The sequence below is a fragment of the Dreissena polymorpha genome, chromosome 4 (assembly GCF_020536995.1).
Source record: "Dreissena polymorpha isolate Duluth1 chromosome 4, UMN_Dpol_1.0, whole genome shotgun sequence".
NCBI lineage: Eukaryota > Metazoa > Mollusca > Bivalvia > Myida > Dreissenidae > Dreissena > Dreissena polymorpha.
In genome coordinates this window covers 99,180,571-99,252,659 of record NC_068358.1, presented here as the reverse complement: position 1 = coordinate 99,252,659, position 72,089 = coordinate 99,180,571, and the positions used below count along the sequence as shown (strand labels likewise).

The 72,089-nt window shown below is 35.5% G+C and overlaps 1 protein-coding gene across 2 annotated transcripts; it reads right to left on the bottom strand.

Annotated features, from left to right (window-relative positions):
- Positions 1–47,513: 47,513 nt before the first annotated feature.
- On the bottom strand, positions 47,514–71,148 carry LOC127879379 (rRNA N6-adenosine-methyltransferase ZCCHC4-like). Of its 2 annotated transcripts, none has more exons than XM_052426158.1 (12): positions 71,020–71,148; positions 67,823–68,027; positions 66,802–66,991; positions 62,846–62,937; positions 62,337–62,418; positions 59,127–59,346; positions 58,453–58,556; positions 57,498–57,619; positions 52,462–52,537; positions 51,798–51,921; positions 50,816–50,897; positions 47,514–48,205 (listed from the first exon to the last, which is right to left on the bottom strand). In XM_052426158.1, the coding sequence occupies exons 1-12, from the start codon at positions 71,090–71,092 to the stop codon at positions 48,139–48,141; spliced, it is 1,437 nt and encodes a 478-aa protein (XP_052282118.1). In that variant the 5' UTR covers positions 71,093–71,148; the 3' UTR covers positions 47,514–48,138. The 2 variants fall into 2 exon arrangements, with proteins under 2 accessions (XP_052282118.1, XP_052282119.1); XM_052426159.1 differs by having other exon boundaries at positions 71,004–71,116.
- Positions 71,149–72,089: the final 941 nt, after the last annotated feature.

Here is a 72,089-nt window from a genome sequence, read left to right as displayed (position 1 = left end):
AAAAATTTAAGTATAGTCTGTGTTTGTTAAACACTTGTGCAAACTGAAATAAAGCGACTACCCTTTTAGCATTAAGCATTCCCAACATGACGAAACGCTTTTCCAACATGGCGAAATAACAATCCATCTACTCTATAACCGTACAAATACGAGACTCGTTTTATTGTGAACATGCATCATAACAAGACCGTTGGACGAACATTTAAATTTCCGAGTTCCGACACGTCGTGCTGTATACGTACAGACGTTCAAGTGGTTTGATTTTATGTATTCTGCTGCTGGAGATGATAAGATGTATCTTTTGTCTGTGATGTGCATACAACTTCTAGCGTTATTTATATGACAAGCTTAGAAAGCTCTTAAAACCACATGGCTTTTGAAAGCGGTTTGTTTAAAGGTCATCAAATGCCATTTCCTCTTTGCCTTGATATTTCATTCTTTTCATACTTTGTACAAGGTAAGTATTGATGCAAAGCATCAAAGGGCGTCGGGAATTTCAGTGTAAAAGGCACTCAATGAAGTTACATGGAACGATTTTTTTCTACTGTAAATATTAATATATTGGCCGATTATTTTAAACAAAATAGAAAAAGATACTGGAATAAACATTATCTATGATTTTGTGTTATAACCACCAAATAACCATTATTTATGATGTTTTGTTATAACCCCCAAATAACCATTATCTATGATTTTGTGTTGTAACTCCCAAATATTTCATAGTTCGTTTTATTTACATTAGTTTCCTTTTTTACTGGTATCCGTGTGCAGTTTTCATTAATGGAACAGAACTGTGTAGGTTTTAAAAAATCTGCTTCATCTTGTAAGCGTAATTTCATATTTTTCTCAACTTCAAGGGGAGATGATTCTGAACTTATTCATACGTTGCTCATTTACGATAGGGCTTGAGTACTCATTGATATGAAAACACTGTAAAAGTTTGAAAAAATGAATGAAAACTGTAAATTGTATAAAGAAGCTGCATTTCACAATACTTTGAAATTCAGTTAAAGATCATAATAGATTTATTGCTCCGATATTCATCATTTTCAATAGGGTTCGAGTAATACTGATATATAAAAACACTTAACAAGTTTGGAAAGATTCAGACGAAAGTTGTGAAATCTTTTAAACAAATGGAAATTGTTTATTTTGTCAAATTTAATAGAAACAAATTCTGGACTTATTGTCCCGATGTTTCTCATTTTAAATGAGGTAAAAATGCTCATTGATATGAAGACACTGTAAGTTTGGAAAGAATCTGATGAAAACTGTTGACATAATCACTTAACCAAGCAGTTTTCACTTTTATTTTTAAATTCAAAGAGACATTATTCTGGACTTATGGTCGGATATTGCTCATATAGAGTTTGGGTTGGGTCCTCATTGATAAAAAAGCCTGTGAAAGTTTGGGAACACTCGGATGAAAATTTTGGACTTCGAACAAGGATTTCAAAATTTCTCAAATTCTAAGGAAGATAACTATGGACGTAATGGTCGGATAATGCTAAAGGGCCCATACCACCTGGATAGTAATACGTGTCGCGCTTCGCGCTCTATATGTGGTTCTTAAAAAAAACTCCGATAAGTGCTTGACTCTAGGGAAACGGGTTGCTGGAACACAGCTCCTCCTTGAGAAGCGGCTGCTTACTTTATCGCAACTCATTGTTACAATCAAAAATACGTGTCGCGCTTTGCGCTGTATATGTGGTAGGGATAGGCCTATGATAGACAACCATAAAAAAACATGGATAATAGATGTGTTGTTTGCATTTATTTGTTGATATAAAAACACGTGTATTTTTATAAGATATATAAGTGATGTAAGAAATTTTAATTAACGTTGTCACCACGTTGCATCCATTAATTTTAATAAAAATGTCCAAATGAAGTAAAATTGATTTTAAAATGTCTACATAAAATAAAGCTGTATTATATTTATTAACCTGACTGAAAAAAAAATGTCGGCCGCCGAACTGTTCCGTTCGTGCCGGAACCCGGGATTGAACCGGGGGCCTTTAGATGACTGTTGCGTAAACAACTTCAGTCTAACGCTCTCCCAACTGAGCTTTTCCGGCTCACATTCACTTATATACTGCTATTTGGTGAAATTGTGTATAGCGATCGTTATTATATGTCTATTAATAAACTAATACATTGTACGTTTTCGTACCACTACGCCTTCCAATTAACTTGCTTACGCGATAGGTCGTCAAATATCGAACTACATTGATTCTCCACTAAATAAGCAAATTAGAAAAACCACAAAATAAAAATAGTTTGATTATGTTTTGTTTTATACAAAACATCATTTGTTTTTATACAAAACCAGAAAGTTTCGCGTATTTGCCCAGTCCCTGTGATCTTTCCCCTGTGATCAGTTGTGGATCAGTTATTCATTAAAACCATTAGCTTTGCATTATTGGCAAAAAATGTTGTTATAAATGTAATAGGCACAAATGCAGTACTTATTTACACTAATTTACTAAAAAATCACCACTATGCAAGATATTCTTAAAACAAAAATATAAGCATTGATCTTTAAAATAACTTCTCCTCCCATAAGCGAAATAAAAAAGCATTACATACTAGTCGCCGCCCTCCAGGGCGACGCCAATGATTCTTTTAATTTTGGTAAGGACAAAGGCTGATTATTAAAAATACAATAGACTGTTGTAGTACTTGCCAATGTTCTACACTCTTGCAAATCTAAATGTTATAAAGCACGTTTATGGATTATTTTGATAAAATATAGATGAATACAAAATAATGCAAACCATTATAATAAATTCTAGGCTCAAACTTTGTACGCTGAAATCATGATGATATTCTTTGTGTGCTAAATACCGATTACCAAAACGACATGTTTGGGCTCATACAACCGGAAGACAAGAGCTAAAATAAATATCTCGCGATATCCAGTATCGAACTATGCTCAAGCGAATCGTACACACACAATGAAATCTCGCGATATCAATTTCGCATGAGGCTGCGATCTCGCATCGAATTGTTATCTCGCATCGTATTCTCGCAACGAGGTTTGGAGTTTCAAAAACCATGATCAAATATTACGAGATTTCGATGCGGGATCGCGGAATTACCTTGCATGTTTTGTAATAATAAAGGCATGAATTTACAAGGGAGGGGCATGTTAGGTTTTCCCCAAAGTGTATATATTGTGTATTTGCTTTCCTTTAAACTGATCAGTATTGCTAACCATAAGCACAACTTAAAAGAGGGTGGAGGAAGGTGGGCACATTCGCTTCAAGCTGACCCCAAATCTCAGGGACATGTTAAAACTGTTAGACCTCCGGTGGTGCCGCTTATCAAAGTAAACCACAAATTGATCATTATCGATGCTGACCGCTGTACGAGAAATGTAGCGGGGGTGTTGGTGCAGTTTGTGCATAGGCCTACATGTTTGCAGTTGACGACAAGTAGATCCTAAAAGATCTTTCATAACTAAGGTTTGAGGACACATTAGCGCCTTCGCTTGGTTGATTTGTACTGTCGGTAATTTATGTTTTACTAGAACATTATATTCATCATGTATCGTTTAAAACATATTTGCGCCAAATACATTACCAAAGCCTTTCCTCAAAATTGTGCTATGGCACAGGATAACAGACCTGAAGTTGGAGTCCGAGGTGGATCATTCTTCAATGTTTCTTTTTTTAATCGTTTGATATTATTTTATCGAGATCAACAGAACTTCGGGGGCTAACAAAAGCACGCTATTAAACTTCAATTGAATAAAAGACTTCCTGGCTTAAAAATATTCTGATAGTTTATTGATGTTCGTATCAACGTGTTTCGTATTTTATGAGTAATTCTAGGCTACAACAGAGGATTGGAAGTTTTGCTCAGTGTGCACAGCTTGATGATAATTATCTTATAACATACCCGTTTGGATTTCGCACAAATTAATATAAACTAAAATTTATAAATAATATTTTTTAACTAAAAAACAATCGGTATCGTGTCATTTAACTAGCTTTTGGAAAGGCAATTTCAGTATAAAAAGGCACCTTACGCGATATTGTGTCTATCGATATACATTTTTCGTAAACAAAAGTGACCAAAGAGACGATATATCCAAATAGAGTTGATTAATATTTTGGTAAAGACCGAGTGAAAATGATCGAAATAAAGAAGTTGTACAATGTGCCAGTGCGATGAGGGCATAATAATTATACCAATTTAACGTTCTTTCACGTTTCTTTTTTGTTTTATCACCGTACTTATTGGCCTTTGAAAGATCAACAATGTAATTATTATTAGTTATACAAGCGCCATATATAGCATCGGTTATCACTGTTATCGTCATTAAGAATGCGTAATAAAAATGAATCAATGTCGCAATAGTACAAATCTGAATCGCTATGGTCAGATGATGCCTCTGTCTTTTAGGCCACCAATAATTGTCAATTATCCGGTCTGTAAGCATGTGTGTTAATAGTTTGATCAACAATTATTCCGAAAATTAACGTCTTGACATTACATACAAGCACGTTGTTTACGATTGTAGGCAGTGTTTTATCAAAGAACCTGGAACTTTATGAGCGACGCTCTAGGTAAACACGGCTTAGTTAATGTGCGTAAAATATCGTAACAGATAAGCCTTCGCAACCCACACATGAAATTTTGAGACGACACTTTTCTCTTTTATGGATGTTTTCATTTGAATGAAGTATAATCTTTACTACAATTCAGTCGAAACGTAACGTGATATACGTGCTTAGCCTTTGCAGACTGCAGATGCGGATCTAAGACGAAAGTTAGCACACATGCATATAGCCCGGCAGTGCAGGGCGGAAATGCATACACGATCGACACAATAGTTGCTCAATATGATACATATGTATTACTTCACGATGTTTTGCTTAATTTCACCAAGTTTGATTACAATACGATTACAATTATTTGAGATACATGCGTATGAAATTAATTTTACTTATTTTATACAATTACAAGGTCATAACTTTTTTTATTCAATATAAGACATGCAATGTATACATGTATATGATCATAAAACAAAGTGATACCATGTTTCAGCAATAATATGATGTTCAAACATGTTATACAAGATATGCTTATGTATATTTGATTGACCTTGTGGTTACTTTTGATTTAAAAAAGGTTAATATGTATTGTTTTCTTTGGTCGATTGTGATTTTTAAGGAAAAAAAAACAACAGAATAATTATGAATAAGGACGAGTTGCATAAAGTGAGCATACTGTACTTGTTTATGAAAGTTTAATGTGTTTCCATTTTTTGTTCAAATATATGAAGAGTATCATTGTTTAGGGCTATTTCTTTTTCAATGTGAATCTTCAGTTTAAAATAATTAATAAAACAGTTCATTGTAGGTTTTTGTTTCCTGTATTACATGCTGAATATAAAATAATTTATTAATATATAAATGTGATTCACAGCGTTATTAACCTCTTGTATTTTGAAGGTATTTACTTCTAAACTGATGTCTAAGAGAGATAGTTTAACATTTAATTGTTGTTTCTCTAGAAAGGTTGTCAATTGATTCCATAGAGATTGAATATGTTTACACTCCCAGAAAAGGTGTTCTATTGTTTCAATATGTTCACTACACATATCACATAGATTTGTGTTGCACTTAAAAAGATATTTATTTGTAGCTATGATTCTCTGTATGTATTTATATAAAAAATTTCTCAGTGTGCTATCAGTAGTTGATTTATATGGCATGACAATTATTTGTTTCCAATTAAAGTTTTGTTCTCCAAGAAGGTTTTGCCATTTAGTTTGAGCTTTGTAGTTTTCCGCAGGGTTTTTAATTTGAAGTGTGTAAAATATATTGTTCGTTTTGTGTTGTTTTGCAGTTATGTTTTCTACGAATGTTTTTAGCACATGGTGTGTTATTTGTATTGGTAGCAGCTTTAATATGTAAGGGTATACTTTTGATCAATGTTTAGTACATCAGGAAATTACGTGTAGATATTCCGTATATGTAGCATAAGTTTTCAAAAGAATAGAAGTCGTTTAAATCTGTAGTCGTACAATTGATCTACATATTTTATGTGGGTTTTTTTTCAAGTCAATATTTACTACTTATTGCCATTTTCATCCGATAAAAGTATCAAGATTTAAAAAGAGGAAAAGGGCGATTTGGCCATTTGTATAATTCAATGAATACACTCTGCGAATGCTTAAGACGATAAAGCTGATTATCGAACATGACTGAGATACAACAAAAATTATCACCAACATTCATGATGATGGATGTAAACTGTTTGTGGTCAGACATCGTCATCCACTTGTACGCAACCTGCCAAACTGAATATCCACCCTAACGCGCAACCGCCTATCACATGTTTGTCGCAATGTTTCCAATACTTCCCTGGGCGGTCGTATATAAAAATAATATTTTAAGAAGCGTATTGCTTTTTAGAAAGTATGGCAAGCTATATAACAGCAAGATAAATGATAATAAACAAAAACTATAACAACAACGCTTGTATTTATTTACACGAACATATTCAAGTTCAGTCAAATGGATCATAGTTACACAGTTTATAATAATTTTGTGTTTGCAAAGACGTAATCATACTTTAAATAAAGTTTCTAACAAATGACTAATATGTTTAAAAGAAAATTTTATAAAAGTAAGTCGATTACTGTAAGTGAAAAGATTCAAAGAAATATATCTTCAGCTGTAACCACATCTTCGAAGTTTTAATTTCATCCCTTGACATGCATAGTTCGCTCCATAACATTTTATGAGAACTGATCGACCCGCCGAAAAACCAGAGTGAGTCTCTTAGTATAATGTGCATATTCCAGATAGGGACTCGCAAGTTTAAAAACTGTGCATGGGCATACATTTTATATATATCGCTATGACGTATCAAATTGTAAATGACCAACACTTGTATATATACCGGACTACAAATACTTCAAGGGAATGCTTGACGTGCATTTAACATTCCATCAATCATGGTCGTAATTGATTCAACTCAAATTGACAGGGTGCTGGATATTTAAACTATTTCGGTCAACAGCGAAGGACAAGCTTCTGCTTTAAAACATGGCATGATTTTATTGATGTCGCCGAATAGTACACAAAGTGTCACGTGATATCTCCGCTTTGATTAATTACCAGGATAGGGCATTGACAAATGACATATTATGACTGTGTTAGTAAAAAGGAAATTGATAACATTATACCATGTAAAAACGGAATATATAGAGTGTGTATAAAAGCAGCGATACAATCTCAGTATATTCATCGTGTCATACAGCTCATCAACACTGACCAAAATAGTTCTCACTTATATATAGATTTATTATTATCAGGGTTGTTTTCTCATTTAATGACACTCAGTGCAATTGCTTTCATAATAAGTCATTAAATATATTTATGCAGTCAAAACTGATCACAAATGGTTATGAATAACTAAATCACTAAATAATTCATTATTTAATACAAGAGAAACAAATGCTCCTTGATTGTGAAAAGTTTTAAATAAGCACGTTCGCTAACAGATGTATTTAACAAGTGACCCTAACGAGCGTGGCTTAGTTTCGATTTAAAGGGATCTTTTCACGCTTTGGTAAATTGACAAAATTGAAAAAAGTTGTTTCAGATTCGTAAGTTTTCGTTTTAGTTATGATATTTGTGAGGAAACAGTAATGCTGAACATTAACCATGCTCTAATATAGCCATAATATGCATCTTTTGGCGATTTTAAAACCTAAAAATTATAAAGCGTTGCAACGCGAAACGATTGAATAATTTGGAGAGTTCTGTTTTTGTCGTTAAATTTTGTGAAACTACGAAGATTGCTTATATAAGGTATAAAATACGTCTAAAATATGTACTCGGCGGAATAGCTCAGTAGGCTAAAGCGTTTTTACTTCAGGACTCTGGCAGGACTCCAGGGGTCACTGGTTCGAAACCTGCTCCGGGCAATGTTCTTTTCCTGTTTTTAAATTTTTTCTTGATTTTTTACTGGAGCTTTTACGATCCAATGTTTACATTTATCAATATAAAGCATTTAATGAATAAGTTTAAAAAAATGCCAAAATCTGTGAAAAGGCCCCTTTAATGGGATAATTTTAACAAACGTTATATAGGACCTCTGTATAATGTTAAAAGCCACTTTGAGCTATGTGGACGTTTTCAAAACTATAACTTTGTGTCATATAAAGCATATGTCCCCTGTTTGTTTACTACCTTATACCGTGAGAATATTTTGAAAATGGAAAAGGGTCATTGTCTGTTGTCACATATAACATATGGCCAACATAAATTTGCTAATTAAGACTGCATGAATCATTCGACCAAACGGATATTAAAGGATAATAGACGGACATGACGACTACGTAAGGACATTTGACGAACAGTGCACCATGTTTTGCTCAGGTGACCTTAAAGTGTATATGAAATATACCACCTTCATTATACAGTGCATGACCACGTTTTATTAAGAGGGGCATAACTACTTGTAGAGGGAAATAGTATCTTTTGTACGCCAAGGGTAAAAACACTCGGAGCATTAAAGTTTTAAAGGAAAAAGACGTATTATTCTCCATTTACATTAAGCGATGTATGTATCCTAGCAATGCAACCCTGGAGTAAGATAAGTTATTGAAAATAACTGTAATGAACTGTCAATGATGACTAGTTACGTCTATGTGAGATAAGAATTGTATACACTTGCAGTATCTAATGACATTAATAACGTTAATAAATATGTGAGTTATGAGAAACCTTATTGAATTAAAATTGTGCAGCTTATCAACGGATATGAACAGATCTGACAAAAGCTCACCTGACAAATGTGGTGAATATCTACTTTTATCCCATCATCAGACGTGCATTGTCGAAATAAACCACTGTGGAATAAATTTTCCTCTATTTCAGCAGTGCTGAAATATAGTTGTCACGCGCGGCGAAGAATGTTCATATTACTCGGAATCAACTATAAAGTAATCAATTTTAGTAAAATCGAGTCAGATTCAACAAAACAAACAATTTGATACCAAGATGTAATATATTTTTAACACATAATGCAACTCAAAAAGCAAATAAACATTATTTACAAATATTAAGTGCGCGTACTCGTGACGTCATTATTAACACGTCATACGACACAATGCATGTTGTTTCACGCTAAAGATGCAGTTGTTTAGTGTCTTTTTTTTTCATTATTTCTTAAAATTCGGGGACGTAGAGGTATGATAAACAGAAAAACAGGTTAGCTACTGATCATTTTGTAATGAATTAGGCGCGACACGATTAAAATAATAAAACAATGTTTGCTTAAAATATCTTTGGGATTTTCCGTCTTGTTCGATTTTCCTATTCTATTTTTAAAGAAATAATTTACGACTAAGAAAATTGATGGGATAAATCGAATTCTAGGTCGGTGCCGAATAAAGCAAAGTTTATCTTGCTCGGCACGAAAATCTGAACCACTCGCCAAGGCTCGTGGTTCAGATTTTCTAAGCCTCGCAAATAAACTTTGCTTTATTCGGCACCGACCTAGTATTCTCTATAAGAATGGAGACATTTTCTTCGAATGGACAGTTGGCAAGGAACACATACACATACATACATACGCACATTCATGTTTAAACTCCATTTCTGACTGTAACTTGTTTTACAAAGAGTGGAACTTGTTTCAGAAAGTTTTGTAGAGCAAAACAAAAAGGGTCATAATAAATATCTATAATATTTGTCAAAACTTTCACGAATATTTGAAAGCTACTGTCTCTACATTCAAACATGATTTTTTTCAAGAGTTTTCCAACAAAAGATACAAACATATATAAACAATGTTACATAAACACATATTAATAATATCCACCATAAATTAGAGTGATTGCTTGGATAACGTTTAATGAATAACATGTCTTATCATATCTACATTATGAGTAGAAGTTTTTTTAAAGTATCGTGTTAACAATTCGGTCAGTAGTAATTGGCAACATAAATAATATTGAACCCTATATCAGGTACCACCAGCACGAGAAGGTTGCAACGAATAGCGTAAATTGATCTCGTCTTGTTGCGAAATTACACGCGATCATACGGCAGTGTTGTTTCCAGTCTAGACGAAAAATGTATATTGGATATTAGGGATACTTTTCTTGATGTCATCAAAGTGTAATCATTCCCTGAAAGTATATTGAACCGTACAACATGAAACATTCGCGTTAGTTAAGTTCCCAAGATAATGTATGGGGAAAAAAAATATCACATTATGACCTATGTGTGATCAAAGAAAACGCAGTAAAAGCATAGTGAAAAACGTCTAAAAATAATTGCTTGTTAACCATGTCCCCGGCGTCAAATGCATTCCTTCTTATGATTTTAAGGTATACTTTTACTACGTTGTGATTTTACGGAGAACGTGAATATACGAATTATCGAGATAGTCATGTGACATGTCGCGGCTGCATTATACTGTTCCTCCTTTGGTAGAGCGCTGGACAACAAACAAATCGCGTTATCGATCCTCGTCCCGGCCCAATAAATTGTGTGAGGGTTGGCAATGAAAACTTTTCTAAAGACACTCATCCCCTACACAAAATTAAAGTAGAGCAGTTGTCAGTTATATGCATCAGTATCCGCAGGCTAATCAGGGACGACACTTTCCGCTTGTATGGTATTTTTTGATAACAGAAAGATTCTTCTTTGCAAAAATCCAATTTGTGCGGTCTGCAGAGGCTAATCTGTTATGACGCTTTACGCACATGCATTGAACCCCATTTTCATAGAGCGAGGCTCAAATATGCAAATATATACAAAATGTACCTGCAGATGCACCGGATAAACCTTATCAAACAGCACGGTCCTGTATGTATGGCAACGAACAAATAGACAAACAACAAGACACATACGTACACAATACCTATACGTACACAACATCATGCAATACGAACAAAACTAGGATCACCACATTGAAAAGGTGAAGGCAAATGAAATGGGTGTTAAAACGGGTATTAACAAGCTCCAAACCTCAGAAGTTCAGAACCAATGATTAGCAACTTTGTTAAAAATATGGCTTAAAAATTTAAAGAGCCACCTTTCTACCATAGTTCAGCGAAAAAAAGTTTATTTCACAGAATATAAGTGTACAAGATACTAATTGCAATAATTCTTCTGAAAACAGAACTGCTCCAAAGCCAACTGCACCAAGTTTTGATATTTGTAAAACAAACAAAGTTGGTACAATGCCAATGTAAACAAAATAAAGTAATAACACTAAATGTTATCCAGCATTGATTATTCGTTAACACTTTATATGAACGAATACACCTTCTTCTTCCTGACCAGAGATTTTCGCAGATAGTATGGAATGTTTAAGGGGCAGGGACAGTTTAATCAAGAGCCAAAAAATATATGCGAATTTTGGAAATAAATACTGTGTTGTGAATGCCAATCGCCGTTATGTTTAAGTGTTTGTTTAAAGTAAATAACGAACTTAACAGCATGGAACTGATCTTAGATAACTTCGTGCCAAACATATGACAAAAATAATATAAATATGTGGTATTTTTCATTTTGATATTTAACGAAACGCACTCAATATACTTGCCCTAGGCCTATCATAAATCTATGCGTTATATCAACTCATCTAAAGGTTAGCTAGGTCATGTTCAATAATAATATTGTATAAGTTTGAAGATTTACTACAATTCTGGTGAATGAAATAACAAGATTCTTTGGGCCCACAATCGCAAATAAATTAAATTAGTTTGTGAATTGTTTCACGTTTAAAACAAACAGTATTCAATTAATGATCTGAAAGATTCAACGAAAACAGTCTTGTATGTTTTAGCTTTGATTTGCTTTATGCTAGTGTTGTTATCATACAGATTTTGTCATACATTTCTTGGCTATTTGCTTTGATTGTACTATAACAGAAATCATCATACTGAATTCCCTTTTCCGATTAGTCTTCTTACGGGGATGAATAGTAAACGTGATCTGGGTTCTGCCACATTAATAATTCTTTTTTTGTTTTGATTGACGTCTCCCGGAAATAGTTGCCATTTATTTCAGACTGTTTTGTGCTTCCTTTTATCAAATCCCGTACATTTACAGTTGCAGAATTCCCTTGCTATATGCTATGCAGATTGGCCAATTTCATCATTCATTCAGACAATATAACAATATAATATTCTGCATGAAAAGTTTGCACTTGTACTAGGTCGATCATTTAAAGGACGATTATACTGAATGAAACCAGGCTTATTCGCGTATATGCTGAATGATAAACAGTAACCGTTAATTGTAACTTTGTTCTGTATTCTTAAACTGAATGGCAAGTAAAGTATTTATAAATTAAAACTAGAATTATAGTTATCATATTTGGAAATAAACATAACATAAATGACAAAGTTCCTCTCCTACTTTTTTTTTATTTCATAATCAACTAACAATTAATAGATTCATTAAAAAAACGGTATAGTAAGGAAATGTAATGGCATTGGATTACCTATTGACAAACGATTCCAAATTACATACAGAGAGGAGTATTAATCAGAAGGCTGCTTAAAAACCACGGCATTGTCGACAGAAAGACTCCTCATTAAACCCCAATCTGTCAACAACAAAGACACGGCCGTTAATCACGCGCTCCACCTCTTTTTGAGATGCATTAATAATTGAGCCAATGCAACTTCCGAGGTGGCGCTTAGGCCCGGATGTTTTGACATTTCATGGATAATTTTACAGGGTGGTAAGGTTTTATGTTTTTCAACATATTTCACATTATTTTTAAAATCTGGCAATGTAGTGCGATTCAGCGAAACAAACATACACACTCAACTCATTTAAAGTCGTGAGAACCTTTTTAAGTAGTGGCATTGTGGAGTTTTAAAAAGAATTTCGATGAGTTTTTCCTGTGTGACGAGAAAATGTTTACGCAATTAATTCGCTAACGGCATCAAACGATTGCACACAAATATTGGCTTCTTTACGACGTAGTAGATAATGTTGCATTTTTCCTAAAGAGATGGAGCCAATGCTTAGGAGGTGGCGCTAATGCTAGGAAGTGGCGCCAATGCAGGATGTTTCAATTTACAGTCGTATCCCAATGTCATTATCGCATGATGTACATTCAGTAGATAAAGTTATTTGTTATATTTAATATATTTTTCAACGTACATACGAAGGTCAAAATCTTTACAGAACCTAAATAAATTCTATAATAAATAAGATGTAGTATTTTTTAGTAATTATATAAGTGATCTTCTCAATTAAGAAGTCACCAACATGAATAAAACATATTATACGATATATACCAAAAATGTGTAGCACTCGATAAAACCAATAACATAATGTTCAGCATAATCAAAATTATTCATCGACCGCAATATTTGTATGGCAATTCACGAAATAAATATAAGAAAATACTTCTTCTTGAAACGATGATTTGTGTATCTTAATCCAAATGCTCAATTTACTGGAAAAAAAAACAAGGACAACGAACCTTAATAAGGCTCATATATGTTGTTTTACCCACGATCAACTCCAAACAAAAAATAAGATAGCTCGGTCTTGTTCCGTTAACTTTTTTGTATAATAATACATGTTCACTGTTCTTATCAGGCAAAGATGAACGTTTAAAACCATCAAGACATAATTAGAAAATTGCTTGTTCTTATTAAAAACGCATGCGACTCAAATGTGATGAAGTAGTCAGCTTACAAAAAAATAATGCAAGTCTTGTAAGCATAATACAAACCATAACATAAAATATTTCACTTTAAAAAAGCTATAAGATGTGCATTGTCGCCACCTCCTAATCTGCGCGCCACCTCCTTGACATTGGCTCCATCTCTTTTTGAAAAAAGCAAATATATCTATTTGATTGGCTATAAACCGATGTTTTTGTGTACGCATTAACTTGTACAGGTTCAAAACAATCGTTTAATGTAATGGACGATTTAATTGGCAGTGATTGTGCTCGTCACGATTGCAAAAGACATCGATTTGCTTTCACGAATTCTACCATGCAACAACATATAAAGGTCCTCACATTTTCAATTGGGTTGTGATTGTGTGTTTCTGTACATTTTTGGATGAATTTATAATCGCTGAATCGCACTACATTGGCCGATTTTTAAAATAATGCGAAATATGTTGGAAAAAACATATAAAACCTAATCACCCTGTAAAATTATCCGTTACATTTCAAAACATCCGGGCCTGTGCGCCACCTCGGAAGTAGCATTGGCTCATTTATTAATGCATTTCTAAAAAGAGGTGGCGCGCGTGGTAAACGGCCGTGAAAGATAATAAGCTGCTTTTGTGAGGGTGCGTGGTGATAATGAATAGGCAAGCACCATCTGCAACAAGAGATTAATGGAAAATATACCTATATATAAGCAGAATACACGTATGGCTTGAAACAAATATTACCGGTACAACTTATTCCTAATGACTAGACCAATATTTGCCACATAACTATAACAAAAAACATGTGAATAAACATATCCTGATTTAAGTCATTCACTCAGACGAAAATTATTCTCCTCCAAACATAAACACATAAATGCTTCAAATTATCTATAATGTAACGGAATTTAGCATTAAGGGAAAGCATATACAATATTATATTTCCTTTCTTTAACCCAGTCTGGCAGCATAGCTAAGAATAGTTAAAATATATTAAAGTCTAAAACTTAAAATTGTATAAACGGATTATAAAACGTAGTCTGAAATGGACACTATACACTGCTTTTATTGTATCTTAATCATAACAAGAATTTAAGCACGCATAGCCTTAGTTGATAAACCACATAAGACCAATATCAACTAGAGTCACAAGCGCAATAAATGGTTACACAGCAAATATTATTAAACCCACCGGCTTGTGATTTTAGAGGAAAATATTTATATACAACAATCAGTAACCTTTTGTTCTGCCTTCCTTGCGATATCATAGAAACTCATTTATTACGGCGTTGTAATAATGATTTATCTTTTACCCAATACAAATATGTTTGCTGCTATAGACCATACCGCTGTTTCTGCCTTTCCTATGACATGCTATTAATCAACACATCTTTTGTGAACAAACTTAAGCATACGCAATGATTAAAAATGCATCTGATGAGAATAATATCTTTTCATACATTATAATTATCTAGATAAATGTATTATATAAAAGAAGAAAATACAAACAAAATAAAAATGCTGATTCCTTTTTAGCTTGAATACCATGTATATTAAAACAGAAAGTCCACCGATATAATTATTTGATAACAGCGTGGTTGTCAATTAATTAGTACGATTAAAATTAAAAATGTCAAATGTGTCGAATTAAATCAAACCTATCAATAATCTATCAATAACCATCGTATTTATTAACAAATGGCTAACTTTTTAAATAACAGTGCCCCGTTGGTGAAACATTGATACCGTCGAGCATTTGCCCTGAAAGAAACAACACCACTTTGTCAAACGTATATGCCCTGTTACTAACTCTCTTTGATTAGTTGTGACGGAGGTGATCCCTCGTAGGTAATGGTCATCGCTGATGGCAAATATCAACGATCTAATACAAACATAATTAAGAACTACAAGGAACACCTGTTAACGGCTGTTACAGCATTGGGGTCTTCTGGATAATTGCAACGTATAAATATGACGGTATTGAAGATGTTCAGAATCCTTTCGATACTCTCTGATCTTCGATCTTTATATGCAGCCTATTTTAGCCTAAGATACGGTCATATTTGACCGCCAGGCCGTAGGCTGTACAATATTGGTAGGATCCCCTAGTCAATGGCTAATGCAAACTATTTAAACTATTTGCTATTTTTAGAAGACTTTAACAATTATGCTTTCTTTGAATAACGTTGAAAGAGCTTTATGCATGTCTAGTTTTAGTAACAATGGCACTGCACTTATGGGGATGTCGTCTGGAGAAAATTGTCAACGGATCAAGGGGCGCCGGCCAGCCACTAATGGGAAGCTAAAATGTATCAATAGAGCTATAATTTAGTTTGCATATCGAAACAAGTGCTTCATTTAAGTCTTCAAATGAAATCCTCAACTTATTTGATTCTCCCTATTAAATTAAAAGTCATTAAAATGAACAAGCATTCAGTGGACAACATGCACGCGCCGAAATCCATGAAGACTGAAATTGACAACATTTTCAATTTCACCGTCATTTGAATATGCCTTTGACAAAGTATTGGACGACGCCAACTAAATTCTACGTCCGTCGAATTCTGACGCTCAAACGTTCGCTATAGACTGACTGATTTTGAGTTTAACCCTCAACTGGGCTCGAACCACTGACCCCTGGAGTCCTGGAGTAAAAAGTCTCCCGCTTAAGACCACTCGATCATCCGTGCTAATGCTATCAGATGATGTATTGTTTACTTATATAAGCAATCCTCGTAGTTTCTCAAAATAAAACAACAACAAAAAATTTCAAATTATTCAATCGTTTCGCGTTGCAACGCTTTATAATTTTCAGGTGTTCAAATCGTCAAAGGATGCATATAATGAATATTTTACAGCATGGTAAATGTTCAGTTTTACTATTTCCTCACAAATATCATAATTAACACGAAACTTTGCGAATCTGAAACAACTTTTGTTAATTGTGTCAATTTACCAAAACGTGAAAAGGCCCCTTTATTGAAAGGAACATACGACTGGTGTAAGTGAAAAGAAGAAACACGCATGTATTATTTGTCAATGTAAGGTTAAATGTGTATTTTTTGACATAACAACGAAAACAGCATTTACATCAGCATTGTTTTGACAAAAATACTGGCTAGACTTAGCTCCCTGTAGTAATCGGTATCATGCTCAATGTGTCTCATAATATCGACCCTGTGATATTCTTACGTAAGAAACCATTCGTACAAACTAATATAAAAAGGGAACATTGCGATTATAAATTGTATTGTTATTATTATTGTATCATTTTACTGTTGTAATATTATTATTATTTTATTATTATCATTTGTATTAGTATTAATCCTCTTTTTCTTGTCATTATCTCAGCATTATCATTATAAATTCATTGTATCATTGTATTGTAAAAGAAGAATGCTAGAAAACGTAGCTGTATTAATGTAGAACAAGTAGTGGATTTTGTAATTGCTTTGTTCTTGTTTTTGTCGAACAGTAATGGTCATGCGGTCATTTGGATTTTCTCTTGGATAATAATGTATGTTTCTGAATGTTCAATAATTTATGTGTGTCTATGCGTTTATTTCAAGAAACTGGTGAATCGTGTGTAAATACAAAAGAAAAACAAATATAATACTAAAATGGCTTTGAACTTTCCAACTTGCAAACGTTCATATAATTAAAGGCACGGCTTACAAAAAGAATGTAATTCAGACGCGTTTCGTATACGAGACCATTTCCAAGTTAGTAAAAACACAGTTTGAAACAACATTACTTAGATTTCTTTTTTCTCCGACTCTTTTTTCGTCTTCCTGCCCTGTGTAACAAGTGTGTGTACGTGATCGAGAGGCCCTGTTTTTGTGAGAGCACGTAGTGCAAAACAGCTTTAATCAACTTATTAACGAACCACAGACAGGAATAGGAAAATGGTTTCATTAAAAAAAATTCACGTCGACGCCATTTTAAATAAATTTCATTCGCGTCTGTTTTTATGATGCCAACAGACAATTAATCGGGTGATGTGTAACATGGTATGTTTAAATGTGTTATAATTCACGGCATAAGACACTAACATAAGTATATTGTGTTTGCTTTACGGACAGAAATTTACCTTTAAAAAAATCGATGTTTGTATAGGTCAATGCTGGATTTTATTATCGCAAAACGTGACATACGCCGACCTGACTTGTCATATGTCACAATCTCTTTATAGTTGCTCAATTGGTCACTATAACATACTTCCTGTTATCTTTATATAACATATTTTTTGTATCAATTGCGTTACCGATTAGCTTTTTATCAGCGATTTACAAGTACCATCAATATGACAGAAGCAATTAATTTTCCACGTCTTCTTCTTGGAAGCTGATCTAAATGTCAACTAGCTTTCTTGTTGCTGGCTGGAAACACGCAATAAAAGATATGTTGCAGTATTTTCGACAGATAGCATCGCCATTAACCTGTTCGTTGGCCCATAATCATGATTATTACATGATAATTGTGTTATTATAAGAACGATTCTCAAGACAATCTGATATCACATTGATTTACTGAATTAATGATTATCTACTCTGTCATGTTACGGCACAGCCTTCTGAGCGATAAACTGTGGACTAATCTTGCAACTTTGACAGGTATTTTACAGAGTTTGTGTAACCGATTATTAAGAAGAGTATTGGCACGTGACAAAAGTATATGTTCCTATGAAAAGCGAGCCCAATGCCCTGAAACTTGTGCAAGTGTTTAATTTATTATTGACAAAAATGGCTTAAAAGCAAAATTGTTGTGTGTATACTAACAGTTATGTACATAAAATATACTATTCCTTTTTCAAGGCTCTAAAAGCATATATGGCAGTATTAAGCAGGAGTTTTGTATCATGTAAGGAAACACTGTTAATTTATAAATAAATTCCAAAGCATGTTTTACATATATAGCTTTACATTCAAACACGGCAAGGTAAATCAGCATGTAGGAAGGATTGCTTTTCGCGAGTGAATGAATGAATGATACAAAATTGCGTAGCCTTTTTTCTTGGTGTTTACAAAACAATTTTAAACTACACAAAAGAAAATTACTAGTTATGTGCTTGATGCAGTCTTATAATTGGTAAGCAAAAATTAAAAATATGCATAAAACTGCTCTTTAAATGTTTATTTTGTCATGAAGTTAATAAATCGCAATTCAATTAATAATTTGGGTCGCTTGACGAGCTTAATTGCTTTCTTGTAATGCTGTTTTTGGATACCTAGACTTCAACATTATTTCAGCAGACAGACAGACAGAATGTTTTAAAGGCGCAAACTTTACTTTTTTTCATTTACAAAATAGTTATACAAAGCATAATGTCAACGTGAGTACAAACTATAATATGTAAATATCATATTATTTCAGCAATTTAGAAAACACAAGCTTTACTCAAAAAAATATATGTCACTTAAAATTATTAAAACACAAGCCGATAATAAATGCTTTACAATTTACATTATTATTTTTCACACCCACTAGATGCTGTGTTGACCAGACACTTTTGTTTCCTTAACGTTCATCACCAATCTTGATGCGTTTTAACTGCGAAGTGTTGTTCAGATGATGTCAAATATTGATATGATGTTACCTTTTGACGGTCATGTAAATTAATAATACCGTATTAAATAGGTATCACGCTGATATTGCATGCATTTCTTACAAACTGTGTTATTTCCTTACTTGTTATAATGATAATTAATAGCGTTCCCGCTAAGATGTTACCAAGGTTATCTAAGCGTATGGATAAGGCGCATAACATACATTTCCCAAATAAATATTTTTGTATTATGCTTTAGAAAAGATCTACTCTATGTTGATATAACTTTTCATCAGTTTAACAGATTTAGAATATAATGTCTAAATAATTCTGGATAATCTCTCGTGCTTACGCATGTTCGATAAAGAACAAGAATTATAACATAAAGGGTTGCAATTAAATTGTTCACAAGTTAGTTTAAACATATATGTGTAACACTATGTAATGTGTACAGAAACAAAATAAAGTAAGCAACGTTATGAGGTGCTTAATTTGATAGTTGCATATATCTTAAACACATGTGTGTAAAAGTTTACATAAACACATTTTAATCAGCAAACTAATGAGGCGCTTGATTTGTTTGTTGCGTGTTTATTTGCCTCAATAAGCGGGAAATGACATTCAGAGATCAGAGGAAAGGGCTCAAAAACAATATATCCGCCTCTCTTAAGATCACGATAATTATAGATCATAAATCATTTTATAGATTTATCAAACATTGTATTCATGTGCATTAACAACTCAATTAATGTGTTTATAATTACTAATCGCAGTATTTCAATTCATTAGCGTTTATCTTAAAAGCTTTTTGATGCAGTTTTCTATGTTTCATCTGAATCAATAAGCATATAATAGAACAGTCCCAAGAAGTATTAAGCATGATCAAATATTTATCACCGCAATACATATCCGCACTTTTATTCTGACGCTCACCAAACACATTTCTTACTTGTGTCTGCTGTAACCGCCAATGCCAACTCCACGCAGCGGCAAACCCCACGGCTACTGGCGATAACCACTGCCATCACAAAAGAATCCTTCCATCTCTGGAATGATTTTTTGTCTAAGTATTTTATGATGACAAGTAATGTTTTCTTTTATATTTTAAAAATAGTGTATAAGTTCAGGTTTGTAATTTAAAAAAAATGTCAACATTGTATAATTAAAATAACAACGGAAAGAACGTGGCTCGGCTATCATCATGTGGTTGAAATAACGGCAGGGACTTGATATCGAGTTATGCTCAGAACCAGTCAAATCTCTTTGTGGAGGTTGCGCCGATGCAGCATTCTCGAGATGCTTCAACAGGAACTTAATAATCGACTGTACGACATTTTTACATTTTTACAATATTTTTCACGGCAATAAGCTTACGTTTACAGCACCGTTCCCATTTTATCCGCACAATTAATCGTTTAAATATTATATGTGACATATAATTGAACTGTATTCATTTGTCCGTAAAATCTGTTATACTCATTTAACATGTCCTGTCATGTTAATCAAGACTATTCTTCATGTTATTTAGTTATCAGCACTTTTCATGTTATTTCCACGTTATTTATTTAACAGTACTTGGCATGTTATTTCTTTAATATTAGTTTTTAAGTTATTTATATATCTGTTAAAAAAAATTTGTAACAGATAATTAAGACTGTGTATTTATTATAAGTCAATTATTTGTTCTCCTGCAAAGCGGAACAAATAAATCGCAATATATTAGCAAGGGTTTTTATTACTGACACAAAAAAAATCAGTTTCCCGGACTTATTTTTCAAGCTTTAGTTTGCAGAAATTGTATCTCGTAGTAGGAAACAATGTGTAATAATTTTTTAATCCCAACACACATGTCATTGCCATTTAAACGACGTAAAGGGTGATAGGCACAGCGGAAGGATTGCAGTCGCAAACCTATTAAAACGTTTGAACAACGAAAGAGAGCTATGGCAAACATGATACAATTGTAAAAAATTTCCTGCTTACGTCACAGTTAGGTATGTTCTTACATGATTTAGACAGTTGTCTGATAATTTTACAAGCCAAATATGCAAACACATTATGCGCACGATTTTTATGTGCGTGTTATTCGGCGATTGTGGCCAATCGGATATCTGGGGAAATGGCCTCTGAGTCATCAAAGACGTTGATCACGACATTAATCAAAATGTCCATACTTACACACGGATATCTGTAGTATAATACATGTTATTGAGATTATTTTTTGGAAGCTTTCTACATTATGTCTAAAGCTTTTGTCTTACAAAGGTTTTCAAAAACGTGTATGTATATCATTTCATACATCATATGCACATGAACGTTTCGTTTATTTATCATATGCCTTGTGCTTTTTACACTTTTTATTGTTCGATAAAATGGGTGTTTAAATAGAGGAAACGAAAAGGGCTATGTAAGCATGAATATTCTTTCACTATGCGTTTTGAGGAGGGAGGGGGGGGGGGGCACAATCCTAATGTCAAATTGACGATAATGGACAGAAAATAATTTAGCATGACCAAATATTCAACGACAGACACAAATTCGTTTATTGCGTCAGTCAGATTTTACCGCAAAAATAGAAATCAATAAAACTCAGACAGACTCAGCTACTTATAATACCAGTCAACTTAAATTGTGTGTGTAGTATTCGACTCGCGCGTTACGTGTAGTATTCGACTCACGCGTTACGTGTAGTATTCAACTCACGCGTAACGTTTTAGCATTTATGTTTTCATTTTCTGCCTGCATATGTGTATATGATTGGGATCGTTACAGAGGCGTTTGGTTTGTAATTAATTCTGTGATAAGTAGCTAGCCCTCACACTGGTTTAAACCCCACAGCTGTGCATTGTCCAAGGCTGTCAAAGTAGTGGATACGAAGAATGTGTTTTGATAGCGTTTCTTGAGGTCCATTGTCCGCTATATCGACTCATAAAATCCATAATAACTCTAATGTCATCAGTTTGTCGTTTATGTTTCATCTAGTTGTATATTGAATGGTCTGTTTCCAGATTGTGTTGTGATTTTGCGGCAATGGAGCCAACATGCGTGTGTTATGCTGGCTTTATGGACAACAACAGACAGTTTAAGAAATAAAATAGGTCTTGATAATGGGTAGAATTCCTGTGAGCAGTAACATACAACGACATGGTTTAGTATTTGTATTTGCCTCATTGATCATTTTAACGCCCTCCCTGTTATTATCGACATAACAGGGTTTCTTGTATCGGCTGCGCTGCCGATTAGCTTTTTACGAGTGATGTTTAGGCCTTATCAAAATCACAGACGCAATCAATTGTTCACCTCTTCGTCTTGAAAGTTTATCTTTATGTCAACAAGCCTACTTGCAGCCTGCTGTAAACGCACAGTAACGGCTATTTTGACGTGTTTCTCGACAGATAGCATCAACATTAACCGTGTCTGTTTGCCTTAGATTATTATTATTTCACGGAAATTGTGTCATTATTAAAACGATTTTCCTGAAAATCTGATATCGAACTGAATTAATGGCCGTCTGAACCGTCGTGTCACGGTCACGATTTCTTGGTATTAAACTGTGGACTGAATCAGATATGTTATGGATATTTGTTGTTAAAGCGATAATTAAGACTATGTGTATTTATTGTAATTCAATTATTTGTTCTCCTGCAAAGCGGCACAAATAAATCGCAGTATGTTAGCAAGGGTTTTTATCACTGACACAAAAAAATCAGTTCCCCGACTTATTTTTCAAGCTTCATTTTAGTTTGCAGCAATAGTGCATCTCGTAGAATGTGAAATAATTTTTAAATCCCAACACATATGTGCTTGCCATTTAAACGACGTAAAGGGTGATAGTCACAGCGGAAAAATTGCAGTCGCAAACCTATTAAAACGTTTGATCAACGAAAGAGAGCTATGGCATACACTTGTAACATTTCCGTTGCTTTCGTTGCTTTCGTCACAGTTAGGTGTGATCTTACATTAAGACAGTTGTCTGTTCATTTTACAAGCCAAATAAGCAAACACATTATGCGCACGATTTTTATGTGCGTGTTATTCGGCGTGTTTTATCAATTTTATATTTGAGGAAATGGCCTCTGCGACCTCAAAGACGTTGATCACGACATAAATCAAAATGTAAATACTTGCAAACGGATATCTGTTGCAGCATACATGTGATTGAGCTTAATTTTGGAAGCTCTCTACATTATGTCTTGAGCTTTTGTCTTAAAGAAGTTTTCAAAAACTTGTATGTTTGTATTTCATACATCATATTGTGATATGAAAGCTGACAGGTCGCGAAATTATGCAAAATTTACCTGTATAACATTACAGCCACACTGGATCCACTACCGTTGTTTTAAAGGGATCTTTTCACGCTTTGGTAAATTGACAAAATTGAAAAAAGTTGTTTCAGATTCGCAAATTTTCGTTTTAGTTATGATATTTGTGAGGAAACAGTAATACTGAACATTAACCATGGTCTAATATAGCCATTATATGCATCTTTTGACGATTTTAAAACCTAAAAATTATAAAGCGTTGCAACGCGAAACGATTGAATAATTTTGCAGAGTTCTGTTTTTGTCGTTAAATTTTGCGAAACTTCGAAGATTGCTTATATAAGGTATAAAATACGTCGAATATGTGTACTCGGCGGAATAGCTCAGTAGGCTAAAGCGTTTTTACTTCAGGACTCTGGCAGGACTCAAGGTGTCACTGGTTCGAAACTTGGTTCGGGCAATGTTCTTTTCCTTTTTTTAATTTTATTTTTGATTTTTTACTGGAGCTTTTACGATCCAATGTTTACATTTATCGATATAAAGCATTTAATGAATAAGTTAAAAAATGCCAAAATCTGTGAAAAGGCCCCTTTAAATACAACTCAGAAAGACAATAAGGATTGAAAACTTACTTATTGCCATTAGGAATTGCATTTGTAATGTGTAAATCCTTCATGATTACGAGCAAGTTTTGCTTTCGGCGCCCATTGTACCTTTAAAATATTGAAAGTTGTAATTTATGTACATATGCTCAAATATTGAACCTTACTGTTGTGGTTACCCTGCACTATTGTTATTGTCTATAAAGGGAGCTGAATATATTAGGGGCTGAGCGCTTTAAGTACTTAAAGGATATCAGAAACGGGTTTATTTCTTTCGGGCGGATGGACTTTTCGGAATTTTCCGAAACGAAGAGGTTCGCCGCTTACGTCATACAAAGGAAGCGTTCTGATTGGCTGCGAGCAACCCGAGTACCGGCTCAAGTATCACAGCGCGGGATAGTATAAATGTGACGACACAGCAGGAACGCTAGCTTTTAATATAATAACTTTCGGCCAACAAGATCTAAATTCATAACACATCTACTTTCACTTGGAACCCATTTAACAATAACATTTATCGACAAGAAGAACGCGGACTGGAGGATGGAAACGTAAATAACTGAACATTAATATAAATCGGGGACATTTGTAGATAGACGACGGATTCTTAAATTTAAACATTAACTTAACTGATAAGCTGATAGTCTTATTACTGTATTCATTAACTTAATACTCAAACAGTTTATTGTAAGATAATTGTACTAGTATTGTACTAACAACAAACATCAAGTACGAAATATAATAAAGTTTCGTTGATAATCAAATGAATCTTGTTCGTCTGTTGTTTGTACACCGAGAGAGTTTGTCCTTCACTTAGAGTATCATATTCGGGAGATATTGCGGTCCGCATAGGTACGGATTCGCGTTAAAATTGGTGTCAGAACTGGGGATGCTGATATATTTTTAGCATCTAGGACAGCGAATATTACTCCCGTGGATACGTTACGAAGGAAGGACAAAACCTCGTTTTCTCGGAAACAAACATTTTGGAAGGCAGCGTTCTTTTCGGATTGCAGTACACGCGTCGTTTACGGAATCGGTACGTCATTTCGGATCGGATCCGCACATTTCGGATATTCGGAACCGCATTTCGGATCGGATCCGCACATTTCGGTAATTCGGAACCGCACTTCGGATCGGATCCGCACGTTTAGGAATCGTTCCCATATTCGGATCCGTACAGCTCAAAGATTAAGATCCGCGAGTATTTCACTTTCGGATCGGACTTGCACTATTTGGCTTACGATAGATCGGTTTATTTTCGGAAATATTTCGGCGGCTGTTTCGGATTTTTTTTATGTAATTAATGAAATCGAAAATAAGGATCAAGCATTTAGCAAATTAATACGCAGATTGTTTTAACATTAGTTTTCAAATGAGTACGTACGCGTTTCCGATTTAGAGAAGCAAGACTAAGCAATACTGTGAATGAACACAATTTAAACCATTCGGTAAAACATTTTGTGGAAATGTAGAATACCCGGTATTAATTTCAGATATTTTTGGGATTTGCAGATCAGCACAATACGGACAGCTAAGGTATTTTCGAGAATTGTTACATCCTTGTGTGACTCGTTGAGAATAAACATTGTAATGTTCACTCAAGTAAATATACTACCACACATATAATTACTTACCATTTAACTTGTTTTTACAGAAAAGCTAAAACAACACCAATATGGCCGATGAATAGGAATCAGATTCAGAAGTAAATTTTAATGTTAATCACTTTGATAGGGGTGATGATAATGACGAGGTGATGGAGGAAGATCATCATAATGCACAACAGCATGTTACACGCAGATGGCAAGCATCGCATGTTAAACCAGACTTTCACAGGAGAGGAAGATTGGGATCAATATATTTCTTATTTTGAAGACTGTGCATAGTTAGCCCAATGGTCTAAAAAGGAGAAATTACTGTATCTATCTTGCGACTTCGTTAAAACAACAGGCAAGGGTCCACTTTAGTTCTTTACCTTCTCATCAAAGAAGATCGTATAAAGTATTAACGGCTAAATTAGAACAAAGATTCGGAAGTAAAAGACAGAGCACTCAATGGCTATCAAAGAATCCAGAACAGGACGCGGGGCAAGACTGAGACTGTTGCCGCATTTGGTGATGAAATTAGGCATTATGCTCAGAAAGCCTATGATGTCATTAGGACCGGAGGCACAGGAGATGCTAGCGTTTGAAGCCTTCTTGAAGAGCTTTTCGCCTGAGATGAGGTGCAGACTTATGGATAAGGGCTGCAGGACAATCGGGGAGGCTGTTGAAGTAGTAGAACGCTACGAGGACATACTAGAAAGGTCCACCATGGGTGCGGGAGGAAGTCTTAGTAGAGGAGTTATTGAGAACCGAAAAGGGTCGGGTTATACTGGTGAATCGCAAGATGTTAGATCTCTGGAAGATATACAGTGTTCAATAAAAAGGATAGAACAGCGTTTAGATGCGCTGGAAGCAAATTCCCCCAAGAGTAGTTGTAATAGTAGCAGGTCATGCTACACGTGCGGGGCAAGATATCATCTCTATAGAAGTTGTCCAAGGAACAATAACCAACGAGAAAAGCTTCACAAAAAGTCGGAAAACTTCAGACCGTAACCTCAGTAGGTCTACAGATGACGGATACATATACGGAGAGACCTAAATGTAGGGCAGATACTAGTGATGGGCGTTACAGAAATCTAAGAATTGGTCAAGTTGGTATTAAGCAAAATACTGAAGACAATGGTTTGTACGTTCAGGGTTGTATTCATGGCACGGACATATCATTTTTAATAGACAGCGGGGCCACTGCTTCGTTAATTTCAAAAGAGACATATGACAAATACTCAGATACTTTAACTTGTCATTATAACCACACGATGTTCATATCAAAGGTGTCGATGGAACAAAAATAAATGTGCATGGCTACATCTTTGCAGATATTGCTTTAGGATATTCTTCAACTAGGGTAAAAATAATTGTCTGCGATATGTCTTTGCCTGGGATTCTAGGACAGGATTTTATGATGCAAAATATAAGGTCATGGAATTTAGAGACTCTGCAGCTTTGTACAAAAGATGGGAAAACCATATACTGTTACTCAGGTGAATCAACAGGAAGCATTTGTAGAGTCAGCGTTAAACAAAATGTGGATATCCCTCCTAGGAGCTGCATGTTGGTTCCGGTGAGTGTATCAAATGCAATTGACATGCATGGAGCGGCTTTTGTTGATGATTTGAATGGAGGAAATTTAAAGTTTTTAAAGGGTGTGATAAATCCCAACTTTTAGAATACAGTAATAAGTTTACTGAATGAAACAGATGAAACCATACAGATTGAAAACGGACAAATTATTGGAGAATGTCACCCCGTTTTTGAAGAGAAGCAGCAAACGAAAGATGACAGATGTGCAAGCTGTGTCGAAACTTCTTTTTAAGAAAAATATAAAAACAAAGCATATATTGTACCAGAGCATTTATCATCAATGTTTGAGAGCGGTATAACTCATCTTAACTCAAGTGAAAAGGAAGAAATTTGCCGAGCTTTTCAATAAATATCAAGATATTTTTGCGAAATCTTCTCATGATCTTGGTTGTCTAATAGAGTCAAACAAACAATTAACACTGTCACATCATGTCCGATTCGCCAACCTGTTAGACGTCAACCTTTTGGAAAAAGAGATGTTGAACAACAAGAGGTCAAAAAGATGCTTGAACAAGGAATTATAGAGCCTTCAAACAGCCCATGGTCGTTCCCAATTGTTCTTGTTGGCAAAAAAAATGGGTCAACAAGATTCTGTGTTCATAATCGGCCCTTCAACGAAGTAACTGTGAATGACGCTACGAGTGGACGATTGCTTTGATGCTTTATCTGGCTGTCGATGGTTTATGTGCTCGAATCTTTACTCAGGGTTTTGGCAAATTGAAATGGAGGAAAAAGATCAACTTAAAACAGCATTTTCTACATTATAAAGAAGTGAAACTCCAGCTGCTGGAGCAGTATTGAATTTTCATTAAAAACAATTAGTTGGTTCTTTATTTAAGGCAACTGACCGATTGCCCAAACAGTACACAACAGCACAATACAGCACAATACAAACCAACATAAACACAAAATATGAATAAAGCTGGGGTCACCGCCTTGGAACGGTCAATGCAAAGCATTGGGGGTTTAAACCTGGTTATAGAGCGCTCAACCTCACACTTGGCCCAGCAATATTCATAATACATTTAATTGTAAATAAAATTTAACGTCATAGCATTGTAACTCAAATTAAACAATAATAAACGGGATTTAAAACGCATTCAATTTAATTACTATTTAATTACTCAATTGCATTGAAGATACTACAAGTCTAGAATTGTATCACTTCCGGGTCATGCCTTTCATACTCGTGAATGCCCCTTCAATATTTAAAAGGCTCATGGAAGATGTGCTACGAGGAATCCAGTGGGTGGAATCGTTAATATACATGGATGACATCATCACGCCAGGTGAGAGTGTGGATCAGTGCCTTGAGCGGTTAGAAAATGTTTTTATTCGGCTGAGAGATGCGAATTTATAACTAAAACCTTCAAAATGTATTTTCTTCCATCAATCGGCAAATTTTCTAGGTCGTGTGGTTAGAGAAGACGGTGTCACAACTGATCCTGAGAAAATACAAAGTCTAAAAGAATGGCCGACACCCAAGAATTACAAGGAGGTGCGTAGCTTTCTCGGATTGGCCTCGTATTACAGGAGATTTGTTCGCAAGTTTTCGGATATTGCAAGGTCATTACACAAGCTGTGTGAAAAGTCAACCAAGTTTCACTGGACAGAAGATTGTCAAAAGTCATTTGACATGTTAAAGACGGCTCTAACTTCAACACCTGTACTTGCATACCCAAAGCTTGGATCTAAATTTATTTTAGGCACTGACGCTTCTGACGTCGCTGTGGGGGCGGTTCTTTCACAGATACAGGACAACAAAGAACGAGTGATTGCTTACATGAATAAATCGATGAATGAACATGAACGTGCGTATTTTATCACAATAAAAGAATTCTTGGCAGTTGTTACAGCATTGAAACACTTTCACAGTTACCTTTACGGACAAGAAATACTTTTGAGGACGGATAATGCAGCTGTTAGTTGGATGAGGTCACAGAAAGTACCATCAGGTCAAGTTGCACGCTGGTTGCAGGAATTGAACACATATCACATGACAGTGATCCATCGAAGTGGAAAGAGCCATTCTGACGCAGATGCATTTTTAAGAAGGCCATGTAAAGCATGTAAGCATGAACAAAGTCTGCAAGAGACATTTGAAACCAACAAGATTGACACACATGACGCAGCAATAGAACAGCAAGTAATGGTTATCATAAGGAACAGGCAAATGATGGTGTTAATAAGTAAACAAATAATCAATTTCTATTGAACGGATGGAGTGCAGTTGAATTATCGACTAGTCAATTGAATGATGTAGACATCGGAACTGTTTAAATTGCACTACAAGAAGGACGATCCAAACCAAATTGGACAGATATTTCTTCACATTCATCTGAGTTTAAGACGTTATGGAGACAGTGGGACCTTTGGAAATACGTAATGATCTGCTCTTCCGAATATTTATAACAACTGATGGAGCTTCGATTTACCAACTGTTTACCCCTTCTGATCGACAATATGATGTTATTAGGTATCATCACGATCTTCGATATATACAAAAATGTTATATATCATACGAATAAACACTTGAAGTCACAAGAGTTCGTCTTAAGAAGAGTTATTGTCGACTTTGTGAACATGATTTGACCTTGGGGGTGGCCTGTCTCGGTGGATGAATCATGAGATACATTATAATACATTTTATTGTTGAACATATTTGTATATTTCAGTGACAACTGTTGGCTTTGTGAGGCAATGTTCCAATCGAGGAGTGCCTTAATAAAACATTTGTCGTCTGCGGAACGTCGTAGACTTACAGTAATATGTCTGTGGTGCAGCGGAAGGACGAGGTCATTCACACGAGCCAGTGATTTGGAGGTTCACGTTAAGAAGGCCCATCCGGAGAACGTTCTCAGCAAGGACCGATTCAGTCGGTCTAATGGATTCTACTTTGCCATGTTTCCTCAAGATTATGCCAGAATCGTTGACTCGGTGACCCCATACGACTCAAATGCGGCATACGATGTCCGAAAATGCGGTCCGGAACTGGGCAGAGGGCTTTCCAGACAGCAAGGACAAAATCGACAAATGGAATGAAGGCTGGACACCAGGGTGGCTTTAGCGAGAGGAAATTCTAAAGAGTGGACGAAACTGAATAGCGAGACTTGCGAGGTTTGAAGACGCAATGAAGATGATGAAAGAAGTTTTTAAAAAAGAAAGCTCACGGAAGAGGAGCATGTGGTGGATGTTAGAAGCGGGCGGAAAGAAGGGCCAGAGAGAATCGTAACGAAGAGAAGAGAGAGAGAGGAGGAGGACAATGAGCTGAGAGAAAGTGATAGAGGAGATGAAGATAGAGAAAGAGATGTGCACAGGAAGAAAAACAACATGGAGGGCAGTGGCGAGGGAGTCGGCAGTAAACAGAAGGATGCAGGAAGTACCTTAGCGAAGAGGCAAGAGAGACAGGAGGACATTGGGCTGAGAGGGAGAGATGAAGAGAATGGAGATAGAGAAAGAGATGTTCAACTGAGGGAACATAACATGGAAGAGGATGTAAGCATTAGACGGATGGAGGATGTTAGAGAGGGAGAAGCAACTCAGAGAAGGATACTTCGCCTCAGCGTTGAATGTGTGATAGATTCCTGGGCTTCATACGAGGACAATATAGTATTAGGGGAGGAGGAAACATCACATGTTGCACCCCAAGAAACGTGAGAGAGTAGCAGCAGTTCATCGTCGTCATCTTCAGAGACATATGATTCGCCCGGTTTGCAAAACAGAGCATTCAGGGATCCTGGAAAGGGGATCGATGCCCGTGTGTCCCCCCGAAAGAAGGGATTTGTCGCGGGTTAGTGAAATAAAGTTTTACAATGGGGACCAGGAGATGTGTTGGCCACCAGTGAATTGGCGGACACTCACTGCTGGCCAAAGGCTACTGGCCCGGGAGTATGCGGCTATGTTTCTAGAAAACAAGGGGAAAATACAAGCACTTACATCTATAAGAAGGCAGCTATTGGTTGACAAATACATGTTTCTAATGTTGGATGGTGAGGGTAGACCACAAGACGAGGAAGACGAGAACGCAAAAGTTGAAGGAAAAATAAGACAGTACAATCTGGCCTACATAAATCGGTTGCAAAGGGGGAAATTAAGGATAGCAAAACTTCGTAAGAAATAGTGAAGGCTATTGAGGGCACTGAACGGTTGACGGGCACTGACGAGATTACGATGGAACTAGAGCAAGTTGGTATTAATATATAAATATGAATGTTACTTTTGGCTTTAGAAGGTCGACTAGACTGACGTAGAGAAAATATGTTGTTCAATGTGATGTTTATTGCAAAATTGTTCCATTGTTTAATCAATATTCCTGTTCATGTAGTGTGTTGTTTTGAAAATTTCATGGGACTTCTGAAAATACCTTGATAATTTATGTTCACGATTGCTATTATAAAATGTAAATTTCTTCAATTGGTTTACTGATGATTTGTTCATGAGGTGTAGCTTTAAGATTTTATAGCATTTGCGACAATACTATGACTATACATGTTTATGGTTGTTATTATAACCTGTACAATTGTTCAAATATTTAATCAATGTTCTTGTTCATGTGGTGTTGCTTAAAAGATTTCATAGTATTTTGTGAAAGTACCACGACAGTACATGTTTATGGTTGTTATTATAACATACTTAAAGTTTAATGATTGTTGTTGTTAATAGATAAATACATTTGTTTTTAGTTTGCAGTATAACCCTGGATGATTATTTTATTAAGGAAGGGGGAAGTGTGATATAAAGGCTGGCAGGTCGCGAAATTATGCAAAATTTACCTGTATAACATTCCAGCCACACTGGATCCACTACCGTTGTTTTTAATACAACTCAGAAAGATTTATAAGGATTGAAAACTTACTTATTGCCATTAGGAATTGCATTTGTAATGTGTAAATCCTTCATGATTACGAATAAGTTTTGCTTTCGGCGACCATTGCACCTTAAAAATATTTAAAGTTGTTATTTATGTACATATGCTCAAATATTGAACCTTACTGTTGTGGTTACACTGCACTATTGTTATTGTATAAAAAGGGAGCTGAATATTTTAGGGACTGAGCGCTTTAAGTTCTTAAAGGATATCCGAAACAGGTTTAATTCTTTCGGGCGGATGGACTTTTCGGAATTTTTCCGAAACGAAGAGGTTCGCCGCTTACGTCATACAAAGGAAGCGTTCTGATTGGCTGCGAGCAACCCGAGTACCGGCTCAAGTATCACAGCGCGGGATAGTATAAATGTGACGACACAGCAGGAACGCTAGCTTTTAATATAAGGACTTTCGGCAAACAACATATAAATTCATAACGCATCTACTATCACTTGGAACCCATTTAACAATAACATTTCAACGACAAGAAGAACGCGGACTGGAGGATGGAAACGTAAATAACTGAACATTAATATAAATCGGGGACATTTGTAGATAGACGACGGATTCTTAAATTTAAACATTAACTTAACTGATAAGTTGATAGTCTTATTACTGTATTCATTAACTTAATACTCAAACAGTTTATTGTAAGATAATTGTACTAGTATTGTACTACCAACAAATATTAAGTACGAAATATAATAAAGTTTTGTTGATAATCAAATGAATCTTGTTCGTCTGTTGTTTGTACACCGAGACAGTTTGTCCCTCATTTAGAGTATCATATTCGGAAGATATTGCGGTCCGCATAGGTACGGAAAAGGGTTTTTAAATAGAGGGAACGAAAAGACTTATGCAAACATGAATATATTATTCACAATGCGATTGTTGTTGGGGGGGGGGGGGGCACAATCCTAATGTCAGATTGTCGATAATGGACCGAAAATAATTTAGCATTACCAAATATTCAACGACTGATACAAATTCGTTTACTGCGTCAGATTTAAGACTCAAATAAGAGTGTACATTTATTAATTTTTTGGTTGTCCTTATTCACATAACCTCGCGGGTAATGACATTGTCAGAGAGTATTTCGCTGCCTGTTACGCTTCTTGAATTGACCCAGCTCTCGAGCCTGTACATAATATTGAAATAAACCCTGTTTCCAGATACAAAGTGTCCATAACAAAGTTAAATCACGAATACAAGTATTGACTTAAAAAAAAACACTAAATGTAAGTACGCATATCATTGTTTTCTCACAATTTCGTTACTAATGGTTTCATACATTAAAATCATTAAAATGTAGTTAAGACTATTGCGGAAGGTTCATATTAAACTTAAGAAAAGTACTTACACAGCATACCTAGTAACTTCCTGTTTAAATCACGTGTTCATATTTGTTAAATGAATTAAGCGTAATAAACTCTATAGAGCACCAAACAGACCCAAACCGTAACTAGATTGATCGCATTACCCGGTATTCGATTTCACCGAGTTGCTGCATGATAATTGACTTCTTAAAAGCCTGTTGCTATTTCGAATAATGAAAGCACTATTTCTAAGAGTACAATTTTCAACCCTTTCAAGCCAGATTCCTCAAATACAATTAGTGTTAAAAGGCCGCTCCAAACGAAAATCCAGTGTCGGTTGAAAGTGTTGTCCCTGATTAGCCTGTGCGGACTGCACCGGCTAATCTTGGACGACACTTAAAGCACGTGCATTAAGCCCGGTTTCATAGACGTATTACATTCCAACATACAAAATAAGAATTGGTAAAATAATAACTATTTAGATATTAATCTTGTGTGGTTTCATCAGACGCTATAGCAGACCGAGACGCCTCAGGGTACGTGAAAATGTTTCAAACTTCATTTCCCTGTGTCACACCAGATTAATATACTGACGAAAGGCTTTTCATTACAAAACACTGTAATACAGAATTAGTCTGCACACTCCTGCTTTATAAGCTGTCGTTTCATAAATTATTATTAGAATCACGCAGCATATTTTTCTTTTTCATCAAGCATTTTGAATATAATTTTTAATATTTTATCAATCTTGAAAACGCATGCAGTGTTGTATTTATCGACCACAATAGTCACAGACCCAGACCACTCTGAGTTTTAAGACCTCAGGTTAATGGTTTTTCTAACTATTTTGGTCCGTATAAAATGGAAAAGTTGTAGTAAAATTTAAAAAAATAAACAAGACTTACCTTGGTAAAGTCGCTGTTTGATTTAAATTCTATGAGAAATAAAAGTTGAGGAGGCATTAAATTAGATATATGCTCGCGAATGCGCAATCAGTCTTTAAAGATACAAAATGTGTTTGGATGCTACATAAATGTAACATAAATTAATTTTTATAAACATTATTACTATTCATTAAAGATATTATATTGTAACTTTAGTTGGGAGGGAGGGCGGCATTTAATGCCTCCTCAACTTTAATTTCTCATAGAATTTAAATCAAACAGCGACTTAACCAAGGCTAGTCTCGTTTAATTTTTTAATTCTATATCGAAACATGTTTCGTCTTCCTAAATGAGATTTTGAAGCCAAACAATTGAGAAATATTACATGATACAGCACAATGCAAATACCTTTAGGTTAGATTTGTTGTCACATCCTTAACACTGTTTCAGCAAAGGTGTTCTGTCCATGGGTAGCTTTGTTGTAATATTTTGTGAATGTACTTTCCTGAGACCAGCCCGCTGTCTTCAGAATGTCAGTTATTGTTACCCCCATAGTTTTGGTCTTAGATGAAGCTGCTGCTCTAACACTGTGAGCAGTAAATTTATTGGTGTCGATACCTGATCTTGCTATCACAACACGAATCCACCGGCTTATTGTATCTCTGGTAACCGGTCGGAATGGTTTGATATAACTTATAAGTAGACTTTCATCAGTATTATTTCTACATGGTTTAGTTCTAACTAAATATTCCTTCAACACAGTTATAACACACAATCTCCTATCTGGAGGATAAGCTTTTAAAACTAAAGAAGAACAATCAAAGCCTGGCCGACTCTGTTTTAATAAACTATTAAACTGAATTATGTAACCTGAACTGAACTTTTTTAATAGTTTATAACTCAAAACATGTAAAGTTTGTGCCCTAGCTGCGTTCGTAAGTCCCAATAGCATGGTTAATTTCAATGTTAAATCCTTAAGCGTTAAAGTCCTCACAGGCGAAAGTTTCCGCAAATAATTCAGTACCAAGTTTACATCCCACGTTTCAGTAAGTTTCGGTGTAGGAGTTCTAAGATTATACACACCCTTCATAAATCTGACAACAGTAGGGTGAGAACCAGCAGGAAAAGTATCCAATCGAATTCCCATTGATGAAAGAGCACCACGTGCAGTATTCAAGGCACTATAACATAGCCCTGTGTTATATTGTTCAGTTAAAAATTCAACTTACATTTGATATAGAAATTGAAACTTGAGAAATGTGTTTTCTATCACAATATTGAATCCATTTCGAAATATAGCATTGATATTGACATGTTGTTGAATTGCGCCAAGAGGACATAATAATTCTGGTAGCTGTTCTAGAAAACCCTGTTTTCTGTAAGAATTCCTGACACTTTGCATGCTATTAAAACTAGTTTTTCCTCGAGAGGATGTGGTATCTCTTGATTTGGAAGGTAAAGCTTCTTTCCTCTCGGTAGAATCAACGGGTTCTGCACCAGAAGTTTCATTAATAGTGGAAACCATGTCTGTGTCGGCCACAAAGGAGCTATAACTTAGGCTTTTGCTTGGTCTTGTTTTATCTTTCGAACGCACCTGGCCAACAAACTGAGAGGTGGGAAAATATAGCAATAATCAAAATCTGCCCAGTTAAGTTGAAAGCATCAATTTAGCCCCAGGATCTGGCTTCCATGCACAGTACAATTTAAGCTTCGTATTAAGTCGGGATGCCAATAGATCAATATCTGGGGTTTCAAACTTATCACACATAATTTTGAATACATCATTACACAATTACCATTCTGTACGTCCATTGAACACTCTTGATGGCTTATCAGCCTCATTTTCTTTCCCTGCAATGTGTGTACATGAAATCCAGATATTATGTGCAGTGCAAAGAGACCAAATTTCCTTACTTTGTCACAAACCAATGATTGGGCCCCCCCCCAACCCCCCCCCCCCCATGTTGGTGATGTAGCACACTGCAGTAGTGCTGTCTGTTAAAAAATGTACATGTTTCTTTTGCAGATCGGCAATGAATGATTTCAATGAAAACAATATGGCTAGAAGCTCTAGTCCATTAGTGTTTTTGTTTTTCTTGATCGGTCCAACGACCACCAATTTTCAAATTTTCACAGACAGCCCCCCCCCCCCCCCCCCAGCATTACATACTGGCATCAGTTGTAATGAAAATTTCAGGATTTCCTTTATATATATGTCTAACATGCGAGTGAACATTTTCACACCACCATTGTAATTCAGATTTCATGCTATCCGAAATGAACATTTGACCATCATAATTCCCATGGGGTTTATTCAGAGCTACAAATTTTGTTCTCTCAAGAACCCTTTAATGGAGTTTCCCATACTCTTCAGATGAAAAACTGGAAACAATTAGTCCAATGACATGAGCAACCTGATTGTTGCAATATTTTTACAGGATAGATTTTTACATTCTTTATCTATTCTAAGTTTTTTGTCATCTGGCAAAACTACTATCATTTTCTCAGAGTTTATTATGTTGCCAAGATAGCACAGTTGGCGATTTTGAATAAGCTCCGATTTCTCATAATTTATCAGGAAACTAAATTTTCGAATAAAGCACTTGCTTTTTTTAAGATTTTGAGCATTCTAGCTTTGAGTTTGCACCAATCAGACTATTATCTATGAAATCAGTGCATATTTCACCTTCAGTTCTTAGTTTTGCATATACTGGTTTTAGAAGATTTGTAAATTTCAATGGCAAACATGATAAGCCATTTGGGCAACATGCAAATTCAAATATTTGGCCCCTCCAAACAAATCTTAGATATTTCCTGTACTCCTTAGTAACTGGCATTGAATAGTAAGCATGACGAAGATCAATGCTGGTCATATACATATCTTTTGTGATCATTGTCAATGCTATCTCAAAGGTATCCATTTTAAAGTGCCTATATGGCATATGTTTGTTTAGATCTTTTAAATTTATTATCAATCTAAATTCTCCATTTTCTTTTCTCTAAGAAAAATTGGTGATATGAATTGATCTTCATCAAACTTGGCTTTGCTAATTACATTTTGAGACAACAGCTCCTCGACAATTAAATCTATAATGTGTTTCCTTAGTATTGAAAAAATGGCTGATCATGTTTGGCTGTCTTGGTGGTGAGTTGTCAATAAACTCTATTTTTAAACCTTCTACCATCTGCAAAATTGAAGGATCAGATGTTAATTTTTGCAATTCTACAACAAAAAATCTCAATCTATCAGCAGAAAACCCACATACCTGAGTTTTTCCTAGTTCCTGGAGGGGTTTATCAGGCCTCCCCTCCTCGCATAGTTTTTTGGATCAACTCCAGCATGACCAGCTGATCCTGGTTAGTAACCTCGACCTCGACCGACACCTCGTGCACGGATTCTAAGACGACCCCGGAAACCAGCTCGGCTTCCTCTGAAGTTACCACCATGACCTCTATAAGGTCCATACTGTTGCATCTTGTTTCCAATTTTGGCTGCATCATCTATTTATTTGGCAGCCTTGGAGACATCATCTCCAATCAGTTAATTTGTGTAAGGCAACTGATAGATAGATTTATTTCGGAGATAGCATACATACACACAATGCATTGAAACAACATGTACATAAAACAATATGAAGTAAAAACAATCATAATTGATAAGTACATACATAGAATGCACTATGGCATGCACTCTAACGCCAAGGATTACACAAAAAAGAGCAATATCCCTTATTTCCATTGTGGTCATTGATTGTTGGTGGCACGACATAGAGAGGCACTAGTAATAAATTAATACTAAATACTATGTTAATCATAATAAATACATGAAATATAATACTGAGATTCAGATCAATGGACACAAATCTATCAATTATGATCGTCATATCACAGATAAATTTGGATGGATTAAAAAATTAAAAGTTACTACAACAAACAAAAATTAAAAAGTCACATTAAGTATGAATGTATTATTAATCCGAACTGATATGACATTGGGAAAGGAAAATGTAAACATTTAACAGCATAGCAACTTAAAATAGATTAAAAGACTCTGTTTAAAAGATGTTGTTTGATTGCAGATTAAAAACTGGACAATAATGTCATCTGGGTTATAAAAGATGGTAGTTTATTCCACAATGTGCAACCCACGTAACTGAAGGACTTCTTCCCATATCCTTTAACCTTTGGTACAGAGAAAGCACCTTTATTACTTAATCTGGTATTATGGGAATAGACAGAATTCTGGGGAATAAACTGGTCTGACAAGTAGTCAGGAGATAGACCATTTTTGATCTTAAAAACATGGGAGAGCATTATTTGCTCGACACGTTAGTCAAATGGCAACCATTGCAAAGAAATATAATGTTTCAGGCTAATAGGAGTTCTAGAATCAAGATTGAGCACAAAACGGATCAATTTATTTTGGGTTACCTGAAGTTGATTTTCCCAAAACTGTGTAAGACCATTGTACCATATAGAACAAGCATAGTCAAAATGACACTGGATTAAGGACATTACAAGAAGTTTTTTTGGTATGCTGGGTTAAATACTTGCTTTTACGATATAAAAATTGTAACCTAGAGTTAGATTTCTTTACAACAGACTAAGCCATATTGACAAATGATAAATTCTGGTCAATACTGGCCCCAAGGTACTTGACTGCAGTTGTAGGTTCTATAACTGTGTCATTACATATTATATTTAACCTGGGATTTGACATTAGCTTATGTTTGGTACCAAAGGGAATTGATTCAGTTTTACCAAGGTGAAGAGATAACTTGTTGTCAATTAACAATAGATATCTTGTTGTCAATTAACCATTGGCTCACTTCATTAAGATCCTGTGAAAGGGCTTGCTCTATTTGACACTTGTTTTGACCTGAAACTAAGATGCAAGAATCATCGTACCTAAGTTCAGGTTTTAACAAGACCTTTCTTGTTAAATTAATTTGTCTATTGGCATGTCCAAGAAAAGCCAACGAGTCATTCACATTGTCCACTATGAACAAAATGTCTTCGCCCTTCTCACCCAATTTCTTTTCAAGTTTCGCGACTTGATCAACCATCTTAGTCAAAACAACTGCTGCATTCACCACAGAAGTTTCTATGTGCTGCAACTTTTTGTCTATTGTGCGAGCATATGGCGATAGCAAATCCCAAACAAGCTGATTGCATTTGACAACTGATAGTCCATCACAATTAGCTGGCCTCGCCAACTTTTCATCTTTAAGAAGTAATGCATACTGGTCTTCTTCCATCCCTTTCCTAAATAAATCAGTAACATAACTGGCCAATACAGAGTCTATGTCTTTATCTGTAACTTCTTGTCCCTTGAACCTCTTTGCCAACGAAGAGAACCTGCTGTCAGCGACAGTCTCATTATTGTTCGAATCTTAGCAAGATTCGTCATGGGATCTCTTTCTTGAACATGGATCCGGTTCGTGATCCACATATTCTTCATCATAACCCTGCAAATCGTAACAATTTTCACTATTTTCTAGGTCCACGACCCGTTTGCAAACATCGGACAGGGTTTGCTCCGATTTATCAATTGTTTGTTTAATTTCCATTAATAATTCGAGAATTTTCGAGTCATCTTTTTCCTGTCTCGAAGGAACGTTCTTTTTTGGTTCTTTAGCTTCCTTAGCTTTGTCTTTTTCTTTGCTTTCGGCCTTCGATTTATCCAAATTCTCAGCCATGCTTCAACGAAGCAGTTGACACGAACACACCAAGTGCGTTCAGAAAAAATATCGATTTACGGCCAAAATAAACACAGGTATTGATGAATAATAATAAATACTTACAAATGACCATAAAAGTATCCGATTTCTACACAAAACACTAAGCGTCACACGCTTTAAACGTATTTATTTTGTGAAAAACGACTGATAAAATTTAGCTGCGAACAGCGTCCGCCATATTGCGTAAGCACACTTATTGCGCATGCGCGAGCACAGATCTCATTTACGGACGACGAAACATGTTTCGAGATAGAAGTTTAATTTTGCAGAATTTGCCTCACACAACAAAATTACAAGACATGGGTACAATTTGTACTCCAGCTTACTTAACCTGTCATTTGGTGAGTATTGTGTACAAATAATATTTGTATCAAGCGTTCAATTCCATATTATAGGCACGAGTGTCATGTTATGTGGGTCGTATTTAAGAATTTTACTGCACATCAATTGCGTCCTGTGGGCTATGAATTACAGTTTGGGTCAGACCAAAGTGGTAGGAGCCCGAAAAGGTAATTCATAACCCACATGACACAACTTCCATGCATCTAACTCCTTTATATATATTTACATTTTAATTTGAGTAAATTATAGATATAAATACATCATCCTGTCAATGTAATGAGCATCGTGTTGTTCCTTTACTTATCAATTATCCCAATGAATAATTAGGCGAAGCACGCCCCAGCGCACAAGACTAGGTACTCTGAGTCTTTTCTGCTGACAAATTTATTCATAATTGGACTACTACATCGAGTCAAATGGCCATTCACTATGAAAAAGCGAATTTGTCAGCAGATATGACTCGGATTATACACTAGGTAAGCATTGTGATACCTATGCACGAGAATTCCATGCAGTCAAGTTAGCTTTGACCAATCGTTTTTAAGTGCAATAGTTATGTAACATATACTAAGCTCCGTCCCGTACTTACATTTAGCCAATTGCAAACGAGTGCTCTGTGTGACAGAGTACTGCGTTCATTGGAAAATGAATTACAATCTGATTTAATTGGGGTATCATAAATGGGTCTAATGCTCGGTGCTAATGTCCTTGTGTCCTTGGATTTCCTCACCAGTATTACACAACATATTTACAACCAACTGACAACTTTCCCACACTATAACAAAAACTAAATGTTTTAAGACTTACATATTGTATCTTTAGGCATTAGAACAGGTAGAATCATATTCTTAAAAGAGAAGGCGCCAGAGTTATACAACAGATCCAGAGCTAGATCCAGAGCTAGAAGAGCCAGAGGCTGAAAGCCAAAGTATCCTCAAAGGATCATACAGGTATAGAAAAATAGTTCTTAGAAACCGATGTCATCAAACTCAGCATTCTGGGCAAATATCACTAAACACAAACAATCTTGTCTATTCAGGCTTGTGTATGTGTTATATTAATAACACGTATGTGTTATATTAATAACACTAAGTCAACACAGACCATAGTTTCATGTTTTGACTGCACACCAAAGTAATTGGAATATAATTTAAAAGATGAATTGCAACAATTATTGTTTAGAGCAAGGCATAGGCCTTTCAAATTTACTTACCGGTAAATGTAGGGGAAGTATCAAAGAGGATATAATTTCAAATGGAAGTGTTTTTGAAATATTCATTATTGTCAGCGTACAGGGCTTAGCATTAATGAAATCATAAATATTCTGGCGGACTTCACAAACAAAACAGATACTGCTATCAAACCATGTGCAGCCAAGATCTACAGAATTATAAATTCCATAAAGAACAAAAGGGAAAGTGCTCGTCAGGAATTCTGTAAGAAAACATTTTAAATTCCAGCTGAAACACCAGGAATATTTCAAAATGAAACACCAGGAATCAAACCAGAACTGAAAAGCCCACAATATAGAATTGAAGAAAGAAAGGAAGAGTCACTTGAAAGAAAACTCAAAGAAAGAAGACAAAAGGTAAAAGAATTTAGACTGGAAAATAAATTACTTAAAAGAAAACTTAAAAGAAGGGAACATAGTGTCGATAGTAAGGTCAAACAGATTATTAAACAAGAGCACCGCCTTGCAGACCGCTCATCTATTTTTCTTATTAAAGGTGTAGGGACCTATCTCAATTTCAATCACAAAGGAGGGAGGGGTGGAGTGGAGAGGGGTATATAGTGTGGGGGTGTGGTCATTATCCCCACGTTTTTCGGGGGAAAAGTGGGGATATTGTATTGATGTGCGTCCGTCTGTCCGTCCGTCCGTCCGTCTGCCCTGGCCACCTGCTCCTCCTACACTATTAGCACTAGAACCTTGAAACTTACATACATGGTAGCTATTAGCATATGTGCGACGGTGACAGTGGACGGAATTTTGATCTGACCCCTGGGTCAAAAGTTATGGGGGTTGGGGTGGGGCCGGGTCAGAGATTTTCACTTATTTTTATGCCGCCGGTATGGTGCATTGGCCATAACTTTTGCAATATTGATGATAGCAACTTGATATTTGGCATGCATGTGTATCTTATGGAGCTGCACATTTTGAGTGGTTAAAGGTTAAGGTCAAGGTCAACCTTCAAGGTCAACAGGTCAAAAAAACAACTCCAAGGGAAGTAATAAGCTTTAAAGGGAGGTAAGTAAATAACCTGCCAAATGATATAAAAAAAATCAAAGTGGCGCATAGAGTTACACAGTAGTGGCGCAGAGATGTATTTAGTATTCAATTGTTTGTGTTAACTAATCTGTGAAATGGTTTAGCTCAATCTAATGTTTATACAAGGGATTATAAAATATTGGCGCAAAGGGACACCTGTATATGAGAGAAGAGATAGAATGCAGTCAAGCATAAAAAGCATGAGAAACTCATGGAATATAGCCTCAAGAATCTATAAAAGGGCTGAAACTTTCAATTTGTGCAATTACAATTTTAGACTCATTACTGAAAATCTGTCAAAATGTTCAAGTGGAAAAAATGTGAGAAACAATTTAAAGCAAGATGGACTTTGAACAGGCACATCAAAGACATACATGAAATTCAACATATTCATTGTTGTGTATAAGATTGCGATAGACATTTCTGAGACGCTACTATTTAGTCAACCATTTAACTTCAAAACATAACTTTTCCAAAACAGAAGCAAGAAGATTGGCTATAAGAGAGCATGTTCAGTCATCTCATAAGTCATTCCAATTAGGATGACATGCATATAATTGACTACAGTGAAGTTGATTCATTATAAGATTTGTTAGGAGAGCAGGATGAGGAACAGAAATTAGGGTATAGATTTTCACTCATTTTTTAGGTTATTTTACATTAACTTCTTCATTTCTACATTGAATTACTTCAAATTTATCTCTTATGACAATACGGTCAATCTCAACTATGCATGGCCCCATTACCAACCCTGGGGCGCCCATGTGTCAAACATGCGGCGTGGGGATACGCGTCGGTCTCTGCCGCGCCATTTCTAGATTATTACATTATCTAAATGCAAAAAAATGCGTAAACAAAAATATAAAAAAATTTGGGGGGGGGGGGATTCTTGGGTGGGATGGTTGAACGGTATTTTAAAAATAAAATAATAAAAATAAATATTTGTGTTTTTTAACCATGTTTGAAAAAAAAAACAAGAGATGTGTTTGTCAGAAACACAATGCCCCCTATTGCGCCACTTTAAAAAAAAAAATAAAAAAAAATTTACCTTTGACCTTGAAGGATGACCTTGACCTTAAAGGATGACCTTGACCTTGAACTTCCACCACTCAAAATGTGCAGCTTGAGGATAACGCCGCTTTAAATTATTTATTTTTTTACCTTTGACCTTGAAGGATGACCTTGAAGAATGACCTTGACCTTGAACTTCCAGCACTCTAAATGTGCAGCTTAATGAGAACACCGCTTTGATTTATTTTTTTGACCTTTCACCTTGAAGGATGACCTTGACCTTGAAGGATGACCTTGACCTTGAAGGATGACCTTGACCTTGAACTTCCACCACTAAAATGTGCAGCTTCATGAGAACGCCGCTTTGAAATTTTATATAAAAAAATTACCTTCAAGGATGACCTAGACCTTGAACTTCCACCACTCAAAATGTGCAGCTTCATGATAATGCCGCTTTGAATTTTATTTATTTTTTACTTTTGACCTTGAAGGATGACCTTGACCTTAAGGATGACCTTGACCTTGAACTTCCACCACTCAAAATGTGCAGCTTTATGATAATGCCGCTTTGAATTTATTTTGTTTGACCTTTGACCTTGAAGGATGACCTTGACCTTGAAGAATGACCTTGACCTTGAACTTCCACCACTCAAAATGTGCAGCTTCATGATAACGCCGCTTTGAAATTTTTTATTTGTTTTTTTACCTTTGACCTTGAAGGATAACCTTGACCTTGAAGGATGACCTTGAACTTCCACCACTCAAAATGTGCAGCTTCATGAGAACGCCGCTTTGAAATTATTTTTTTACCTTAAAGGATGACCTTGACCTTGAACTTCCACCACTCAAAATGTGCAGTTTCATGAGATACACATGCATGCCAAATATCAAGTTGCTATCTTCAATATTAAAAAAGTTATGGCCAATGTTAAAGTTTTCGGATGGAAAGACGCCATATATTTTACATTTGACCTTGAAAGATGATCCTTCACCTTCACCTTTCACCACTTGAAATGTTCAGCTCCATGAGATACACATGCATGCCAATTATCAAGTTGCTATCTTCAATATTGAAAAAGTTATGGCCAATGTTAAAGTTTTTGGACAAACAGACACCATAAATTTGACATTTGACCTTGAAGGATGACCTTGATCTTTGACCACTCAAAATGTGCAGCTCCATGAGAACCACATGCATGCTAAATATCAAGTTGCTATCTTCAAAAGTGAAAAAGTTATGGCCAATGTTAAAGTTTTTTTCAGCCGGACAGACAGACTGACTGACATACTGACGGACAGTTCAACTGCTTTATGCCACCCTACCGGGGGCATAAAAATTATTTTTTGGGGGGGTGGGGGGTGGGGGGGGTGGGGGGTGGGGGGGGGGTATAGTGTGAGGGTGTGGTGGTCATTTATTAGATCTTTAATTTTAAAAAAATAATAATAGGGGAGGGTTGAGGGGGGATAGGGGGGGATGGGGGAATTCGGGGGGCGTAAGGGATGGTTTGGGTGGAGTCAATTGTGGTATGTCAGGTAAGAGTTGTTTTGTCAAAGTATCAATCGAATCTAATCATAAATAAAGAAGTTATGGCAATTTTAGCAAAATTTAATCATTTGACCTTGAGAGTAAAGGTCATTCAAAGGTCAAGGTAAAATTCAACTTGTCAGGTACAGTACCCTCATGATAGCATTAAAGTATTTGAAGTTTAAAAGCAATAGCCTTGATACTTTAGAAGTAAAGTGGATCTAAACACAAAATGTAACCATATATTCAAAGTTACAAAGTCAAAAAGGGCCATAATTCCGTAAAAATAACAACCAGAGTTATGCAACATGTCCTTTACTGTGCCTTTATGATAGTTTGCAAGTGTTCCAAGTATGAAAGCAATATCTATGATACTTTAGGGGTAAAGTGGACCATAACACAAAACTTAACCAAATTTTCAAGTATAAAGGGCCCATAATTCCTTCAAAATGCCAGTCAGAGTTACATAACTTTGCCTGCACAGTCCCCTTACTATAGTAAGTGTTGCAAGTATAAAAGCAATAGCTTTGATACTTTAGGAAAAAAGTGGACCTAAACACAAAACTTAACCAAATTTTCAATTTTCTAAGTATAAAAAGGGCACATTATTCTGTCAAAATGCCAGTCAGAGTTACATAACTTTGCCTGCACAGTCCCCTTATGATAGTTAGTAAGTGTTGCAAGTATGAAAGCAATAGCTTTGATACTTAAGGAATAAAATGGACCTAAACACAAAACTTAACCAAAATTTTCAATTTTCTAAGTATAAAAAGGGCACATAATTCTGTCAAAATGCAAGCCAGAGTTATCTAACTTTGCCTGCCCAGTTCCCTCATGATAGTGAGTGTACCAAGTTTGAATGCAATAGCATTGAATAGAAAGACAGGTCGCATTTTAAGAAAGGCAAGAGGGTAACATAAGAAGACTTAAGAGGAAACTTATTGTTAAAAATCTCGAGTAAACAACAATCAGAGCAAAGAACAGGACATTATATAGACAAAATCAAGACATTCAGAAGAGTTGCTCTGATACAGTACAATATATTGCAAGTTTAAAAGAAGACAAGGGACAAAATTGTCACAAAACCAGATTTTCATTGTGAAAAAAAATCTGATTAAGGGAGACAACTCAAACTGAACTTTTGAAATGAACAAACAAAATTAACCCCCTTTGTAAGTTTGTTTCAAAATAAATCTATTTTAAGTTGTGGTGACCTTGAAATTGGAGATATTGACGTGATTCTTTCGTGTGACACACCGTCCCATGATGGTGAACAAATGTGCCAAATAATTGTAAAATCTCACAATGAATGACATAGTTATGGCCCAGACAAGCTCATTTATTGCCAATTTTGACCTTTGAACTCAAAGTGTGACCTTGACCTTGGAGATATCGACGTAATTATTTCGCGCGACACACCGTCCAATGATGGTGAACAAATGTGCCAAATGATTTTAAAATATGACAATGAACGACATAGTTATGGCCCGGACAAGCTTGTTCCGCCCGCCCGCCAGCCCGCCAGCCAGCCAGCCAGCCAGCCAGCCCGCCCGCATTCGCCAATCTAATAACCAGTTTTTTCCTTCGGAAAACCTGGTAAAAAACCTGGTTAAAAACAGAGAAAAGGACAAACATATTTAGGAACAAAAGAAAGAAATTGCAGAACTAAATGAAAGTGTGCGTTACTTACAAACATTGATAGACAACTCCAATGAAACACTTGATTTAATGGATCCTGTGAAAAACATATAGTCAAATGAGGTTGTTGAATGTGTCATTAGTTTGACTAACCTTAAAGTGGCAACAAAGCATGTAGGCCCGGTTTTTAAAGAAGTAGCAACACTATTTGGGAAAAAGGTTAGAAATATTCCATCAAGACAAGCTGTGGACCTTTTTGTGGACAGAAAACTTGCTCTTACTCACAAGCATGTAGCAAAAGTGGCTGCCCCTTCTACAAGTACCACTCTTTATACAGATGAGATCAGAAAGCATGAACACATGTATGAGACATACATTATATCTGATGAGAGACAGAACTCTTACATGCTTGTTTTAAGGGAAATGGTGAACAAAAGTGGATCATCAACAGCTGACACTTTCAAAGAAATACTACAGGACATATCTAATCACTGTATTGATAGGGGAGACTTTGGAATTGGACATGAACTATCAATTAACATTAAAAACACTGTGTCAGATCATGCTAGTACAGAAAAGGCATTTAACAAGTTACTTATCACATACAGACAAGAATGCCTACCTCATATACCTATATCCCATCATAAACACATTTAAACTGAAAATGTTAAATAATTTAATTACATAAGGCACATCTTACCGTATATGTTGAAATAAATAAACGCATTAGGACATTCATGTAGAAATAAAGCTGGTTTGTTTTCCTATACATTTAAAAACTACAAGTAGTTTCAGTTCCATAAAACAAGTTAAGAACAATTGCTAATGTATGACATAATGCCACAGTGAGTGTTAACAACACTTGCAATACAACAATGATATAACAAGAGCACTGCATAGCGGGTGCCACGCTCGGCTGCGGGTGCAGTTTTGAATAAATAAAAGCTTGACAGCATTACAGTGACCTTGACCTTTGACCTAGTGACCCCAAAATGGGTGTGGCGTGTAAAACTCATCAAGGTGCATATACATATGAAGTTTCAAAGTTGTAGGTTGAAGCACTTTGATTTTAGAGCCAATGTTCAAAACCTTAACAAACCTTGACACAGACGGCGGACACGATGAGTTGGCTATGACAATACCTCGGGTTTTCTCCGAAAACAGCCAAGCTAAAAATTAAGACGCTTATTCCAAAATCAGTCTTGTGGTGAATTGCTTTGGAGGCTTCTCCAGAAAAATAATTAACAAATAGAAATAATATAAATTTAGCAATATGTTCTTGTTTTATCTTCTTTTCTTCTTTTTTCCCTGAACCTTTGCATGACTTGTCTGGAAAGACTGGCTGTGACCTCTGAAATGATAATTGTTGAACCATATGTTCATTGTACAAAGGTTATCATAGCTATCCCACATAAACACACCTATTCCCATATTTTCCCCATAGGTGGAAATACTCGTTTAATTAACTATTAACTAATATTCTAAAGATCACAGGAATGGCTGCTACTGAAGGCTGCTCTAGTGACAATCATACTACCAATGGTTAAATGAAACTGACAACATTCTTGATTGGCTCAAGATCCAATCACGAGGCATGTGTGAGTGTAGATTTTAATCCCAGTCAATATAAATAATGACAGTAAAGCTTTAAAACATATTGTGTTCTTTGACATTTTTCCAAACTGAGATGATAACAAGTTGCATTAGCAACAAACAGCATACTTGTTTATGTGAGTTACTTAACATAGTATCTTACAATACAAACTCATAATTTATGTACCGCAATACCCTAAAAGTGCCACGGTCTTTTTAGCTTCCCCACCCCCTATCTGTGTTCAAGCCATTATTAAATAACAAAATTAATTAGCATGTGAAAAACCTTTCTGAAATCTAAACAAAAAGTTTGTATTTTGCACATTCACAACAATTTACATATGCCATGAGGAAATAAAACTTAAAGCTTGTCTAGCATTGAAAATGTTGAGAACCACAGCATGATGTTAACAAGATGTTCTCCGGCAACCAGTTATTTGTAACACTTTCTTGGCAAACACAGTCAGATGTTCTTCAGTATCAAAACTAATAAATGTCTAAGAAATAAATGCCAAAATGGAATTTGCATGACAACATGCCAAAGGCTGGAAAACATTTGAAACACGATACACTTGCCATTTGCCATTGAAAATCTAATTTACATAGTATGGTTAAATAGAATAATCCAAAATGTAGTCTAGTCACACATTGTCAAAAATAGTGAAACATAAGATAATAGTGTATTTTAATGCTAACAAACAATTGAAACCAACTAATGATTTGCATATTCACATCATTTATTCAAATTTCAAATTATTTGTATTCCAACTTTTTCTTTGAAAATGATGAGACAAATAATGTTTTACAGTGATAGAACTAACGTATTGTAGTTGATTTATGGGTAAGAGAACAGCGAATTTAGTAGTTTCCCTTTTCACCTGCTTCATTAACATGATGAAACATTCTAAAAGGCACAGTAACATTTGTCTGGTCATTATAGGACATATTCATTTACTTGGTTCATATTTTAAGGTTGGATAAAATATTACTTTAAGGTTTGAATAGAATTTTACTTGTCTTTATTACATTTTAATTTGTAAAAGTATTTTCCAAGAAACATTTTCAACTTAATAGAAAGATGCAACAGTTTTGTTCACACATAATTACAAATATCATAAAACAGACACAGGTATCAGGGTATTAAGTTTTCTACCAAAAGTATGTCTATAATATCGTTTTTAGAGAAAACTAGAGCTAAGAGTTAATAAACCCAAATATTAATTTGACACAGATTAAGAGGTGATACAATGAGTTTAAGTTTAAAACCAATGTATGTCAAAAGAATATTATGAGCCTCGCTCTGGTCAATGGAACTAAATGCATGTTCTTAAAGTGTTGTCCCAGATAAACATGAAATGGAACTAAATGCATGTTCTTAAAGTGTTGTCCCAGATAAACATGAAATGGAACTAAATGCATGATCTTAAAGTGTTGTCCCAGATAAACATGAAATGGAACTAAATGCATGTTCTTAAAGTGTTGTCCCAGATAAACATGAAATGGAACTAAATGCATGTTCTTAAAGTGCTGTCCCAGATAAACATGAAATGGAACTAAATGCATGTTCTTAAAGTGTTGTCCCAGATAAACATGAAATGGAACTAAATGCATGTTCTTAAAGTGTTGACCCAGATAAACATGAAATGGGACTAAATGCATGATCTTAAAGTGTTGTCCCAGATAAACATGAAATGGAACTAAATGCATGTTCTTAAAGTGTTGTCCCAGATAAACATGAAATGGAACTAAATGCATGTTCTTAAAGTGTTGTCCCAGATAAACATGAAATGGAACTAAATGCATGTTCTTAAAGTGTTGTCCCAGATAAACATGAAATGGAACTAAATGCATGTTCTTAAAGTGTTGTCCCAGATAAACATGAAATGGAACTAAATGCATTTTCTTAAGGAACTAAATGCATATTCTTTAAGTGTTGTCCCAGATAAACATGTGCAGTCTGCAAAGTCTATCAGGGACAACAGTTTCAGCCTAGAATGGATTCGTTTAGTATTGATTTCCTTTAAATTAAAAATTGCATAAAAGCTTGTAGGGTCGTTCATGAATAGCCTGGGATGACACTACACCCATGCATTAAGTCCTTCATTTCCCATAGAAAGGCTCAAATAAGTCATGCATGATTACCCTTGTAAAATATGGAGATTCATAAGTTTTGTTTATAAATTGAAAAAATAATTAGTTTAGCGCTCAATAAATTAACCAAGATCCACCAGTAGGGGGAAAACATTTTCACACACTGCTTCTGAATGTTTAAAAATGTTTGGGATGTTTAAAAAATCCAGACCCTAACTGTGAAACCGACATGTTCCTGTTTTCATCAAATATGAATATTCAACAACAGGCTACCCACCTCTTCAATGTTGGCCTTCTGTCTTCAGTTTTCACGGGACAATCCCGGCGTTTGTGATCAAGACTTCCACATATATGGCAACCTACAAACCAGGATTCAGTTAAAGCATTTGTATATCGGTAACAATGTATTTGTTAAAATAATATATCATACAGATGGGTCTCAACAGATGGCCACACAAGAGGCATGCAAATAAATCTTTAATACCGTACTTTAAAATTTATCAATAAAAAAAGAGCAGAAAAGAGCAGAAAATTAATTCGCAACTAGATATGTGTTTGTCAGAAACACTATGTCCCCTTTTGTGCCGCTTTGAAGCTATATATTTGACATTTGACCTTGAAGGATGACCTTGACCTTTCACCATTCAAAATGTGCAGCTCCATGAGATGCACATGCCAAATATCAAGTTGCTATCTTCAATATTGCAAAAGTTATTGCAAATGTTAAAGTTGGCGCAAACAAACAAACAAATACTATAGTGGTGGGGGACATAAAAAACATCTACTCCTGATTATAGGTTAGTCTATTGCATAATATTAATTTGCATTTACCCATTCATTTCTATTCATTGTACACAGATCGACTCAAATACAAATACATTTATATAGTGCAAACCTTATTTTTCAATATTCAACTGCGTTGTTCAGAGGTCTATCAACTAAGAAAGCTGATTTTTCAAAGGAAACACTAAACAAATGTCAACCCTTTCCCACTAAAAAGCAAAGTGAAAATGACTATGTGCAAACAGCATAAAACCAGAACAGCCTGCCAGTAACTCGCAGTCTGTTCAGTTTTTATGCTGTTTGCTGCTCATCAGTATCTAAGGGTTGGAAATGAAGCCTTTAAAATTTGAATTTAGGAAGAAAGGTATTTAATTAAATTTAACTTTCTGATGGACTACAAATGTGTCAAAATACATATCTAAGTGGTAAAGGGTTAATATCCCACATCTGGAGTAATTACATTGTGTATCACTTGCCTTTTTTCCTCACATCAGAGCAGCAGTGTGAGGGTATATCACAGATGTTACAAGTCTCACAGTGGACCCTGGATGGCTTTACACAGCGTTCACACTTCTCACAGTGCTTGTACGTAGGGCCATCCTGGAACAGACACACTCATGAAAAGCTGGATTGAAGGCATGTGCATAAAGTGTCTTCCCAGATTAGTTTAAATTATATATCTGTACACAAACATTACTCAAACCAAACTTGTGTTAGTTGAGTTTTGTTTCAATAGCTGTTGTAGATATAGATTCTGTTTAATTGCTGGTAAGAATTGTGGAAATGATCAGTTACTTCACACTTAAGGAAAGTCAACAGAATATCTGCAATAGAGACAAGATATTGCACAATTACCTTCACAAGAATATAACACCGACCCTGACATAGTTACCCACAGTGATGCCAACCAATGAATGAGTTATATAGCTCAGACTATTTAGTTAATAGTCTAGTTAAAATATTATATGAATGTAACATTCCTGTTTTTTTAACTAGTCTTTTTTATGTTTTACTTAAAATAAATCAGTATTTTCTTTTCTATTTAAAATATCACTAGGTTTAGGAATACAGAAATCTAAAGTTATTTTTCATGGTTGTTTATAACTCTACTTACAATATTTAGCTTATCACTCAACCTACCTTTGTGGTACAGGCTGCACACAGTTCACAATGTTTGTTGACTGAGCTGCTATACCTCTTGCATGAAGAACAGTACCTGCAGATAGATATGAGCAAACCCCTAAGAAAACCAAGTAAAATGCACATATGTAAAGTGTAGTCCCAGATAAGCCTGTGCAATCTGCAAATTCTTTAAGCCAAAAAAATACCATAAAAGCGGACTGTTGTCCCTGATTAGCCTGAGCAAAGTGCTGAGGCTAATCTGGGACCACGCTGTATGTACATGCATCAATCCCCATCTGGGACCACGCTGTACGTACATGCATCAATCTCTGGGACCACGCTGTATGTACATGCATCAATCTCTGGGACCATGCTGTATGTACATGCATCAATCTCTGGGACCACGCTGTATGTACATGCATCAATCTCTGGGACCACGCTGTATGTACATGCATCAATCTCTGGGACCATGCTGTATGTACATGCATCAATCTCTGGGACCACGCTGTATGTACATGCATCAATCTCTGGGACCACGCTGTATGTACATGCATCAATCTCTGGGACCACGCTGTATGTACATGCATCAATCTCTGGGACCACGCTGTATGTACATGCATCAATCTCTGGGACCATGCTGTATGTACATGCATCAATCTCTGGGACCACGCTGTATGTACATGCATCAATCTCTGGGACCACGCTGTATGTACATGCATCAATCTCTGGGACCACGCTGTATGTACATGCATCAATCTCTGGGACCACACTGTATGTACATGCATCAATCTCTGGGACCACGCTGTATGTACATGCATCAATCTCTGGGACCACGCTGTATGTACATGCATCAATCTCTGGGACCACGCTGTATGTACATGCATCAATCTTTGGGACCACGCTGTATGTACATGCATCAATCTCTGGGACCATGCTGTATGTACATGCACCAATCTCTGGGACCACGCTGTATGTACATGCATCAATCTCTGGGACCATGCTGTATGTACATGCATCAATCTCTGGGACCATGCTGTATGTACATGCATCAATCTCTGGGACCACGCTGTATGTACATGCATCAATCTCTGGGACCATGCTGTATGTTCATGCATCAATCTCTGGGACCACGCTGTATGTACATGCATCAATCTCTGGGACCATGCTGTATGTACATGCATCAATCTCTGGGACCATGCTGTATGTACATGCATCAATCTCTGGGACCATGCTGTATGTACATGCATCAATCTCTGGGACCACGCTGTATGTACATGCATCAATCTCAGGGACCACGCTGTATGTACATGCATCAATCTCTGGGACCATGCTGTATGTACATGCATCAATCTCTGGGACCATGCTGTATGTACATGCATCAATCTCTGGGACCACGCTGTATGTACATGCATCAATCTCTGGGACCATGCTGTATGTTCATGCATCAATCTCTGGGACCACACTGTATGTACATGCATCAATCTCTGGGACCATGCTGTATGTACATGCATCAATCTCTGGGACCACGCTGTATGTACATGCATCAATCTCAGGGACCATGCTGTATGTACATGCATCAATCTCAGGGACCACGCTGTATGTACATGCATCAATCTCTGGGACCACGCTGTATGTACATGCATCAATCTCTGGGACCACGCTGTATGTACATGCATCAATCTCTGGGACCACGCTGTATGTACATGCATCAATCTCTGGGACCATGCTGTATGTACATGCATCAATCTCTGGGACCATGCTGTATGTACATGCATCAATCTCTGGGACCACGCTGTATGTACATGCATCAATCTCAGGGACCATGCTGTATGTACATGCATCAATCTCTGGGACCATGCTGTATGTACATGCATCAATCTCTGGGACCATGCTGTATGTACATGCATCAATCTCTGGGACCATGCTGTATGTACATGCATCAATCTCTGGGACCACGCTGTATGTACATGCATCAATCTCAGGGACCATGCTGTATGTACATGCATCAATCTCTGGGACCATGCTGTATGTACATGCATCAATCTCTGGGACCACGCTGTACGTACATGCATCAATCTTTGGGACCACGCTGTATGTACATGCATCAATCTCTGGGACCATGCTGTATGTACATGCATCAATCTCTGGGACCACGCTGTATGTACATGCATCAATCTCTGGGACCAGGCTGTATGTACATGCATCAATCTCTTGGACCACCCTGTATGTACATGCATCAATCTCTGGGACCACGCTGTATGTACATGCATCAATCTCTGGGACCACGCTGTATGTACATGCATCAATCTCTGGGACCACGCTGTATGTACATGCATCAATCTCTGGGACCACGCTGTATGTACATGCATCAATCTCAGGGACCATGCTGTATGTACATGCATCAATCTCAGGGACCACGCTGTATGTACATGCATCAATCTCTTGGACCACGCTGTATGTACATGCATCAATCTCTGGGACCACGCTGTATGTACATGCATCAATCTCAGGGACCATGCTGTATGTACATGCATCAATCTCTGGGACCACGCTGTATGTACATGCATTTATCCCCATTTACCACAGGGAGGCTCACTATGCTGAGGCAAAGGTGCCCGATATATTTTCATACATCAGGACAGTAGGCTATTTTATGAGTCAATGTTTGGAGCTATGTCAATTACTTGAAATAAATTAATTCATCAATTAACCCTTAACCACTTAAAAACGTATTTTGACGCATTTTTAGTCCCTTTGAAAGTTATATTTAATTGAATACCTTTCTTACTAGATTCAAGTTTTAAAGGCTTTAACTCCAAACCTTAGGTACTGATGAACAGCAAACCTGACTGTTTTGGTTTTATGCTGTTTGCACATAGACATTTTCTCTTCGCTTCTAAGTGGGAAAGGGTTAAGGTACACTTGAGAAAGTTTCCACAAATCAAAACTCTTGATACAAAGATGTTTTTCATTGTAAACACAATAAGCAAGGGCAGCAGCAAACTAATACTTCACAAATATTGCAAAGGATATGCATCAAACACAGTAACATCATTAAGAGCTCTGAGGTCAACACAAAACCTGATTGAATTATCTTTCTTTTTAACCAAACAAATTCCTGATTCCCAAGGAATACTACATGACTCAATTATGTTTTGTTCTAACATTTTGTTCAATTCACTATTTACTACTTCTTGCATGTGCAGGAATACGCCTAGTTTTACAATGAATGGGTTTTGCCTCCCCTATATCTATGCAATGTTCTATAAGGCTCGTACGACCAAATGTTCCATCAGGGCCAACAAAGGTAGCAATATACTCGCTTTATAGTCTACTTATTTGGTTTTTCTGATCCTCAATAATATCCCCAGAAACAGAGTCTAATAGGCATTAAATGGCTAGGGCATTCATTATCAACAGGTTTATGTGAAGTCAGGTTTTTTTTAATCTCAACAGCTTCATTTAAGTAACCCAAGACCGTGTGCTGGTTAAGTTTCACTGGCTCTTCATGACATTCATTTCTGAGACAATACAATTGCTATCAAGCAGATCAATTATATTCCATGCTACTAATAACCCTTCAATATTCTTTACAATTAGCCATTAAATATGTAGCCCATCAACTTTGGAAGCATTCACAGCAATACTTGATATTGTTAATTGAAAAGTAAATACTGAAATGTCATAGATGTCATTCTACATTATTTGTTATCATTTCATTTAAGAAAAGAAAAGTAAGAGAAATCATATCAAAGCAATTTTGCAGACCAAACTACATTGCAAACTTTACCAATCTACCTGGATCCAATTTTTTTTTTGATGGATGAGGTTTCTAAATGTTCAGCCTTCCCACTCTACAATCTCATAGCTATCCAACATTTCATATGAAATACTAAGATGTCACTTTTGAGCAAGCAACAAACGTTACAAAACAATTCGAAATAAATTGCCTGGTGATTAATTTTGCACAGAAACACGTCCAAACCAATTTAAAACATTTCATTCATAACAAAACATCACGTTTCTGGAAAGCCGAGGGACACCTCATGTATCAATAATCAATAACCAAAATGAAGTGTTGAAAGAAACGTATTCCTATTAGACAAGTATATATATACAAAACATATGCAAGAATGCCACACTTTAACCCTTTCCCCAATAAGATGCAAAATGAAAATGGCTTTTGCAACCAGCAAAAAACCAGAACAGCCTGCGAGTAAGTCGCAGTATGATCAGGTTTTATGCTGTTTGCTGCTCATTTATAACTAAGGGTTGGAAATGAAGCCTTTAAAACTTGAATTTAGGAAAGGCATTTAATTAAATCTAACGTTCTATGGGACAACAAATTTGTCACAATACGTATCGAAGTGGTTAAGGAAATTATTCATGAATTTTGGCTTGTTTTAAGTTTGACCATTAAATCCTTCAAAATGACAAATGTAAAAATCAGTGCTAAAGAGCTTCAGTATTAATACAAAGAATTTAAAAAAAGAAAGAAAAAGTTTACCCCAACCTGGGGGATTAAATAGCTATCACTTTCACCATTTGGCCATCCAGGACATTACATTGCATGAAACATTTTATATTTTATATGCCATCCACATATTGTCACAAATATAACAAAAACAACAGAAGCATTCCAAATTATTCAATGGTTAAGCATTGCTTACGCTTTGTATTATTTTATCAATTTCCAATTATCATTGCTCATAAACTAACATGTATTTTGAGTCTAAGTCCCCATCATTAGTGTCATTTTGCTTTCTTCTATTTTAATCTGTGACAAAAATAGGAAAATTGTCATTTTCACACTCTGTCAAAAAGTCCAAGTAAGTTTTAAATAAAATGTTTAAAAACTACATATATAGCGACCATAGGACTTCACTAACGATATTTTTAATCAAAGTGCCATGATTGCCAGTAAAGAGGATTTGCATTAATTTTAGATTTTATATTTCAATCAATACATAGCGCAATATCTTGTGGTATCACTCACTGGTTTTCCGCCATGCTTCCTACATATATCACTACAGTTAAGTCATTTCCAATCCTACCAGTATCCATCCGTTTCTGGCAAGGGGACATCTCCTGGGTCCACATTGGTGAAAATGCGCACTGGGGACCCCTTCTTTCTGCCCTTATCTCCACGGAACAATGCATGATTGTCATAGTCCACCTAAGAAACAACAAAACTGTGCTCAATGTTAACCCAGCTAATAACAATAGGTAAATACATGAGCCTTTCTCTGGGAAAACAGGGCTTAATGCATGTGCTTAGAGTCCTAGATCAGAACATGATTTTTGCTAAGAAGAGACTTTCTTTAAACAAAGAAGATAATAAAAGCCTGCCAACTGTACAGGCTAATCTGGAAGGACACTATGCACATGCATTAAGCCTCATTTTCCGAAAGCGAAGTTTTATCTGTGAGGATACTATAGCCAACCAGAGGACAAAGCATACATAAGCATGAACAATTGCCTGCAAGTTTGAATGCTGTACGTTAAAAAAGTAGAGAGAACATCGTAGACAAGTTTGTTTCCGAGGACAAACACAGACAGACCATATGGTGATTCCAGTAAACCCCCTTAACTTGTAACAAGGGGTATAAAAATGCAGTGATATAGTATGATGAAAAAGTAAATTCATAGGCTCTTGCTTAAACTGTTCATCATATCCAATGGTGTCTTGTTCTGAGAAAACTGGGCTTAATTCATGTGCGTAAAGTGTCGTCCCAGATTAGCCTGTGCAGTTCGCTTTCCACTTTCCGCTTTAACTAGATTTTCGGTAAAAAGGGACTTCCTTTAAACGAAAAATACCATTAAAGCAGAAAGTGTCGTCCCTGATTAGCCTGTGCGGACTGCACAGGCTAATCAGGGACGACACTTTACGCACATGAATTAAGACCAGTTTTCTCAGAACAAGACACAATGTATCCAGACTATGAATTTAAATATTTCTAAATAACTACAGTACTAAACATGTCTTACTTGGACATTATTCAAACATACCTTGTAGTCCAGCATGGTAAATGTTTTGCATGTTTCCAGCACTCTGTGCTCCATGAAATAGGGGAAGAACCAAAACACTGGCATGGCACTGCCAGAGTCTGACCCTGCAAATGCATGCAACATATGGCCACACTTTCTTCTTGATAAACTCATTTAGATGAAACTTGAATGCAAATTGTTGGTTCCTAAGGTTGTAACATTTCCATCTAATTCTTAAAACAAGCCAATTTGTTGAATTTATATAACCTGCAAAAATGAACTTTATTTATGGATCAATACAACTCCCTTGATATACAATCAAAGAGTGTAAGGTAACAATTAATAGGTAAGAATTAAGTGTAGGGTAGTTGTTTGTTAAAGCAAGTGAGGGTTATGGATCTTGAGCATGGCACTTCTCCTCATTAATATCAATACACACATAAAATTTCATGTTGAAATCTTGCATGGTATCCGAGATATAGCCCTGAAAGAAATCATCTTACAAAACAAATAAATGGCAATGACTCCTTATTTAAGAGCGTACGGTTATGGTTCTTATGCATGGTACTTCTCTTTATTGATATCTATACACCTATGAAGTTTCAGGTAAAAGACTTCAAAGCTTTCAAATCAATCTACAAACAAAATAACAAAAACAATCCTTGATCCAATCTGAGTGTTCAACTATAAATCACCTTCATCAGTATGTCCCTTCCACTCATGTTGTATTTTACACAGCGTAGCATTCAGGGCTTCCACCATGATGCCGAATGGAGGGTCAATAACCATGGCAACCTTTTTGTTGCCGGTTCTAGAGATAAACTCCTCATATGTAACTCGATCTCTCTTGGCCTCAAAGAAGTGATGGTTCATCATGTTGTACCGACAGAACTTAGAGGGGGAGTATATCTGAAGCTGAAACAATTTCAACAAATAAAAAAATATATATAAATACATCCAGAGCTCCAGATAAGATGCGTATCTGTGTATTTACGAATTGAAAAATAAACAAGAGCTGTCACCATAGGATGACTTATTCCCCCTATAAACGCTTGATAGAAGTTATGAGCTTTTTTCGAAACCTAAACGCAGATTTCCAAACTTAAACGCGGACCCTAAGTTCAAGGTCACAGGGGTCAAAATTTCTGTGCGTATGGAAAGGCCTTGTCCATATACACATGCATACCAAATATGAAGGTTATATCTGAAGCGACATAGAAGTTATGAGCATTTTTCAAAACCTAAACGCAGATTTCGAAACCTAAACGCGGACCCTATCTTCAAGATCAAGGTCACAGGGGTCAAAATTTGTGTGCATATGGAAAGGCTTTGTCCATATACATATGCATACCAAATATGAAGGTTATATCTCAAGGGACATAGAAGTTATGAGCATTTTTCGTAACCTAAACGCAGATTTCAAAACCTAAACGCGGACCCTAAGTTCAAGGTCAAGGTCACAGGGGTCAAAATTTGTGTGCGTATGGAAAGGCCTTGTCCATATACACATGCATACCAAATATGAAGGTTATATCTCAAAGGATATAGAAGTTATGAGCATTTTTTGAAACCTAAACGCAGATTTCGAAACCCAAACGTGGACCCTAAGTTAAAGGTCAAGGTCACAGGGGTAAAAAAAATTGTGCGTATGGAAAGGCCTTGTCCATATACACATGCATACCAAATATTAAGGTTATATCTCAAGGGACATAGAAGTTATGAGCATTTTTCGAAACCTAAACGAAGATTTCGAAAACCTAAACGCGGACCCTAAGTTCAAGGTCAAAGTCACAGGGGTAAAAATTTGTGTGCGTATGGAAAGGCCTTGTCCATATACACATGCATACCAAATATGAAGGTTATATCTTAAGGGACATAGAAGTTATGAGAATTTTTTTAAACCTAAACGCAGATTTCGAAACCTAAACGCGGACCCTAAGATCAAGGTCAAGGTCACAGGGGTAAAAAAAATTGTGCGTATGGAAAGGCCTTGTCCATATACACATGCATACCAAATATGAAGGTTATATCTCAAGGGACATAGAAGTTATGAGCATTTTTCGAAACCTAAACGCAAAGTGTGACAGAAAGACGGACAGACAGACGGACAGTCCGATCACTATATGCCCCCTTTTTTTCGAAAGGGGGCATAGAAAGGGGGCATAAAAAAACACTTTAAAATTTAAAAATCGACCCAGTACGTAACATTACGCAATACAAATCTTGGTACGTATTTGTGATCGATTCAAGTGCGTAACCGGTTTAACCAATAATCTAGTTGAGTGTTAAGTGTAAGTTAACCTTTGAAACAAATGTAATTCAATCAAAAGAACCTTGTTATCAAAATGGCGGCCCATCGTGTTCTAAGTTCGAAAAAGGGACGTTTCAAGCGGCTCCTGCAGGAAGTATCTGTATATTACAATATGTCAATAGGAATAAATCTAATGATGCTTATAGAATTGTTAAAATAATTAAAGCGATCTTATTGTTGAAAAAGTTTATATTTAACTTACCGGTACAATTTTTTTATTAGACCACATGTAGTGTGACTTTATTTTCAATGGTACAAGCAGCTAGCTAGTGCCATAACTTAGTTTAATTGCGAAATGACGTTTGTGTACTACATGAATACTATATGCAAGAAAGACCCAATCAAGACAGAGATATAACTCATGTAAGTTGTATATTTTAAAGACAGTCTGTTAATATCATCATTTAAAATTTATTTTGTTTGCACTTGTTAATAACAAATAATAATATTTTTAGATTAAACACGCCATGTACTATGTCAGTTTTTTATGGAAATGTAAAAACCCCTCAATATTCCTAAATACCCTTTATGGCTGAAACAAAGGAGCAAAATACCCTTTAATAATAATATCAGGGGGTAAAATACCCTTTAGACTAAATTCTTATCTGGAGCTGTGAATACATCAAAATACATTAAAATGACATGTTCACAGATTTTGTCTTATTTGAAAGTTGTCAATAAATAACTTAACTTAATAGTCTTAAACATTTAAATACATGTAATATTGGAAATAACTATTAATGGGCTGTCAACAAATTTATGTCAGCAGCAGGAAAAAAAATATTATTTCACTTTCATGTTTGTAATGCTATATAATAATATCAATTTCAAATAATGATCAGTCACGAACAAACAATTAAACAAATATTTCAGTTTCCCCATTAGTGTTTATCTGCTTCCTCGTACACAAGGTTCTTTTATTATTTGTCTGTGACAAAAAGTAGGAAATGTTTTATTCTGTCATGATTCAAGTCCATTCAATTAGGTACCCTAACAACAAATAGTCTTTAATCAAAAGCCTAAAAGCAAAAATCTTCAGCAACAAATGCATTTATTTTTGAGATATGACAAATTCAATTTTCCGTAAATTAAAGATGACTAAACCCCACTTTAAATCCATCAGTTGAATGTCATTTTATGCAGCTCTAAAATAAAAAATAGAGCCACAGATATGTATTTACAAATGTGCAGCCAATTTTTTAGCAGTTTGCACTTTTTTTTAAACGTTAGAAACTCAAATACATAATAAATACTTATATATCAACCACTGGACAAGGTGATTAGACAAGGCTGTTTGGTATATTGTCATATCTTTTTTTTTCAAGCATACCATTTCAATAAGGAGTTTACACTTTATCTGAAATTTTGGCTGTGGACTGCACATCTTGTATAAACCATAACAATCTTCTCTGCAAGCACATAACCGTGCCTTGCAACATGATGGGTTGAATTAATGTCAAATGCATCATTAAACATATGCCTCAGTCCCAATCATTTCATATTTCATGTTCAATAATCATAAATAACACAACTATTAAACACAAAACAATTAACTAAGATTAATACTTATAAAGCCGTATTTCCTGATACTTACATATCTATGGTCCAAGTCTAGCAGAAGACTTGTCAAACCCTGTGCACAGTCTGTTACACTTCTCTGAACAGCTTCATGAATCCTGAAAAAAGGCAGCTTTCATAATTTGAAACCAATAATAACTAGTGATTTGTTAACCTGTAAGTTGTAACTAACAGTGATCCTAGATTCAAAGACAGACAACTTTAGATGCTTTTACAGGTATAATTCATTTAAAAATTTCTCTCCCTTAGTTATATGTAGAACATAATGCTGGACATCCTTTAATAAATAACTTAGCAATAAAGATAGATTTAATCAAGTAATGTATGTACCATAATTGACAGAAAAAAAGATTCGTGAACATCAATATCCCAATAGAGTAGAAACAAACTTCAATGCCGTTTTTTTACCTCATTATTTAAACACACACATTATGTTTTATTTTCATTTACGAATTAGAAATAACATGTAATATGACTTTTAACTAAAATTAGAACACATGAAAACTGGAACTGCTATGGCCTTACCTGGGGCATCCAATGCACAGCACATGAGTGATTTTCATTCTTGAGAGGGTCTCTATGACAAAGTTCACCGTTCTGTCATCAAAGAGATATTGCTGAAATGCGGTATGACACCCATGTACTTCCATCAAGATTAACACACATAACACATAGCACTATAGCTACATCTTTTAAGATAAATATTGCAACATAAATGTTTCTGTATTACATATGAGCCATGCTCTGTGAAAAGGGGGTTTAATGCATGTGCGTAAAGTGTCGTCCCAGATTAGCCTGTGCGGTCCGCACAGGCTAAACAGGGACGACACTTTACGCTTTTATGATATTTTTCATTTCAAGAAAGTCTCTTCTTACCAAAAATCCAGTTTAGGCGGAACGTGTTGTCCAAGACTGTACAGGCTAATCTGGGACAACACTTTATGCACATGCATTAAACCCCCTTTTCACAGAGCACGACTCATATGCATTGTTAAAGGTACAATGTAACACATAATCCAGAATGAACAAGACTATTACCAAGCAATATATGTCCCCTACCGACTCCACCATTGTCAGAAATTCCACCCTGAATTTTTTTATATATTTGTTGCCATAGCAACCAGAATTTTTGATGTAGGAACAAAATGAAATGACGGGCATAATGTCGATATTGCCATCTATCTATGTTTCAAGTTTCATGAAAAAATATGAAGAACTTTAAAAGTTATCGCAGGATCCAGAAAAGTGTGACAGACAGACAGACAGACTCACAGACACACAGAGCGCAAACCATAAGTCCCCTCCGGTGAAACCGGAAGGCGACAATTATTCCACACATATATTAAGACTATTATAAATCAATATCATTTCTATGCTCTCACATTCACTTGTATTGAAAAAAAAGCTTCTTTATCACTTGTGAAGTTTGTTTCATGTAATAAAGTTTTGTGACAAGGATTCCTCATCAATCAGCTAACAACACACTATTCTTATTCACATCATTCAGTAACCATAGTAACCATCCATGTACACTCATTCCTTTAGTTCTTTTTTTTATACATGTGTAATGTTTTAACAAATGCTTGAGCCAAGGTAAAAGAAATCAGAAAAAGAAAACAAGAGGGCCAAGATGGCCCTAGATCGCTCACCTGAGAGGAGTCGGTTCATTCAATACTTACCTAATGTCAAACTTGACCTAGATATTGACCAGACAAACATCCTGGTCAAGTTTCATCATTATTGAACCAAAACTCTGGCGTAGTGAGTGTTTTTGTTTTTGTAAGATTTGAAATGGTGAGCTAAATTTTGAGTTGACCCCCCTTACCAAACATCAAATTTTGCTTACAAGGATTTTGTATAATATAATGAAAATTTGGACAATCTAAGGGCAATAATTATGGCATTAATTATGTGATTTTGCTCATCATCAAACTTGACTGAGATCTTTCAGCAACTTTGATAAAGAATGCTTGAGAAATGTGAATGCTAGAGTGTTTACAAACCAAATGTGGACGGACAGCGGACAAAGACTAATCCTAAAACCTCACCTGAGCAATCAGGTGAGCTAAAAAGTGTGTTTTACCGATCTGAGCCATTTTCCAAATTGTCCAAGAAATCAATAAAACCAATGAATTGACTAAGTTTCAAGATGATTAGGCAAAATATGTGACTTCTATAGTGTTCCATTACAAGGTTTCTCTCTATATAGTCACATAGGGAAAACTGCCCCACCCCCCTGGTTGCCATTTTTATTGACCCATCGGGACCATTTGCAAACTCATCTGAGATATATATAAAACCCATCTTTTCACCAAGTTTCATGATGATTTGGCAAAAAATGTGACTTCTAGAGTGTTCACAAGCATTTTTTTTACTGTATATATATAAGAAAACTGCCCCCCCCCCCGGCAGCCATGTTTTTCAACTGACCGGAACCATTTTCCAACTCAACTCTCGTATCAAGGAAACAAATGTTCTGACAAAATTTCATGAAAATTGGGCCAAAAATGTGACTTCTAGAGTGTTCACATGTTTTCTCTATATACATATAGAGAAAAATGACCCGCCCACTGGCGGCCATGTTTTTTCACCGATCTAGACCATTTTCGAACTCATCTGACATATCAATAAAACCAATGTTTTGATATACTTTCATGATGATTTGGCCAAAATTGTGACTTCTACAGTGTTCACAATGTTTCTCTATAGCCATATAAGGAAAACTGCCCCGCCCACTGGTGGCCATGTTTTTCAACGGACCAGAACTACTTTTGAACTCAACCAACATATCATTAAGACAGACATTTAGACAAAGTTACATGACGATTGGGCATTAAATGTGACTTCTACAGTGTTTACAAGCTTTTTCTCTTTTTTTTGACCTAGTGACCTAGTTTTTGACCCAGCATAACCTTGTTTCGAACTTGATCGAGATATCATTGGGACAAATCTTCTGACCAAGTTTCATGAAGATCGGACAATAAATGTGGCCTCTAGAGTGTTTACGAACAAATGTGGACGGACGGACGACGGACAGACTGACGGACGACAGACAAAGACCGGTCACAAAAGCTCACCTGAGCAATCAGGTGAGCTAAACAAGAGGGCCAAGATGGCCCTAGTTCGCTCACCTGAGAAGAGTCGGTTCATTCAATCTTTACCAAACATCAAACTTGACCTAGATATTGTCCAGACAAACATACTGGTCAAGTTTCATCATTATTGAACCAAAACTCTGGCATATGGAGTGATTTTGTTTTTGTAACATTAGACCTGGTGACATATATTTTTAGTTGACCCCCCTTACCAAACATCAAACTTTGCTTACAAAAATAAATATTATTACCAAGATTCATAAAATCTGAAACAAAGTTGTGACCTCTAGAGTGTTTACAAGGATTTTGTATAATATAATGAAAATTTGGACAATCTAAAGGCAATAATTATGGCATTATGTTATATATATAAAACCAATCTTTTCACCAAGTTTCAAGATGATTGGGCAAAAATTGTGACTTTTAGATTGTTTGCAAGGTTTCTCTATAGCCAAATAAGGAAAACTGCCCCCCTCAGCAGCCATGATATTCAACTGACCGGAACCATTTTCGAACTCAACTCTCATATCAAGGAAACAAATGTTCTGACCAAAATGTGATCTGGACCATTTTCGAACTCATCCGAAATATCAATAAAACCATTGTTTTGACCAACTTTCATGATGATTGGACAAAAATTGTGACTTCTAGAGTGTTTAAAAGGTTTCTCTATAGCAGGTTTCTCTAAAAGGAAAACTGTCCCCCGCCCCCCCTGGCAGCCATGTTATTCAACTGACCGGAACCATTTTCAAACTCAACTCTCATATCAAAGAAACAATTGTTCTGACAAAATTTCATGAAAATTGGACAAAAAATGTGACTTCTAGAGTGTTTACATGTTTTCACCATATACATATGGAGAAAAATGACCGGCCCACTGGCAGCCATGTTTTTTCACCGATCTGGACCATTTTCGAACTCATCTGAGAAATCAATAAAAACAATGTTTTGACCAACTTTCATGATGATTGGGCAAAAATTGTGACTTTAAGAGTGTTTACAAGGTTTCTCTATAGCCAAATAAGGAAAACTGCACTGCCCACTGGCGGCCATGTTTTTCAACGGACCAGAACCACTTTTGAACTCAACCAGCATATCATTAAGACAAACATTTTGACAAAGTTACATGAAGATTGGGCATGAAATGTGACTTCTACAGTGTTTACAAGTTTTTTCTTTTTTTTGACCTAGTGACCTAGTTTTTGACCCAGCACGACCCAGTTTCAAATTCGACCAATCGATTGGATGAAGCTTCTGACCAAGTTTCATGAAGATCGGACAATAAATGTGGCCTCTAGAGTGTTTCTGAACAAATGTTAATGGACGGACAGACGACGGACAAAGACCAGTCACAAAAGCTCACCTGAGCAATCGAGAATTTCTTACTGCAAATGTTTTATTGTCTTCTAATGGTGAGAACAGTAGGGTGGGTGTTTTCAACAATTTATTTGGAATGGGATTCCGCAAGACATGGCCCAGAATTTTGTGTTTCTCTACTTCGTTTTGCAGGAGAAGCAATCCACAGTTGACGCAGAGAAACCTCTTTGCTTTATCCAACCTTTTAACTTTGAAATATCTAAAAATAAATATGAAAATATAATTTTATTTATGACAACCAGTTTAATACTGTTTATAAAATAAAACATAATGCCCACCAGTCAATGTCATAAATCCTTTGCAAAATAACAATAACCGGGAATCAGAATCGCAGAACTGAGCGTATTTAGACCCATACATTTAATAAAGGACGATTATCTTAAACCAACCTTGAGTCATTGGGACGCATGTTTTATTCCTTACCAAATAATAAAAATCAGGCCTTTAACAGACAAAATCAGTACTACTGTGCTGTCATGTTCAAATGTGTGTTATTTTTTAATGGGTGCATCTAATAATAATTTTAAATATTGGAGATAAACAGTTACAATGTACACACAATACCCAGAAAGTTTTGTACTAAACCATTCTGTTATTGTTGTTGTTTTAATTCAGATTACATTTGTGATTTCTTAAGCTAAACATCAAGTCACACCTATAAACAACTTATAAAACCGGATGTCAAGTAAATAAGTAAGAAGACCTAGGACTCCTATTTAAAAATCCTATTCAGATTTCTGAATAACAAAGAAACTATTGAATACATATGAGACGTTCTCTGTAAAAGGGGGGTTTAATGCATGTGCGTAAAGAGTCGTCCCAGATTAGCCTGTGCAGTCCCCACAGGCTAATCAGGGTCAACACTTTCCACTTTTATGATATTTTTCATTTCAAGAAAGTCTCTCCTAAACAAAAATCAAGTCAAGGTGGAAAGTGACATCCCTGATTAGCATGTGCAGACTGCTCAGGTTAATCTGGGACACATTTACACAGCACACATGATAATAATAGGATCTACATGTACTAGTACCTTTTCCTCATCACAGCATGATTAACAGATGGCCAGAGGGCAGGCAAATACAAACACTTCTGTCTGACATCATTCTGCTCATCTGGCTCTTTGTCATCCCATTGGAAAAAGGCACAAGACTTTCTGTCACGGAATGCAGAGCATGCAAAGAATTGACGCTCCCTCCCAGTGGCAACATCGTAACGCTTGAACAACAAAGTGGGTCCTAAAAGAACAGGGATTTTGTCATATGTAAATTATGATACATTCTAACTAAAATATATTCCAATTAAACAGGTTAAAAAACATTCATGTTTAATTATTCTAGTTATTTATAAGCTATACTATGAGAATGTGAGTTGATTATGCTGACATAATGTTTTACTTGCATTGGCTCGTGTATATAATAAAAAACATAAGTTACCACAGTAAATGTCAAATGATCTGCAATTTCTTTGTCAAAGTATTTAAGCCTAAGTATTACAGGGCTTTTTTTCCCTTCTAAAGCAAGGGCCTTATATATGCCCCTTTAGTATATTTGACGGTGTAAGGCTTCTATTTATTTATTATCATAAAAATGTAAAAAGAAACATAAAAGTAATATTGGTTATTAAAAACAAATATATTCCCAACAAAGGTTTACAAAAAACAAATGTTTACTTGTTTAAGTTTATTTATGTTTAAACAAAACCAAAGTCACTGCGCATGTTCTGTACATAAAGTACTGTTTTACCGATGGTCACAATCAATTCAATTATACAGCACAACAAGTTTAAGAAAGCTTCTTCACAATTAATGGCATACTTGTATAATGCATTTATAACTGGAATATCAATATTATTTGAAAATTGTGAAGTGTAATATTTATAATATCCATTTTCATATTTCTCTACAATCATCATTTAATATTTTCATGTGCAATCTTGATAGACAAATGGCTGTATCATTTTAAATTTAACAAAATATTTGTTAAAAAAAGCCAAGTGCACTCATTCATTAAATCTGTCACAATATGTCTTATTGACTTGTATCATGTGTAATCTAAATATAAATGTATTATGTTGTTGGGTAGGATAGTTTGCATGTGTTAAATATCCTACTAGAATTTGACTTCAAGTACACCCTATATTCTTGATTTCAACATCGAATTCAACACCCAATAAAGAGCTAGCCCAATAGCAAGGCTGTTGGAAGTGACCTTATTTCACTACACTACGTATACTAGTAATGAAACAAAAAGTGAATTGAGAATAAGGCAGACATATACGATACATTAGAAATCCACATTAAATTTGAATGGTTTTACAAACTGATTTTTTAAATAATTTTCTGAAATCTCATATGTCCCTATAATTTGGACACCATATGTCTACAATTTTTCTAAATAGGGTCATTACACCAAGTGCGCAAGATTACCGGACACTGTGACACTTCTTCTATTGTATATAATATCATCAAGAAGGTTAACTCTAGACTTAAATTTTTATATAGACAAAGTGCTTTCTTAAATAAAAGTCTTAGAATAAGTTTATGTAATTCTTTAATACGTTGCCATTTAAATTATGCATCCTCTTCGTGGTATTGTGGACTCGCGAAACAGCTCAAGCACAATTTAGCTACAAATAGTCCAAAATAAAATGGTTCGTTTTATTAACAATTCCCATAGTAGAACATCACTTGGTGTAACGAATTTTGAAGATCTTGGTTTATTGAAAATTGAGCAAAGATACAAGCAACTTCGACTTAACCATATCCATTAGATTTTCTACAATTAATGCCCGAGCTATATGAAAGACAATTTAGTCAAATGTACAGATGTCCATCAATATGGGAATAGATCAAGATTAAATTTGTAAGTACCTCAAGTTGATGGCTTTACTAGTTCTTCATTTTACTACAATGGTATTAAGGATTGGCATTCATTACCTGATAATATAAAGTCCATCAAATCGAAATTTACTTTTAAGAAACTTGTTAAGAAACATCTATTAAATGAAATGAAGGAAGACGAGAATTCCATGTATTCTTACTTTTAGATTTGTTTAATTTTATGACATTGCTTATTTTTATGCTAATTTGTATGAGTCTGTCAACGTTTGGAAATCTCATTTATTTAATATGTAAAAGAAATAATTTAAAGATCATGTCGTTTTTATCTTAAGAACTGAAACAAACTATATATTTATAGTCTCTTATAAGACCTGTTTAACAAAATCCAGGGACCCGTTGGAAATAAGCTTATCCATGTTTACATGTCTAGGCTTACGGGTTATCCTGTGTATACATCATGTCGTTATATTAGTTAGATCTGTGATAAAAGGCACCATTTACACTTGAAGTTACAATGTTAGCTATATGTATATCGTAGTATTTGTATTTGTACTGTAAAATGCTTGACATGTATACACAAATAAAACAACTAACTAACTATGTGATAGTTTGAAAATGAGGTGAGTCATGTTTGTTTTGAAATCAAATTGGAAAGTTCTTCACTGAATTAATAAGATATTTGTGTGTCAATAAGCACATGAACTTCTTATTTTCATAGTAAATTTTGATATTATTTTTGCAATTTAAAAAAGAACATGTATTAAACCAAATTTTACCAATAGACGAGTTAATTGTTATTGTTTACATTCGGGATTTTCCGCGCATGCGCACTGACTGGTTGGCAAAAACACTGGTTACAGTAACGTAAAACATGTATAAAGGGCTTTTGTTTAGTCAATAAATTGATAATAAAAACGAAATAAACATTAAAACTCTTTAAAAAAAAGTGCAAATATAGCATATTTAGTACCAAATAAATGTATATTCACAAATAAAATTTCCTCTTCATAAAAATACGAAGTAGTTATTAGCATAGAGTAAACGTGATCGGAAGACTTAATACTGACAATTCCACAAAACAAAACAATAAATTAGCCGTATTCTTTCTGATAATAAGACTTGAATAAATTATATTTAAACCCTAATAAAACATATTTTTATTGTATTATAATTTTAAGTGGTGTGGATAGTGTTTTATTTCATCAGCGATCAATAGAGTCAGAGGTGCATTTAATCAATTATAAAAAAAGCCCTAAAAAGCGGAATACAGTACTATTTTTAAATATTGGGGTAATTTTCTTTTACATTGAATGAATTTACGTTATTAGCCATAATTGAATATATAACAATCATTCAATTGAAATGCACTTACATGCCGAACAACTCACCATGTGGACACAGTGGCACAGGTTTCTCTCCGAGATCTCTAACAATATCTATGTTTCCAGTGTTGACAGACATGACACAATATGCGGTTTAGTTTTCTTTTATTGGAGGTTACACTGCACGAATAATTTCGTGAAAAAAAAGGGCATGCATGGTTTTTTTACAGTTTTCTTTGTTAAGGGGCCGTCCAACGACGCGTTCGATATTTTGGGAAACTACGAGGATTGCTTATATAGTTTAACAATACATTCGCTTAAAATGTGAACGTGTATGGTCGAGTGGTCAAGGCGGGAGGATTTTTACTCCAGGAATCCAGGGATCAGTGGTTCGAACCCTGTTGAGGGAATTTTTTTTCATTTTTTAAAATTGTATTCTTGTTATTTTACTGGAGATTTATAGTTCAAATGTGTAAATTTATCAATATAAAGCATTTAAAGCATTTAATGACAAGCTTCAATACATGCCAAAATCTGTTAGACGGCCTCTTTATGTCCAAGAATACACATTGAACAATTGACATAACACTTGCGTGTTTTAGTATGATTTCACTTTCTAAAATTCGTAAGTATTCATTAAGTGGGCCGATAGACTATGCTATATTTCTTTTAAATCAATACTTCCTTTCGGCTCTACAGTGTTTGGGATTCCCTCGTTTTTTGTTTCAAGATTGTAGACGTCGGAATAAGAAAGTTATTCAAGGAAAATCGTCCACAAATCTGTTGTCTACTTAAGTGCAGTTTAAGCTGAAGTTAAATTTAATCTAATTTAAAAGAGATATAAAGTGGCTTAGCGGGTGAAAATTTCCTCTACTCCAGCACGAAGAAACAAGAAAACAACGCCATCTTGGTGTAAGTTCCTGCTAACCCCACTTAAATTGGTAAGCTCCCGTATCCGCATGCCCAATGCTTTGAGTCTGTTTTCAACAAAACGACCAATCGTGTTTTCATCAACTGCATATATCCAGTCATCTTATTTGTAGTCAATAAATAAGGCGTTTTTGCCTCAGTGCAAAGACCAACGGATCTACGGATGTTTGACACATGATATATAACCAGCTTAGCACTAATAATTG

Bases quoted from the DNA above. Each gene is read 5' to 3' on its own strand.
- LOC127879379 (XM_052426158.1), bottom strand. From the start codon at position 71,092: ATGTCTGTCAACACTGGAAACATAGATATTGTTAGAGATCTCGGAGAG. The intron at 68,028-71,019 runs GTGAGTTGTTCG...CTGTTCTTTTAG, and splicing joins TGTGCCACTGTGTCCACATG to GACCCACTTTGTTGTTCAAG. The intron at 58,557-59,126 runs GTGATTTATAGT...ATGCATTTGCAG, and splicing joins GAAGGGACATACTGATGAAG to GGTCAGACTCTGGCAGTGCC.